Source organism: Talpa occidentalis, unplaced genomic scaffold, assembly GCF_014898055.3.
Source record: "Talpa occidentalis isolate TD23 unplaced genomic scaffold, MPIMG_talOcc4v2.1 talOcc4.5, whole genome shotgun sequence".
NCBI lineage: Eukaryota > Metazoa > Chordata > Mammalia > Eulipotyphla > Talpidae > Talpa > Talpa occidentalis.
In genome coordinates this window covers 62422028-62494116 of record NW_023604861.1, presented here as the reverse complement: position 1 = coordinate 62494116, position 72089 = coordinate 62422028, and the positions used below count along the sequence as shown (strand labels likewise).

Genomic DNA, 72089 nt, shown 5'->3' with positions numbered 1-72089 from the left:
GAAATGGAGAGGACTGAAGAGAATGGAAAGATGTCCAGTTCAAAGAAAGTGTGTTGTACTATTAAGAAGACTAGTGAGAGAAGGAAATATAGTAAATAAAAAAACACAGAAAAATAAATAATTAACAGAAATTTCTTCTCTCCCAATTGTGGAAGTTATAAGACTCTCAACTTGAAAATAGCCATCTTCTTCTTGTGTCCTGATGTGATTATTCTCTTTGAGTTGTCTGTGTCTAAATCTCCTCTTCTTATAGGAACTACAATCATATTGGATTAGGATGCACCCCAATGACTTTTTTTTTAAAGATTTATTTATTTATTTATTTATACAAGCACTGGGTACAGTCAGAAGTGCAGGAGGGTGAGAGAATTCACCAGAGCCAGAGTGGGGAATAGAGCAGGCAGACTGACGAAATACACTGCTGAGGGGAGCAGCGGGCGCAGCAGGAGAGGTCTGTGCACCATGTGGGACCCTCGCCGGTGGCTGGGGATCTAATCGGCCCTGAAGAGGCTGCAGGCAGCTTCGCAGCCCAGCGCTAAACTGCTGTACCACCAGGGGAGGCCCCCAATGACTTTATTTTAACTTGACTATCTCATTAAAGAAATGGTCCAGGCACTATGGCAAAGCTGTGTGTAGGACCCTCAAAACATTAAAAATGGACCTACCTTATGATGCAGCAATTCCATTACTAGGAATCTACCCAAAGGACATAAGAACACTAATTCGAAAGGAAACCTGCACTCCTATATTTATTGCAGCACTATTAATAGTAGCTAAGATACAGAAACAGCCTAAATGCCCCAAAACAGATGACTGGATCAAGAAGATGTGAATATATACACAATGCAATACTACTCAGCAATTGAAAAAAGATAAACTCATGCCATTTGCACCAATACAGATGGAACTAGAAGGGACTATGCAAAATAAGTCAAGAGAAAAAAGAAAATTATTAAATGGTGGAGCACTGGAAAACTAAGCAAAGTGTCAGGAAAAAGACAAAACTTGCAGGCTGACCATGGGCTTGAAGCAAACAGCAAGGGAGGGAGAAGGAAGAACACAAGGGACTATGGTGACAGTTCCCGGGTTCCATCATTGTGGGAGAACCAAGGAGACTACACCTGAGGGGAAAGCAATGATGTAAGAAAATAAATATATTTTTTTAAAAAAAGGAAAAAGAGCCTATTCCCAAACACAGTTGTATTTTAAGGGGTTTAGATTTCAACCACGAATTTGGGGAGGTAGCAACACAATTCAGTCCATAGCAAGTCTCTCTAACAGAGCAGGCAATGAGAACCAGATGAAGTTCTCTTGCTGGTTGGGGCAGAAAAACAATAGCAGAAACCAGTGCAAGCACAGTAGAATCCCCCAAATATGGACAGTGACATGGGAACAGTTTACAATTAGTTGTCATGGAAAGCAAGTACACACCGACCTCCTGCCAATACAGGGAGAGAAGCAGATGGAGCCAAAGGAAGACAAAAGCTGCAGACACCACACTTGAGGATTCAGACACTCGGGACAGCTCTGGTCACATGGAGAGGTCTACCCCCCAGCTGCTCCTGGAGGGAATAAGAGAGTAGGAATGCTGCTTCCAGGAAATCAAGAAAGCATGATGCTCAGAGCACTGGCCCTGAAGCTATAACTGCAACATGTTTGAGTTCTGGCGGGTGGGGATGATGAGTTCCTGTGCTGTTGCGCGTGCTTGCTGTGAAAAGTGGAGCTGCCGCTGACACATTTACTGCTCCCATGATGCTGGAGGGGTGTCCCCATTATCAGTAAGTAAGCTAAGATTCTGCAGCTTGAATGGATTGTTTAGTTTTCTGACTAGTTCCTATAGAAAGTGTCAAATAAGGTAGGATAACCATACATAAATTTTTCATGTTGAAATTATAAAAATTGGAATGATTTATGTTCCTGGCTCATATACAACTTGAATAAGAAGCTTGGATCTCACATCCAGAATGAAGTACCATTGAAATTAAAAAAAAAAATCACTTTAACTCCCAAAATAAGCAATTTTATTGGAGGTTATAGTGACCTACTAAATTATATATTTGCATGACTGAGTCTAATAAACTTTTCAATAATTGAAAACTATGCTTGTTTAAAAAAACTGTATTAACCTGAAACACATGTGCATATTTTGCTTTTCTTTTTGTAATAGAGATAGGATTTCAGCAGAAGTCTCTTGATTTTGAACCCTTGCAGAACAAAACATAAATATCATAAATAACAGTGCAAAAAATACAGAAGTAGCAATTTTTAAAAATGGGCAGAAAGGGTGAAAGTTTGAATAGTCATGTTAACATAATTATTATGAAAATTGAACAGATAGACTTCACAGTTGATGGAATAGGAGTAGCAATTTCAGTATAATATTTGAAGTCAGTAAACCAACAGAAGTCAAAGCAATAATAACATGTACATATATTTAACTTTGCACAAACCCTGTTGGGTATCCCAAGCATGATTTGATGTTAGTCATGTCAACTCAATACTGAATTCCCCAACATTATTTACTATTGATGTAACCCGGTGGTTGAAGCCAAAGACTGTTACAGGTGGTACCCCCTCTGGGGGTGCTGGTGAGAATAGATAGCCCCAGGGAAAATGAGAACAAAGTGTAGGTGAGCTTGGAGACTCTGATAAGAAATATAAGGGACTGCTGAAGCAGCCCCCAGGATTCAATGTTCACGATTGCAGCATTTTGGATCTTCAGTAATTCCAAGGTCAGTGATTTCTGCCCCCACCATGCCAATCTTCCAGAAGGCTGTTGTGGGTCTTTCCAGAATGTGGAGAGGCTTTCAGCTGTCAACCTCAGAAAGGAAAAGTTTGGAGGCTTTGCAAGTAGCGGAGTGACTGAAACTGTTCCCCGGCTTTTTTTTTTTTAAGATTTATTTTTATCTATGCATACAAGAATTGGGGTGTAGGCCAGAGGTGCAGGAGATGAGAGGATACACCAGAGACAGAATGGGGAGCAGAACAGATAGACTGACTGAAATACACTGCTGAGGGGAGCAGCCGGCAAGACAGGGGAAGTCTGCTGCACCATGTGGGTTGCTCCCTGGCCAGCTGAGAATTGAACTAGTGCTGCAGTAGCTGGTGATAGCTTGATAATGTTATGGTAGAATTCCATCAGGAAACCAAGCAGCACTCAGAGAGGAGGAGGGAAATTCTTTGTTAATGTCAGAGGGCTTAGAGGAGATCCTTCTCCAAAGTATGAGCCCTAGCAATTAGGCAACTGGATATTTATTGCCTAAAGTGAGGGTACTTTATCACTTTAAAGCCAGCTGGGATACAGAAGCAGACCTAAGTGGTTATTTGGGGTACATGAGTCAAGCATGTGGCCTTGAGAGTGTTATCATTTATTCCTGAAACTTCACAGCCTACAGTGAGGCTTTGTTTCAACATAACTTTAGACATTTTCCACTTCAATAATGCTGACTTTAACCCCTGCGCCACCAGGGAGGCAATGTTCCTGGTTTTGCTGCTGTTACAAAGCCTGGCAGGGAAGGCTAAGTCCCAGAGCCAGGTACCTCACTGAGCTGTGTAAGTGTGGCTGTTTATTGGGTTGTTTGGCTGCTGCAGCTGCTGTTTTGAGTGTCGCTTGTCTGGTGCTGTGCTGTGGCATCTCGGCAGCTCCAAGAGCATCTCCTGTTGTTGTCTTCTGCTGTCTTTGTGAGTTGGACCCCAGGCTACAGTCTAGCTGCCACGTGCTCCAGGTCCGCAGCCATGGTCCGATGCCATGTTTGTGTTTAGACTTTAAAACACTGGCCACTGCTTCAGGCAAGGTAAACGGCCATTTTGGGCCTCAGTAACTCTTTATTTTCCCTGGTTTGTTAAATAGATCCCATTATTGTTGTTATCTGAACCTGAGTAAGGCCTTGCAACTGCATGTGTGCAAGTGAAGAACTCAGAAGGTGACCAGTAAATTATTTGAACAGTTTTAGTGCCCCTTGCTGCCCTGTATCGCCGAGACTATTTGTCTGCCCACAGACTGTCTTGGAGAGTCAGACAATGTAATAATTAAAGACTATGGCTGTAAACTTGGAATGCCTATGTTGAAATCCCAGCTCCTGCTATTACGGCTGTTATACCTTTCTTATATATATGGAATTACTGTGAAAGTGAAATGAGGTAAGATTGTAAACTGCCTGACATATAGTAAATACTCAATACATTTTAGGTACCAATATATATGAGGAAGAAGGAGGAAGAGAAAGCAGGCTGAAAAGTAACTGTATAATGATTTCTCTTGTTAAGTGACCCTTGCAGCCAAGGGATTGAGGGTTTAGATCTTGACAAAAAGACAGGGATTGGGGCCCTGGACACATAATAGGAGGGTAGGATAAGGACTGAGACCCCGGGAGACATGGGACCCCTGAGAGACATAACAAGAGAGAAAAGTTAACAACCAGAAAAAAAGCCAACAGTTAAATCCATTTTAGGACATTGGCCAAGGTTGATCAATCAAGAAACTGCATGATTATTATGGCTCACCCCCCTAGACCCAAAACATGAGCACAGCTATGAAAACCCCTAAAGTCTTCACCTGTGGCAACCCATTCAGGACCCCTCCCATGTGCTGGGAGCTTCTTATCTGTCCTTGCACACATATCCCCAGGCCTCCTTGCTGCTGGTAGGCACCAACCTGTGTTTTAACTCTTGCAACTTAGCTCTCAGGAGCAGGCCTGTGCCTTTAAATAAACTCTCTTGGGCTTGCTTGTTTACTGCTGTTTGTGAATGGTGTTTCAATTTTTTGCTACACCAGTTCTAGGTTAGGCACATTATGTCAAGTCACAAGATGAACAGTTGCATAAAATGATCCTTGGGCTTTGCTGGCGCGAATATGCAACTTCAGAGGTGGCATTTACATAGGATAATTTGGCACTTAACTGGGAGTTGCTTTTTTATGCTCTAGTTTACTTCATGCCACCATGCAACTTCAGAGGTGGCATTTACATAGGATAATTTGGCACTTAACTGGGAGTTGCTTTTTTATGCTCTAGTTTACTTCATGCCACCAAGTAAGTGTCTATGTGCCTTCTAGGACAGTTCATCTATGGATTCTGTGAATACTGGTAGGTGATATTCTAATACTGTCTGTAACATTGCATGTGTGATTGTAGGGTGAGGGATTTAATCTGGGTTTTTAGACCACTAGCCTCTGTAGCTATCACTTGCAGCCTTGATGATGTCAATGCAGAAGGCACTTGGGGGCTTGGGCACGGGGCATGTGTGCCTGATGGTGGACATCTGGAGCATGGTGTGGGCAAAAATAAGTGTGCACATGTGAGCCTAGAGGCCAGGGATGTGAGGGCTGCATCACTTAGAGACAGTAAAATGACTAGGAGAGGACAAATGGCTACAGAAGAGGCAAGGCCATGACAGAACGCCAGAGAGAACCAAGAGAAAGAGTGAAAGAGTAAAGATTCATGGAGGATGTAGCGCAACCATCCCATACCCAGTAGGTTCATTACCGGTTCTAGCAGCTGTGTTGGTGTCTTCATTTTTCCGCTGTTCGCTGCCACTCTCCGTCGCACTCTGCCACTCTCCATTGCCACACACCTCCGTCCACTCCACTCCACTCCCCCACCCTCCGTGCCATGCCATGCCATGCCACGCGGCGCCAAGCCATTTGGCCGTGTGCGCATGCATGTTGGGAGGGCGGGAAAGCCTGAAGCTTTTCCCCTTTAATTACCCCACAGAGGACTTGAAGGTTCAGTTGCCTGCCTGCCTCCCAGCTTCCCTACCTGGCCGCTGCCTGCCTCCTTGCATGCCAGCCTCCCTGCCTGGTGTGCCTGGGTACCTGAGAGAGCATTAAAGCCTCATAAATTCAGAAGGCTCTGGGACTCCCTCTTACCCCGTCTGCCCGTATTGAGTATGAACCTGCCCTGTGCCTGTTGGCACAACAGTGATGAACTCCATTTAAATTCACTTCTATGGGTAATGTTAGGGTGGGGGATAAGAGTAAGAATAGCTCAGGAACATGCAGTTGGGTTTAAATATGTCTGCACTAGTCTCTCAGTGTCTTAAATAATGACCTAGAATCATGATTAGATAGGGACTTCGAGCTATCTCAGCAAATGGAAATCATTAGGCCAACTTCATCCCCACTCTCTAGCTCAATTCTAATGCTCACTTGGTCTCACTTCTCAATTATAACAGGATTGTACCATGACTACCTCAAGTTCCAAAACCTTTTGACTTAATGGAACACACTTATGAAGTCAAGACTTAGAGGTTAAGACTCAGATTGTAACAGTTCGTAACAACAAAACAGACAAGGTAAATTGCTCCCACTGAAATTAAAGCTGCCTCCATTAGTTATACAAGCAGTGACAGAGCCAGAGGTACTGCTCTGTAGCTTCCCACTTTGTAGCTTATACCTGTGTAAATAGATGCATCTGCTTCTCATTTGTGAACTAATTTTTAGTAGCATTATACAAATATATAAGGAAAGTGGCATTCAGAATTGCTTTTTATGATATAGTTCTTATGGAAAGCTGTGTATGGCTGCTATCCATGCTTAAAAATAATAAACCTGATGATTCTATAAAACAGCTACTTGTTCCATTGAGCATCTGCAAAATCAGTAATGACAACATCAGGAGCAACCAAGTTACTGAAGCAGAAAAGAAGTTAATTAGCTCCACCCTATTATCTCAAAAAGTCTAGAAAAAAGCTTTGTGTCACAAAAAAAGAAAGAAAATAGTTATACCATACATCTAGACCTCAAATGATATTAAAAACCATAAGAATTAAACTAGTCTGATACTGGAACCAAAACAGACACAAGTAAATGGGCCCAAATCTTTATTTTAGATGGGCAGTCAAATACAAACTAAATCTGCTTGGTATTATGATAAGTTTGTATTATGATAGGTTTGATAAAAGGAGACATGAATACTTTATAAATGCTTCATTTTCATTTCTGTCTTTTAAATTATAAAAAAAAATGATTTAGTGTGTACGGTGAATGGTTTGGTAAATGGTTTTCAGGCTTTTCTGCCCACCTACCATTAGGATTGCCCTGCCTGATGGGGCACCTGAAGTTGTTATATTGTTGCAAACTGTCTTATTTACTTCTGTGGACCATGGGAGAGGTATTGAGAGAGAGTCTCCCAGACTCTCCTTCACCTGTCTGCGAGATCATAGAAAACCTGCTCAGTGCCCATCCTGCCCCTACAAATTGGCGTAAGTTGGAAGAATGATCAAAAGCAGATGGGCATGGAGCCCTCCAAAGATCTCAAGAGGTACTGAGGATTAGCAAACTGTGTTTGCCTCTGACAACGCTGGGCTGTGCCATGGCAGCACAGGTAGTGACCAGAGTCCAGGAGCTGTGGAAAGAGCTGAAGATGGTGCAGGAGCACAGGAGGTGGACAAGGTTCAGGAGCTGCGGGACAAGACCTCAAGTGGAGGAGGAGACAACCCGAGAGGACCAGCCCACGATCCCTGTGGCAGCAGAATCGTTGGGGAAGAAAGGACCACGATTCGGAATCAGTGCTGATGCAGGAAAAGACTGACGGACTTGAACTGACAATCCCGCCTGAAGGTGGAGGAACTTTGGCAGAGTAATGTTCTGTTTTGGGGACCTTGGGGGAGGATGGTATGGTTTGTACACCCCAGGAGATGGGAATCTGAAGGTGGCCAGTGGGCCTTGATGGCCAAAAGCAGCCTGTGTACTGCCCAGCAGCTAGGCAGGGGAAAAAAGCCAACTCAGAAAAGCAAAAGCTGCTGCTGAGATTGGGAAGCCCTGAGCAGCTGTAAGCAGCCTATGTATGTTGAAGAAGGCCAGTGAGTCTTTTAAAATCCCCTGTGGGTGATGCCCTGCTCATTGTTGAGTGAGGGTGAGGAGCTGAGGAACCCTTCTTGGGGGATGGGTGGGGAACATGGCTTGTGGTGGAGCCCACAGCCAAAGAGGGGACCCAAGAGAGGCTGCATGTGGAGCTTGTATCCACGGATCCCCAACCCATGTGCTTGTGCAATGGGTTGGCCTGAGTGCAAGGGTCTGTGTGTCACACTGGTGGCTATGAAAGCCGAGTGTTTGAGTGACCGCAGACAGAAAACCCTGAGGATTGGGCGATTACCCCCAAAGAGTACACAATCGCCAATCCAAGAGTGAGTGCATCCTGGGGGTGGATGCGGTGTGTGGCTGTGGCAAGACCACAGCCGGATGGTTCCCTCCTTGTATGAGAGTGCCCTTGACAGGCAGCAGAAGTGGTGGATCATCTGTTGGTGCCAATAATCATCTTTTGCCACTAGGTTGCTGCCCTGCCTGAAATGATTTGTGTTCCATTGTATTTTCTTCTTTTTTTTTTAAAAAGATTTATTTATTTATTCATACAAGCACTGGGTACAGTCAGAAGTGCGGGAGAGTGAGAGAATTCACCAGAGCCAGAGCGGGGAACAGAACAGGCAGAAGGACCGAAGTACACTGCAGAGGGGAGCAGCGGGCTGCAGGAGAGGTCTGCGCGCCATGTGGGACCCTCGCCCGGCGGCCGGGGATTGAACCAGCGCTGCAGAGGCTGCGGGCAGCCCCGCAACCCAGCACTCAACCGCTGCGCCACCGGGGAGGGCCTCTGTTGTATTTTCTTCTGTGGTCCATGGCTGCTGTGTTTGTGGTTTTTTTGTTTTGGTTTTTTTTTTTTTGTTTGTTTTCCAAAGATTTATTTATTTATTTATACAAGCACTGGGTATAGTCAGAAGCGCAGGAGGGTGAGAGAGTTTACCAGAGCCAGAGCGGGGAACAGAACAGGCAGATCGACAAAATACACTGCTGAGGGGAGCAGCGGGCGGCAGGAGAGGTCTGTGCAACATGTGGGACCCTTGCCGGCAGTCAGGGATCAAACCGGTGCTGCAGGGGCTGCGGGCAGCTTCGCAGCCCAGCATTCAACCGCTGCACCACCAGGGAAGGCCCTGTTTGTGTTTGTTTAAGGAAACTTGTACATACTTGTATATAGATTGTATGGCAGAAAACCCTGAGGGGATGGATTGTAGGGTAAGTGGTTTGGTAAATGGTTTTCAGGCTTTTCTGCCCACCACCATTAGGATTGCCCGGCCTGATGGGGCACATGTAGTTGTAACATTGTTGCAAACTGTCTTATTTACAGCTGTGAGCCAAGGGAGAGGTTTTGAGAGATAGTCACCAAGAGAAGCAGAAGCAGAAGAGGAGGCAGGAGAGGGAAGTGTGTTAAAGAAGGCCAGAGAATCCCAGAGTGAATACTTGCTGGGGGCTTGAAGGCCTACAGATGTCCTGGCCCCCCCAGGACCCTTGCCTGCCATGTACCTGGTTGCTGCTCTATATGTAACAGCTCAATAAAAGCCCGAGAAAGCCACCAAGGGCTCCTGGACGCTTCCTATATCTGTCTGCTGGATTAGAAAACCTGCCCTGTGCACATCCTGCCCCTACAAGTGTGACAGTATTCACTTTTAATAAACCATTTATGTGTACTGTCATATGTGATCATATTACATCCATTAGAGTGTTGAAGCAGTAATGAATATTTACATATTTGAATCGATTCAAAACAATAGATCAAATGTCAAGTCTGTGTGCTCTGTGGATGGGAGAAGGATGTTATTTTTGAAAACAACTTTCCATTTATTTTACTCAGATGCATCACCATTTTTTAAAATCTCATATATTTTCTTCATATTACTTACCTGGTCTCACTCAAATGAATTTCAAAACCTCTCCAGATGGCTTCCAAGAAACCCACAGACCCACCCACCCATACCACGCATTATTAGTTCACGGATGTCTCCATTATTTGTATAATTTGCTATTGCAGAAGTGATACAGAATATACCACAGTGGCAGGTGAGAATTATTTTCAGAGGAAGATATTTAAGAATCAACAGATACAGGAAGAGTTGTATTTTTTTTTTTAATTTTCTATACCCACATCATCTATCTAAAAGCAGATATTTCCCAAAGGAATGAACTATCATAACTTCCCTCCCAGCAAGTTCCCAACTGGGGAAGACGGACTCCTATCACTGGGGAAGCCAACATCCAAACAGAGGTCCCAAAACTATCGTCTCTCAAGTAGTGTTCTGAGGATCCAATTATCTTTCATAAAAGTCATTGTGTTTTCCATTGTGTTTTTTCTCCTTTTTCCTTTCCCCTAGAAAGATAGTACATGAACCCCAAATTCTAACTACCTCTTTGATCCACATTTTCTTGAAGCTTCTGTAAGTTTATGAATTTACATGAAAATCTTCATATTTTTCTTTTACTAATCTATCTGATGCCAGGTCTGCAATTTGCAAGTCTCCAAACTCTGAACCTAATTTGTTAGGACAGTACTTGCTCCTCAGAGTACTCAAGAAATCACATGAACTCCACATAAACATAAAGTACATACACATCTCAAAACAATATTGAAGACTGTTCATTCTCTTAACATGCCTACTCAATGAACTAAATTTGCCATTTCTTCCCAAGAATAGACTCTGACTTAGAGCCACTATTATCCTTGTCTTGTAACATATTTCTGGTTAATTCCAATCTAAACAGTGTTGGGGCTGTTTGCCTACATAGTTTATATTCGCCTACTCATTCATTAAAACTATATCTGAGGAGGTAACTTCAAAACTAGGAAAAACTAGTTTTGATGAATCTGAGCTCTCATTTTAGCAGACTGATATATCAATATCTACTTTATTTCACATGCTTCATATGTACTTTAGCTGATACTTGGAGGTCAGAAAATTTAAGTATCACATAATAAACGTGAAAATTTGCTACTTATACTACATGGGTTGTACATCTTCCTATGTGGATTAAATAATACAAAGCACAATCATAATATTTAGGCTCAAATGAATTCATTTAAAAAAAATGCAAGCATTTCTTTATCCACAGAGCATGAGGTTGAACAGAGGCTAAATGTTTATTAAATTCTTGCTTATATGTGAACTAATCAAAGGGTTAGTTGATTATTGATTGCTTTAACAAACAAACAATGAAAGCAAATGGCCAGGCTCCAGAGATACAGATTTTCCCAACCAGTAACCAATCATATCCAGTTTAACCATCCTTTTGGGAGAATTGGATGGTTGCTTTTTTTTTAATATTTTAAATCACATCTGGAAAAGAATAGGCTATTTATTTCCTATGCATTGTTTTGTTTTTTCTTAGGTTCCACAAATTTTATCAAAATACTTTTTTTTTTTAATCTTAAATTTTATTTTTATATTCCCCCATACAATTGCAAACGCCCCATTCTGACCCCAATCCTTCCCCTCCCGCCCCCCACCCCCCAAAAAGTGTCTCTGGTTCATAGTTTTTTGTTGATTTTGATTTTCACTTTCTTATATTCATTTTCCTGGTCCCTTATTTAAGTTTTCTGTGTGGAGATTTCTGGACCTACTAAACATAGAGCTTCCATATGATCCAGCAATTCCACTCCTAGGTATTTACCCAAAGGACACAGAAACATCAATTCCAAAGAGCACCTGCACCCCTATGTTTATAGCAGCACTGTTTACAATAGCTAAGCTTTGGAAACAACCCAAATGCCCAAAAGTAGATGACTGGATCAAGAAGATGTGGTACATATATACCATGGAATATTACTCAGCATTCAAAAAAGATAAACACATGCAATTTGCAGCAACATGGATGGCGCTGGAAGGGATCATGCTCAGCGAAATAAGCCAAAAAGAAAAAGAAAAATACCGGATGGTCTCACTCATAGCAGGAATCTAGAAAACTCAAAATACTTTTGATGTGCCTTACTTCTTCTTTGCGTTTCAAGGCAGGTTTTGCTTTTAGAAATATACCTACAAACAGACTGCTCCCTCTATCTATTTATGAACTTACCACAAATTTAATGTCCAGATTTGGCCTTAAAATATACTGTATTACTTTGGAAATCACTATATTTAGTAATCAACTGATGTAAATACTTCTCAGAATGAAGTATTATAATTTAAATGCAATATTATTAAACAAGATATATAATTTGTTCTAATTAATAATGAATTAATTGATAACATGATTAATCCAATTAATAACGAACAATATGAAGACTATAAATTACTAATGAAAGCTTTAAAATCAATTGTTCCTTAGAAAATAAATAAGGACTAATTGTTTATAAGACTAACAGACTAAAATTTAACTTTAAAAAATCTGTCAGTAAGATTTAAATTTAAAAAAATCAATTATGCAGTCTATTTTAAAACAAGAAAACAGTAAGTAACAGATGGTAATTCCAAATTTACACCAAGAAATTCATTAAATAAATTTGTGAGGCACTTAGGTAATTACTGTAAATTTCTAGGACGTAACAGATGCTTTTCATACTTTTTTTTTGCCTCAACCCAACATACCCATACCCCATCTGCCTCCATGCCTCACCCCCTAACCACTCCATTCTCTCCAGTAACCATTATATTCTTTTATGCCAAGTTCAATTTTTTTTCTATTATATTGTGCAATTTTTTGGGGGGTATTGATATTCCACAAATGAGTGAAAACATCCAAATATCCGTCTTTCACTTTTTGGCTGATTTCACTGAACATAATTTGGCACCATCCATTTTGTGCCAAATGCCACCCTGTCTTCTTTCTTCGAACACATGAGATAGTCCATTGAATAGAGTTTCTCTAGCGATTCATTTGTTGAAGGGCAGTTGGGTTGGTTGCATGATTGGGCAATTGTAGGCAGTATGCTATGTACATAGGTATACATAGATGATTTCACACCAAATAGTGGTATTTTGAATACACACCAAATAGTGGTATTGCTGGGTCAAATGGAATTTCCATCTTTATTTTCTTGAGACAGCCCCACACCATTTTCTACAGGGGCTATCCCAATTTGCATTCCCACCAACAGTGGGTGACAGTTCCTTTTTCACTGCAACCTCGTCAACATTTGTTAATTCTGTTCCTCTTTATATGGGTCATTCTAACAGACATGAGGTGGTATCTCAGTGTAGTTTTGATTTCCACTTCCATTATAATATGTGACATTGAACAATTTTCCATATGTCAATAGGCCACCTGAATGCTTTCTTTAGAGTAGTATCTACTGAGGTCCTTTGCCCATTTATTAATGGGTCATTAAAATTCTGAATATCTTCTGCCATTTTGATTCTATTTATAGCACTGTCATAGTTTGTCTGAATTTCATTCAAAATCTCTTTTTGTGATGTTTTTGTATATTTGATCTCTACAGTGATGAACTCTTTGGGCCTGGGTCTCCTTTCTGAGATTTTGCATCTACCTGTCTCCCTTTGACTGCCCATCCAGTATCTCATTTAACATTTTTAATATTGTTTTGAAGTTGTTGTCACATAGTTTCTCTATTTCTCTCTCCTATATGCTTGTCCTAGAACTTCTGTCCTCATTTTGCTTTTCCACCTTGTATAGGCTATTTGCTTCCTAGTCATATATACCGTCTTATTTATTGCTATTTGTGTGAGTGTGTGGTTGGGGTGCTGAGTATTTATCTTTCTTTGTTTCTTAGTTTGCCTCAGTACGAACTGGACGAAGGAGGGGTGTCTAGGGCTTTAATACTTGATCTTGGTTGGAAGAGTGATGTTAGTCACACTACCTCTTATTTTGTTCCACAGTAAGTTGTATTTTATGCTTAGAATGCCTTCACAACCCTCCCCACTCCCTGTTGTTCTTTTCTTCCAGGGATCGTGACCTAGGAAGCTTGGGCCTCCTGGTGGAAAGGGCACCATCCAGTTCTCCAGGTTCACACTATGGGAATAAATTGCTCTTGGCTCAGAGGCAGTGCTGTGCATGTAGAGGGCACATGGGTGCCCACTTACCACCATAGCTGTCCACAGTGGCCCTTGTTTCTCTTCTCTTGCCTCAGCTGCTGACTCTGTAGAGCTTGGAAATGTGCGTGCCCTTGGCTTGCCTTCCTGGGGGATTTGTTAGTTCACTTTAAAGTCCTTTCTGATGTAGGGCTTTTTATGGAGTCTGGCCTGGTTCCACCTGGCTTTAATTGGTCTTTTCCAAGAGGGACTGGAGGAGAGAGCCCTCCATGGGCATGCTGTCCCAATTGTGGGGTCCCCGATTTCCTGAGTCTGCTGAGTTCCCACTGCCTTGGTTGGCTCAGGTTCCTTCTCTTGTCAGGAAAATTCCTCCAAGGAATTTCACTATTTCTGGGTTTAGTTTGGTGTGACTTGGGATGTTGACCCCCAGCCTGGTCATGCTCCCCTTGGCCTTCTCCAAGTCTTTCCCCTCAGGGGCCACCAACCTTAGTTCTTAAACACTCTGGAGCTATCCTGGGTCTATAAATGTGGTTCCAAGGGTCTGGATTTTTCTAGGCACACATATCCATGTTTTTTCCCAGTTTTAAAGGGAGAGGGTGATTCCAGCAACACAGGTAATTTTATGATTTATCCACCTAGAGTGGCAGGAAGGCCACAGTGCAGGTTTTCTATGATCGGAGCACATAGGATAAAGGAGGAGAATTCTGGAGCCCTCAGTGGCTTTTTTAGGCTTTTTTTGAGTTTACCAGCACATGGCAGGCAGGGGTGCCGGGGGGCCAGGAGGCTGGCAGGCCTCTTAGGCCCCGGCGAATCTTCACTCTTTCTCGGTTCTCTGCTGCTTTTGCTCGTCTGGTGGTTCCATTCCGGTGATGCCGCCCTTATAAGCCCAGTCTCAGTCCAGGTGTACCACCTATATATGCCCACACCCTACTCCAGATGCCCATCATCAGGCATGCATTCAGGACTGCAGGGATCCATCACCAAACCTAATGGCAGGAGGGCAGAAAATCCCGACAAGTATTTACTCTATACCACCTCACTTTATAGAGGAGCAAAGAGTCAGAGTTGTGGGCGTACCTGTCCACTGCCCAGCTTTTGGGTAGCAAAACAGAGATTAACATCCAGTGTCCTGGCCCTCAAGCATCACGTGTCCCATCTCCCAATCTGTTGATGGTAGGTGGAGAATTGTTTATCTTAAGCTATATTATTACAGAACATGTTTGTGGGAATGCTGATTTGGTCACAAAATACCTCATTTACAGAATGGAAGGCAGCCATTCTGGTCGCAGAGGCATGACTTCAGCAGCTACAGAACTCAGCCTCTCCCTGCCCTTTGGGTCTTCAGCCTCTCCCTCTACCCTGCTGCTTTTCCTTTTCCTCCTACTCTGTTGGTTAAAAATAATATTTTTTTTCTTTTTACAGAAGTATAAAAATATAATAACTGATAAATGAGAGGTAAAATTACCTCTATCTGTAGGTTGTCTAAATTCTAACTCAATCAACTCAAAAATATTACAAACAAGAAGTTCAGTAGCAGTTAGGGTAGTTGTAAATCATACAGAAATGAGTATCTTTGAAATACACAAACTACCATTAAAGAGAAAGCTCCACTTAAAAGAGCAACGGAGATGACCAAGAAATGTGCAATAAATCACTAAAGATAAACTTGAAAACTTTTTTTTTTTTTTTTTTTTTTTTTTTAGATTTATTTATTTATTTATTTATACAAGCACCGGGTACAGTCAGAAGCGCAGGAGGGTGAGAGAATTCACCAGAGCCAGAGCGGGGAGCAGAACAGGCAGAAGGACTGAAGTACACTGCTGAGGGGAGCAGCGGGCGGCAGGAGAGGTCTGCGTGCCATGTGGGACCCTCCTCTGGTGGCCGGGGAGCAGCCGGGGATCGAACCGGCACTGCAGAGGCTGTGGGTAGCTACGCAACCCAGCGCTCAACTGCTGCGCCACCGGGGAGGCCCAAACTTGAAAACTTTTTTGATGAATCCCCTATAGGCCTGAATGAGTGGAAATGCTTAACACTTTTTTTTTTTTTTTTCCTGCTGAATTCTTTATTTTTCTTTTTTTTTTTATTAGATAATAAATTTTATTGTTATATTCCCCATACAATTGCAGCGCCCCCATTCTGACCCCAATCCCTCCCCTCCCGCCCCTGCCCCCCTAAAAGTGTCTCTGGTTCATAGTTTTTTGTTGATTTTGATTTTCACTTTCTTATAGTTATTCATTTTCCTGGTCCCTTATTTAAGTTTTCTAGATTCCTGCTATGAGTGAGACCATCCGGTATTTTTCTTTTTCTTTTTGGCTTATTTTGCTGAGCATGATCCCTTCCAGCGCCATCCATGTTGCTGCAAATTGCATGTGTTTATCTTTTTTGAATGCTGAGTAATATTCCATGGTATATATGTACCACATCTTCTTGATCCAGTCATCTATTTTTGGGCATTTGGGTTGTTTCCACAGCTTAGCTATTGTAAACAGTGCTGCTATAAACATAGGGGTGCAGGTGTTCTTTGGAATTGATGTTTCTGTGTCCTTTGGGTAAATACCTAGGAGTGGAATTGCTGGATCATATGGAAGCTCTATGTTTAGTAGGTCCAGAAATCTCCACACAGCTTTCCACAGTGGTTGGACCAGTTTGCACTCCCACCAACAGTGCAGAAGAGTTCCTTTTTCTCCACACCCTCGCCAACATTTGTTGTTGCTAGTTTTTTTAATATGAGCCATTCTCACTGGTGTAAGATGGTATCTCATGGTAGTTTTGATTTGCAGGAAATGCTTAACACTTTCTTGTGCATTATACTAAGCAAAATAAGGAGAAAGACAAATACTAGATTATTTCACTCATATGTGGAATATAAGGATACAAAGGAACAGACAAACCCAAAACAAGCCCTAGAAACCTATGGAAGTGAACTACAGAGGGAGAGGGTGGAAGCTGGGGTGCAAGGGAGAGAGGGGCTCCAATGGACGATGGTGGAAGACGATGGGATGTCTTGGGGGTGGGTGTTGTCTCTGAAAAGGTGTGAACCTGTCCCTCTGAATGATCCACAGTGTTGTAAACCAATGCTTTCTCAGTAAAAAATAAATAAATAAATAAAATTCCTTGGCAGGTCTAAAGTGAATAACAATGAATACCTCCAAGAATTTGTTTCTGTGAGGGCCTCCCTGGTGGCGCAGGCGGTTGAGTGCTGCACTGTGAAGCTGTCCTCCGCCTGTGCAGCGCAGGTTCAATCCCCACTGGCCTTGGAGCAACCCACATGGCGAGCAGACCTCTCCTGTCTCGCCCGCTGCTCCCCTCAGCAGTGTGTTTTGTCAGTCTGCCTGTTCTGTTCCCCACTCTGTCTCTGGTGAATCCTCTCACCCTTCCATGCATCTGGCCTGTACCCCGGCTCTTGCATGAATAAAATAAATCTTTAAAAAAAAAAAAGAATTTGTTTCTGTGACTAAATATGGAAATTTAACTTAAAAGGGACCAGATATTACTGTACATACTAAATTTTCTGCATCATCCTTCTTAAACAATCTGGGCTTCCCTCCAATGGTAATTATGAATAGAATTTTCTTTGCTTTGACTAAATTTACTACATCATAACACCATCCATACAATGAAATACTTAAGAATAAGTTACTTTAAGAAGCCTCCTTAGGGCCTTCCCTGGTGGCGCAGCAGTTGAGCGCTGGGCTGAGAAGCTGCCCGCAACATCTGCAGCGCCAGTTCGATCCCCGGCCACCAGCAAGGGTCCCACATGGCGCGCAGACCTCTCCTGCCACGTCCGCTGCCCTCCTCAGCAGTGTGTTTTGTCCGTCTGCCTGTTCTGTTCCCCGCTCTGGCTCTGGTGAATTCTCTCACCTCCCGCGCTTCTGACTGTACCCAGTGCTTGTATAAATACATAAATCTTTAAAAAAAAAAAAAGAAAGAAGCCTCCCTACATTAATACTATTACATGTTGGTCGTTATCAAAGTAATTAGGCAGATCTATGTGAAATGGGATGGAATGATATCTAATATTATTCAGGGAGAAAATTATGTTACAAAACGGAATTTGTTATATGATCCTTTTTAAAAAATAGGTGTAAATATAGATAAAATAGACATAAACTATTTTGAATTTTTAGAGAGAAAATGATTGACTTGCAATCAGAAATAATTGTTACATTATTTCTCCATTCAGAGCAATATTATGACAAACAATAAAATCAAATAAGTATTGTCCTCCTTCAAGAGAGTTGCCTTTGCAACTAAGCAAACATCAAATTTAAGTTCTAAAATATTAATTTAAACTCCCTAAGGCTCTAACCTTAGAGATATAACTCTTTATCCCAGAAGTAAATAGTTGTGTCTCTCCTGAAAACGTCTGATTGTATCTCAGGGGCCTGCATCACACAACTGGGAGTGCCCTTCTTTGCTTAGTGTAGAAACACTTTGGGTCATGAATGTTCCTTTTAGCAAATGTGAGGCAGCTTACATTTGCATCTTGTATTCTGCATTCTCTCCTGAAATCATAGTATATCACTCCTCTTGTATTACCTTTATCCTAATTTCTTCTTTTTGTCTTAATTTTTCATCAGAGGTGTCAACAAATGTGTGAAATGGCTGATAGGTGTCAGATTACAATAAACAGGACTAGTGTACATGATCTCTCCTCTCAGTTTAGAGGCTACCAGAAGCAACAGTTGTCAGAAGTGAACAAATAAATGAATAACTATTTGAATTAAATGCCATGAAGGAAAAATAATTGTTGATTTCGTTGAAAATAAGCAGGAAGAACTCCCTGCGGTAAACAGGGTACAGGCGACTTGCTCCAAAGGGTTGAACTGAAATCTGGGGCAGGGATGCAGCCTAGCATTTAGAGGTGGGAGCGAGGGGAAGGCTCAGAGGGAAGTATGTTGTGAGGCAGGAATTTCATGTCTTCTGGAAATGGAGAGAATACCTGAGTAGGCAGAACACAGCAGCCAAATGGGAGCGAGGCAACCAGGGCAGGACAGTCTAGATCTTGGCAGCTGGGGTGAGGAGCTAGTGCTCTGCAAATGTTTTGCAAGCGTCCTGAAATGCTTCTCTGAGTTCCAACAGGAACATGTGGAAAAACCAAACTTTAATTCTCTGTCTTTTCTCCATGGCAAGTTCTCAGATTTTATGGTTGTGGGACTCTTTTATGCTTCTGAAAATCACTGAGGATGCCAACATACTTCTTGCTTAGGTGGGTTATGTTTATGTTTACCATCTTAGAAATTAAACAGAATTTTTTTAAATACAAGAATATATAAACTGTATAATTTTCTATTAGCTGGTGGAGAAATGAAGTCACTACACATCCTGTGATCTCTGGAACACTGGCTGTACACTGTGAGAGTGAAAAATTAAAAAGGGAAATAATATCTTAGCATTATTATGAAAACAGTTTGGACATAACAGATCTCGTGTCTCAGAGACCGTCAGGGGACCCTGGCCCACACTTCAAGAACTACTAGTCTTTAGCGAAGCCATTTCTCAGATTTCCCACATCTTCCCCTACCCTCATCTCTTGTCTTATTCTGTTGGGGCTATTATAACAAAAGTACTAAGACTGAGTGACTTAAACACCAGAAATTTAATTCTCACTGTTCTGGAAGTCAGACATCCAAGATCAAGGTGCTGGCAGGTTCAGTATCTGGTGAGGAATTATGTCCTGTGCTGCAGGGTCTCACATAAGAACATGTGGTGTCCTGGGCAGTCTGGGCCCCTGGAGACCCTCATCATGCCCACAGTGCCATGCTGAGTGAGTGTGAATATAATATCTCAAGGTGAATATATTCTACTCATAAATGCAAATTAACTACTTAAATCAGGAGGGTGGGGGAGCGACTTGGAGGCCTCTAGCTAGGGCAGATGAAGTTAGAGTAAGGCTGGCTTATGTTTGTGGCACTGCCAATATCCATCCTCTCTGAGATTTGGGGTGAAAGACTTGGTATTCCCTGTGCTCTCAGTGCACCTCAGTAGGTAAGCACCAGCCCCAGGCGGGGTGAGCAGTGGGTGGGAGTAATGCAGATCAGGATGCCTGCTATGCTCTTATCTTCACCAGAGACCCAGACTGTATGAGACACTCCAGCTCCTGCACAACGTGTCCCTCTCTTTCAACAGACTGTGCCTCAACAAGACCTCCACTCCCCCCTTCCCAGGGCTCCCGGCCTGGCTAAGAACCCTGCCACCAGTGTTCCCTACACCATACTACCTCAAGAATTCTCTCTCCACCCAACTCCTCAGTGTCAACCATGTTGAAGTTTGTGCTGGTCTCTATCGTCCCCAGGATAATCAGTCCCCTACTATCCAGGGGACTATCTCTCCAAAAGGTGTCCCTCTGGCTCATTACTCTAAGAGGTGTATCCAGTCAGGACCAGGCCATGTCACTGCTTCTGCTAGGGCCTGTCATTCTGTGCCCCTTGCAGGGCCTGCTTCATTGCTTACAAGGACTGACCAGCTCTGGGCAGCTTCCAGGTCCTATCCTGGGGCTCGCTGGGATCTGCAGGGGGGTTCCTTGGCAGGACTGCTTCCAGGACTCACCCTGGGGCTCACTGGGGTCCCGGGCAGGATGTTTGTTTGTTTGTTTGTTTGTTTTTTTGCAGTGGTGTTTAAGATTTTATTTGTCTTTTTTATTTGTTTTGAGGTAATGTTGGTTTGCATCATCATTTGTATTTTGGAAGTATAGGATCACCCTTCAGGTGTTGTTATCATAACATTCCCACCAGCAAAACACCCATAATCTACCACCATAGTCCATTCGGCTTCCACCCCACATTCTCATTGCTCCCCCACCCCCTCCCACTTTGAATGCCTCAGGTCTATGGTCAGCTTTCAAGGGTTAATTTTTGAGTTTGGTTTTGTCTGACCCTCTGTTTGGTTTCTCTATATTCCACATATAGGTGACACCAGTATTTGTCTTTCTCCTTCTGACTTATCTCACTTAGCATAATCCCTTCCAACTCCATCCATCTTGACACAAATGGCATGAGTTTATCTTTTTTGATGAGTGAGTAGTATTCCATTGTGCATATATACCACATCATCTTGACCCACTTATCTCAAGCAGGATGTTTAACAGCAGACTATAAATAATGTTCATTAACTGCATTTGTATTTCATCAACCACCCTTCAACCACACTGGCTCACACAGATGTAAAGGGGCTGGGACAGGTGGTTTAGTTTTGTAATCATGAAGAAAAGAACCAGATGTTGATAGATATACTATAATCTGTACACACACCCTCATTCATAGTTTTCTTGTAGACCCATGATTAATGGAAGCCACTGTCCCATTAACTTGACATGACAAAAGCTGTCCACCAGCTACTAACCAGCCATTTTTAGTTGGATGTCAATAGAAAAGCTGCTTCCAGAACCATCACCTTCAGTGGTAAGACAGTACGCTCTTGTTGGACACTCTACTGTCCATCATGGGCAGAGTATAGGAGAAAGAGTTCACATCTGGGTCACTGGCTCTATAGCCAAACCATTTCCCCAGGGCATCTTTATGTGCCCAGAAATAGTATTTGTTCAGCATATGGCTTATTGAAAGGTTTTGTAAATTTTTTCTTAATTTGAAATGTAATAAATGTGCATGGAACTGGGCCTCCCTGGTGGCACAAGAGGTTGAGACACAACCTGTGAAGCTATCCACAGCCACTGCAGCATGAGTTCAATCCCCGGCCAGGAAGCTGACCCACATGGCACAGCAGACTTCTTCTGATTCGCCCTGCTGCTCCTCTCAGCAATGTATTTCAGTCAGTCTGCCTGTTCTGTTCCCCACTCTGTCTCTGGTGAATCCTGTCACTCCCCTACACCTCCAGCCTGTACCACAGATCTTGTATGCATAAATAAATAAATCTTTTTTAAAAAAAGTATATGGAACTGAGGATGAGAGCAGTATAATAGAGATAGGGCAGTGGCAGAAGGGAAGACTTTAAAATGAACAAATAAAGCTTCTTTACCTCTAACTGCTGTGGTGGCAGGGAACTCTGTGTGTGCAGGCCGGCTTACAGGCCAGGGACTCTGGACCCTAGAGTTGGTGATCTAACATACCCATGTAGGCCCCCTGCACCCCAGCTTCCTCTTCTTGCTGAAGGAGCATAATAGACTCATCAGGGAGAAGACTGGTACTTTAGGTCCTCTTTCCAGATTTCAGCTGGCTTAGCACCAGCCAGACACTAATACAGGAAGCCCTAGTCACAAGCTTTCTTGAGGTCATAGCTAAAAGAGGATGAATAAGACACTCAATTGCATTGTCTCATGTGTCAACATTTTATAAGCAGGATTCCTTAAAGCAAACATTTAAAGTTCTCTATTTTTAAACAATTCTCCATCTGCTTTAAAAAGAGGCATCATGGTTCCCTTTTTCACTTCGCTAGAAACTAAAATTGTGATTTTATGAGTGATACTGCTGTAGCCAAACTGCACACACAATTGGAAAAACCTAGCTGTGAAACTGAGAAAGCAGGGGCTCCACTTCCCTACACATTTAAGAGCATCTCTCCTAGTGGAGGGCTCAGATCCAAGAGATTAACCACAGAGGACAAGCAAATCCTTCCCATTTCAGGCTTCTGCCTGTACCTCCAGGCTTCTCTCATCCCTTCATCCCCACACCTCTGTGTTCCTGTCCCCATACTCCTGCCTGGGGATAGAGTGCCCTTACATCCTGGACATGAGGCCCTGCTGTGTGGTGATGGGACAAAGGCCAAGGATACATGCCCATCCAAATCCCCCACATCTTGCAGATGGTGCTCTGGCCACCCTAAAATTCCTTTCCCTATGGCCCCATACCACTTAAAGGGGTCACTCAGGACATTGTCTTCAGTCTGGTCTCCTCTGTTATCATCACTAACATCAAGGAACAGCCAAGGGGCAGCTATTTGTGGGGTGGAGCCAGAGGAGAGAAGGAGAGCATTCTCAGCCCCCCTTGTGGGACATTGCCAGGCAAAGTTGCTCCATAGGACATGGCAATTTCAGTCTCCATCATCCTCTGAGGCCTCATTATGGGGACAGACCATTAGAACCTGATCCCTGTGACACACAAATCCCCATGAGCAGGACCAGCAGGAGCACGTGGGCTGGTACACACTCTCATTGAACCTCAAAAATCCTCTTCAACCCTGTGCGGATGACAGGGCATGGAAGGGCCTACTTAACATTCATAGTCAAGGCGTCACTAGAGATTTGAAGATAAATTCCATTTTGTTACATCTGAAAATCAAGGATTCATCTGTTTTCCAATGGGAGGTAACTACCAACTTCTCTTGCCTCCTCCACCGTGATTTAAACCACCACCTTCCAAAAGCATGGTTATCTCCTGGCACCTGAGGGTTAATAGTTCTTTCCAACACTTTACATCCAAAGTAGAAGAGGCAGCTGTGTTCAGTGGCTGTTGCTCTGCATTTTAGAGATCTCTCTCTCATCCACAGGCCTATAGATGGGGTAGGCTTTTGTATAACTCTTATCTTTCAGAGCCCATGTTCTGGATCTTGAGACTGAAGGTAAGAGATTCAAACCTGGGCCTCCCTGGTGGCGCAGGGGTTAAGACACAACCTATGAGGTGATCCGCAGCCACTGCAGCACAAGTTCGATCTCTAGCCAGGGAGATACCCACATGGCACTGTAGACCTCTCCTGACTCACCTGCTGCTCCCCTCAGCAGTGCATTTCAGTCAATCTGCATGTTCTGTTTCCCACTCTGTCTGGGGTGGATACACTCACCCCTCCCAACTCTGGCCTTTACCCCAGTTCTTGTATGCATAAAAAAATCTTTTTTTAAAAAAGGAGATTCAAGCCTTCATAACACCTCTCATGCATGAGAAACTGTTCCTGTGCTTTCACACATGCTACTTAATATTCATTTAACCCTCCCAGTAACCCAAAATGTGATGTGTATTAGTTTCTTAGGGCTGCAGTAACAAATTACCACAAATCAGTGAGTTAAAATAATTGGAATTTATTCTCTCACAGTTCTGAATGCCAGGAGTCCAAAGGTAAGGTGTTGGCAGGGCTGGTTCCTTCTGGATGCTCTGAGGGGGAGTCTGTTCCACGTCTCTGGTGGCGTCTGATGACTGCCAGCAGTCTGTGGTGTTCTTTGTAGATGCTAGTCTCTGCCTCCTTCTTTGAATGACATTCTCCCTGTGACTACTGTGTCTGTATCTCTGTCCAAATTTCCCTCCACTTACAAGAACACCAGTGATTGGATCAGGGTCCACCCTAGTTCAGTCTGACCTCATCTTAACTATATCTGCAGAGACCCTATTTCCAAATAAGATCACCTTATAGACAGAACTTTAACATATCTTTCGTGGGGACATAATTCAACCCACAACACAATTCAAAAATTAACAAAATTACAGGTTGTAAACTGAGACTCAGAATAACTTACACAAAGATACAGGAAATAGGTAGCATAACTCAGTTTTTAATTTGTATAAACCTAAATGTTCCCATTTTGAGAGCCCTTTCTAAGTAATCCATCTTGTCAGTTACACTTCATAAAAATGAGGCTCCAACATTAGCTAGACACAATTATTCAAATACAATTTAATAAGTATAAAAGACTCTAAAAAATAGCAGCAAAAATATTGAACAGTCATAAAAATGAACCACCAGTGACAACCCTGCACTACCCAAATAACAGTCTGAATTCTTTCTAAAACATTAAATATATACAATAAAGAAACTATTGGAATCTTTTTTCTTAATAGAAAATATTTGATATCTAAAACCATCTTATCAATAATAGACAGAAATTGGAGTTATCACAAGGCGGGTTGAACAATCTTTTTCACACTCTTCAAGAACATCATGTTGCTGCAGAGGGCAAGCTTTCCAAAAGTTTTCTTCTTGCTTTGATCCTTGAACACCGGGGGCACTCGGAGGACTGGAAACACTGCTTGTGAAAGCAAGCTCTGCAGGCTGCAAGCAAGGAGGACAGCTATCAGCAAACAGGCTATCTTGTTTCCTCACATACATACAAAGGGAGTCTATATCCAGAAACCAAGGCCTTCCAAAAAGAAGTCAGTCAGGTTGAAACTCAGAGGGATTATAAAGTTCCCAATAAGTCATGAACATGAAGCTGAGAGAGTCTGACATTGTGGGTGCTACGGTGCCCACCAGATCCACCCAAGAACCATTCCCCCAGCTACTTAGAGTGTTGGAGGCTGATGGTTCAAGAAGCAACATCCTTTCTGTGGAAATGGCCCTAGCTAGAGAGAGCTGCCTCTCTCAAAGTCATGACCCCTTGCTGGCATTGGTCCATATCCAGTGACTGGGACAATGCTGAAGGCCATCCCAGCTCCAGAGTTCCCCTTGAAATATGCTGAGCCTCCATTGCAACCACACCACAGTTCAATTTCTCCCTCTGCTTAATCCTGCTGCCTTCACACCCCCAAGGGCATTGGACCTCATAACACACTCCAGTAAACTCTGTGCATGCAAACCCTGCCTGCATTTCTCTGCTGGGGAACCCATCCTGTGATGCCGCCTAATAGGTTAGAGAGATCAGGGTGAAAGCAGAATTCAGACCCAGATCTCACCCATGAGACAGCTTGAGAGCCTGGGATTTTGTTAGGTAATTAAACAGTAAAACACGGGTCTGCAAATGTGTTCTGTAAAATCAGATAGTACATATTTCAGGCCTTGTAGTCCACCTGGCCTACATACCACCTACTCAACTCTGCCATGACAGTATAAAAGGAGACAAAGACAACACTTTAGCATAGGCCTTGATGGTAGCCAATCACAAAACAGGGGCAGCTATAACTTCCCTAGTACAGAAGACCTTGGGCAAAGGCAAACAGCCACCACCTCTCTTCTCCCTAAACCCTATACCGGGAGATGTTACCTTTCACCCCTATCCCATGTAAATACGCTTCCCTGTATAAGCAAAACTTGATTTGCTCCAATCTAACATAAAGCACACACCAGCATTACTATACTGTAAAGAGAGAACATTGTGCCTTAGTTATTAGACTGCTGTTAAGCCTATGTTAATTTTGTTTGTATTATTAAACTCAAGCTAACTTAACTTTATGCTTACATTATTGTGCTATTATTAAGCTTCATTTATTACATTATTAAAATACCTGAACATCTTTTACACGTTGAGGTCTGAAATGGAAAGATGACAGCTGTACTCCGGCAAAATTCACAGATGAAGCCCTTTCCTTGACACAGCTGAAAGAGAAGGAAGGAAAAGCTGCACTCCTCACTGGTGCTGCTGCTTCTCATGGAGAGCTGAGTTACCCCCACTTTGAAAGCTCTCTATAAATATCAATGTCTCAATGTCTGTTGTGCCAACCTCTAGAAGAAACAGGATGTTATGTCCTGCTGAAAAGAATGGGTAAGAACAATAAATGTGCATTTGTTTTATATGGAAAAATTCCACTTTGAAGTGGTTTGAGGCACCAGAGAAGGGTTTTAAATGTGTGTTCTTAACAGATCTAACTCTACATCTGGGAGCTGTGCTACAGTCTTTACCCACACAGGCATGGTGCTTCTGTCCCACTGGATACTGAGTCCATGTGGCTCGGGGCAGGTGGGAGGCCAACAGGACGCCCAGCGGAGCCGGACTGCTGGACTGAGAAGGTGCCCATCCCAGGCCTGCTTCCCAGCCCGACCACCAAGGATGACCATGCCTGTTACCCAACAGTCCTGAACTTCTTTATTCCCACTTGGAGATAGTGTGGCCACCATCTTCCTCAGGTATGGTGAGGGAAAAAATGAGGTACACGCACAACCCAAGCATGGCTCTGCTGCCTAAGGAACAGCCCAGGAGCCTCACCTCGCAGCTGGCCACGTGGGCAAGGGATGCTTTCAGAATGTCCTTGAGCGAAGGTGCCAGCAGCCCCTTCTTGACTCTGACCAGATCCTCCAGGGAAAACAGGTGGAGCTCATCCGTTAAGTGTCTGGGCACCTGTTCAAACTCCTTTAATGCACTGCCAGAGAGTGAGAGAAGAGGAATTCAAACCACCCACACAGAGGCTGTGGAAAAAGAAGGGGGGTAGGAGGGAGCAGGCAGTTGTTTTCTCCTGGTGCTCATGGTTAATTTTTTAACTCAATTTTTCAAAACAGGTTCAAGAACAAATTAACCTTATTCACCACTTTATATTTTGCAAGTTTGCTTGAAAGTCAGAAAGTTAGAATTTCTTAAAAGCTAATCTCAAAAGCTGAATGAGCAGGAAAATGTGTCTCTTACAGCTGCTCATGCATCTGACAGTTGTCCCAGCCAGCAGGAAAAGACAGCTCACGAACAGGCATATGACCACCACCGCCCCTCCCCAATCCAGGAGCCCAGTTCTGAGTTTAAGATTCAAATGTCACTTGGTCACAGGTACCTGGATGTCCTGAGGCCAGTCAAAACAGATGTAACCTTCCCCAAACTCACCTGTGCCCCTCCTGAATGCCCTCATTCAACGAGGAGCATCACTGTGCAGTGCATGCCCCAGCCAGCCACTGCCCCCACTGGACTGGACTCTAGGGATGCCAAACTGCATAATTCTCCATCCAGCCTATGAGAGGCACACTTACACTGCTTCCTCTGCTGGAGGCTCCCTGACCTTTTCTTTGCTGACTTTTTCTTTAAGTTTGGCTTTTTCCTCCATGAAATCTTGCTACTCTCTTCCCCACCTCATGCCTTGTTAATTAAGTGCAGCATCTGTGTGCCTCAAGCGCCATGCACATGTCACTGGTTGGCAAGAACCTATTTTTGCTGACTTTCTCCCTGATTTAACATGAGTCCTGTTCCATGTTACAAATGAGAAAAATGGGACTGAGAAGTAATTAACCTGTCACACCAATGCCATGAAGTAGAGATAGGTCTAAATGATTACAAAAAGCATGTAAGAAATTTAATTCAAAAACACATATCATCATTAAGTAAGGATCAGAACCTGAAAAATGCTTTAAAATAGCATTTAAATAAAGTAACTTTTAAAAACCTATCATCTTATCCAATCATAACAAATAATCTTAACCCTTTGAATGATCTACTCTCTATTTAAAAAGCTGTCTTTTTTTTTGTTTATATACAAAATTTTATGTTTTGTGCATTTTATCACAATTTAAAATAATAACAATTTAAAAGGTCACTAGCTATTGTTTCATCCTTCTACTGATGCATTCCTCTGGAGTTAATTTAGCTGCTAGTGAAGGTTTGGTAACTTTAAATAGAGGGTCTGCACTCCCAAAGGGCAACATGAGCTAACTGCTGTGCTGAGAGAGTCTGGTATTCGACAGGAAGACCAAGCCCAGCAGCAGTGGTACCTTTCAGCAAACCTGCAGGTCTTCAACAGCTTCTTGATATGGAAAAGCTGCTCCTGGGTATCCTAATGTAAGAAAACAAAGATGGAAACGATTACATGTGTTATATAACATTGGAGATATATAAATCAAAATTAAATATTATTTCTAACCTGACATGCTATGATTCTCTGAGACTAGCTGTATTAAATACTTAAAATTTACAAAGAGTAGATTTCAAACAATCTCATTACACACACACACACACACACAAATAACTATGTCCTCATATAAGATAATATGCTAGTTAGCGCAATTAGTTACCATTTCACTATATATATGCTTAGTAAATCATTGTGTGGTGCACAATAAACTGAAGAGCTTTTATTGAAAAGTAATATTTAAAACAATTTAATTTAAAAATAATAAAGGGCCTCCCTGGTTGAGCAGGGGTTAAAGTCTCAGTGCAACCAAGCTATCACCAGCCACTGTGGCATGCGTTCGATCCCCGGCCAGGAAGCTAACCCACATGGTGCAGCAGACCTCTCCTATCTCACCTGCTGCTCCCATCAGCAGTGCATTTCAATAGATTTGCTTGTTCTGCTCCCCTCTCTGGTGAATCCTCTCACTTCCCACACCTCTAGCCTACATCACAGTTCTTATATGCATATATAAATAAAAATAAATCTTCAAATATATAAAAATAACAAATACATAAAGCTAGGTGTAAATGCAAAACTACATGGAATTTGGTATGGGGTCTTGGAAAGACCCCATGCAGGCAGGAGGCCCTGAAGCTTCAGCTTCACAGGCTTGAAGGCCAACTTGCTGGGCACAGTCTGAGACCCCCTGAAATGGGCATGCAGGGCAGGGGCAGCAAGCAACTCACCCTCAGTCTGTCCAGCTCCTTGGCCTTAGCATACAGGCTGCGGTTGATGTTCAACAAGTTGAAAACAGGCTGGTGCCAAATGCTATCCAACAGCCATTTGGAGAAGTTGCTGACATAGTATTTCTTGAAGTCCCACGCCATCAGCATGCGGGCCGGGATGCAAGACTCCATGGAGGTGTGGCAGCAGTCACAGAAATACTTACCCAGGTACTCACAATACCTGAGCCGCTTCACAAACTCTGCAGAGCACAGGGGAGCGAGAGCGCCGCTCAGCAAACACCGAGTCCAACCCCTCTTCTCCCCTCAACACCCACCCAAGGGTTGGAAGGCGGCTGATTCCTGCTGCTGAAGTCACACTCTGCTTCACAGGAGTTGGTAAAGTGGGGGCAGGGACTGGAGAACTTAAATCAAGGCCATTCATGAACTTGGCTTTTGTGGAATAGACATTGGGAAAATAATACCCTCCCCAATACTCAGAATGTGGATGACAAGCATTGTAAACCATGACGTAGTCAAAAGAACATGAGAATTAGGTCTGGAAATCTTGTGGGAGCCCAGACACTGCTTCTCCCTGGCAGGACTGAAGGCAAGTGGGGATCTTTTCAGGCTAACTGTCCTGAGCCCACAAACAGCACCTCAAAACTGGATACACATCTTAAAAGAGGTCTGTGAATTGTAAAGCCCTACACAAGGTCAGGAAGTTACACCCAAGAGTTCTTGGATAAATCTGTGAGGGAAAAGATACAAAATGCACAAAATATGGTAAAAGGTAATACACAGAAAGATGAAATGCATAGTATGGGCAGGGCTGTGAAAAACACTCATCTTCAGTAACAATGAAAAACATACACATTGAAAAAAAATACACATTAAAAGAGTGAAACAGGGCCTCCCTGGTGGCACAAGGGGTTAAGCCGCAACCTATGTAGCTAGCCGCCACCACTACAGCACAAGTTCTACCTCCAGCCAGTGAGCTAGTCACATGGCACAGCAGACCTCTCCTGGCTCGCCCACTGCTCCTCTCAGCAGTGTAGTTCATTCAATCTGCCTGTTTTGTTCCCCACTCTGTCTCTGGTGAATCCTCTCATCCCCACACCTCTGGCCTGTACCCCAATTCTTGTATGTATAAATAAATATATCTTTAAAAAAAAAAAGCTTAAAAAAAAAAAAAAAGAGTGAAACAACTCTTTAGTTATCCCAGGCTGTCACAGATGTAGAAGCTGCAGAACTGTTGCTTTCATAAGTAACTGACAAACAAATGGTTTGGAGACTAATGCAACAAACACCCAGGTAGGCAGTTTTAGGGTCTTAAAGGAGCAAGCTTAAGGGTTAAGCTTGGGTTTCTTTTTAATTGAAATATCATGCAAATATTAGTTGACATATACTAGGAGAATTAAATGGGACAATGGATGTGAAAGAAGCTATCATAGTACCTAGCATACTGTGGATTCTAAGTATAGTCAGTTGCCTTATAATGACTGAAAATAACCTGGAGTGCCTACAGGAGCAAAACTTTATTGAGCACTTACTCGGTGTTCCTCACTGGTTAAATGTCTGATATATATATATATATATATATATATATATATATATATATATATATACACAAGCATTTGTTCTGGCACCTCTGTGAGGTAGGGACTATTACTTCCCCTATTTCAACAGTGTAAGCACAGACAATGTTGTGAAGCCACATGCCAGAGACAAACAGTAAGCAGACAAGCAGGATTCCAACTCAAGTCAGGCTGCTGAAGTTCCAACTTTTAGCCATCATCCTCCTCTGCCTTGATGGTTGGAAGGAATAGGAGAGGAACTAATGCCTTCACATTTGCCCAAGTTATCTCTCAGAACCAAGTCACACTCAGAGCTGATTTTTAAATGCAAACAAACCAATACTATTGAGTATTATTATTTGTGGTCATTATTGCATAAAGTTACCATGAATGGTGAATTAGTGAATACTGGAGCATTGCTTCTGGGGGAAATACAGTGTGAGGGTCTGGTGAGCCAAGGGAACATTTTTATCAACAGATTAAAATATAACTGGTTTCTGTTTAAAGATGGCTTATTTAAGATAGCTTGTTGATTCATACATTCAATTCAGAATCAACAGTGTTATAACTCATGCCTGAATGAAGTTTATCTAATTAATGCATGTATTTTTTCTATATGGCACATACCCAGGAGGTGTACCCTGGCCACCAGACTCTACATTTCTGATAAAATTTAACAAGATTGGAAGAGAAAGGAGGACAGAGGAGCCAATAAATTTTCTTGATATAATTCTTCTTTTCCTAATATGTGAAATCCTAATATTTCAATAGCTAGTCACTCATTCATCAAATTTCATTGAATATATACTAAGCATTATACTGTAATTACAGAATAAATTCTGTCCATCTATTTTTGTTTCTTCAATTCTTAATTGCAAGAAAACAAAGTATCCTAAACCAGTGTCCTCAAAAGTATGGAGGAAAGACACTCCCCCTTCCCCAGAGAATACTTGGAAATGTCTAGATACGTTTTTGATTATTGCAATTGGGAAGCAGCTAGTGGTGTTCTGTGATGCTGCTAAACATCCTACAATGCAAAGGACACCCCTTCACACACAACAAAGTCAATAGCCCTGGGTTTCAGAACCCCAAGCCAAACCACAATTGTTCTCATTTTAGGCAAAGGCAAAGTCATAGGAGAAAAAAAAAAAAAAGGAGAAAAAATTTCTATAACAGTGGTATCTGAGAGAACTTTCTGTGAGGATTCAATGTTTTCTCTGTCTAATCTACCAGCCACATGCGGCTATTGAGCACTTGAAATGCAGCTAGTGTGTCTGAGGAACTGGACTTTGAATTTAATTGAATTTAATTTTAAATAGCCACATGGACTTGTGATTACCATAGTACAGTTCTAGAATAAAGTTGATAAAAGAGAAATAATAATGAATGTACTATATGAAACTTGGTTGGAATCTAGATGAGAAAATTAGCTATAAATGACATCTTAAGAACAGTAAGTAAACATGGACTAGCATTTGATAATATTAGAAAATTGCAATTTAAAAAAATGAAAATTGCAATTTTTTTTTGGTGTGACGGCTGTTTGTCATCATTATTGTCAGATGGTCCTGAAGTATTCAAGGATTAAATATCATTTTGTCATGTCTACTGATTATTTTTCAAATGCCTCAATGTGCATTGAAGACTGTGGGGAAATAGGGAGACATGGCAAACATAATGGAATCCTGAATTGGAGCCAGGAACAATGAAGGATCATCAGTGAAAAGCTGGGGAAGTCTGAGCAAAGACTGTAGCTCAGTAAATAGGATTGTACCAATGCTAATTTCTCAGGTTTGTTCATTATAATGTGATTATGTGGTATATTAACATCAGGGGAAATTGGATAAATGGTATATGGGATGTCTCTGTACTATTTTGGCAACTCTTCCTTAAGTCTGAAGTTGTCTCAACATTAAAAAAAAGGTTTTAAAATTATCCTCAGCCGTATAGGAGGTCCACAGGAAACGTAAAAATTGTTTACACGGTTGACCATGATTTTCCAATAGTCCTAGCGCTCTGCCTATCTCTGCAGGACATTTTCTCCCTCTTATTCTCTAGCCACACAGGATTTCTTTGCAATAGCCAGCCACCGAAACTTTGCACATGATGATTCCGCCAACACAATCTTCTGGGACTGTCACTTCCTTTTGAAACCTCTCACTACCAGCCTCCACACCCAGACAAATTTCCTTTACTCAAAATTTCATAATACTCTTGACGTTCTCTGTAGTTGCATGCATCATCCTTTCTATTTCCTAGGCTGATGACTATGTCTTCCTTAATAAACCATGAGGGAAGGACCAAGTTTGTATCAATCATACACAGTCACATTTTCATTTTTGAATAAACCTGGGAAGTACTTAGAATGTTGGTAGAATCATAGTCACATGTCCAAAGTTTCTGACTCATGCACTGTTTACAGAGGCACCAGGATATAGTGGTTAACTAAACAGAGTGCCTGCTACATTAGCTAGGAAGATGAGTCACTTAAAAGAAAATCAGTTATAACTATAATGCAAGACAGCAATTTTCATTCAATGTGATAGAAGGAAACCCAGATAGATTTCTGCTTGCTACTTTATTTCTGAAGGTGGTACTCCTCTAAGTCTTTTTTTCCTTTCAAAACTGCCTAATAATAGAACAAGGAAATACTTTCCAGCAAAACTCCTCTTTCCCACCTTCCATAGGTCAGACCTATGGGTATCCTCATTGCTGAACAAGTGATCACCACTCTCAGGTGGGCAAGTTGCAACTGGGACTACATTAAGCCTGATTTTTCTAGTCCGCCACTGGCCTAGAAATAATGCCCTCAGGCTTCCTTTTCAAACCATCAAAAGATTTTGGACAGCTTATTAATAAGTCTATGATTCATTCAGCAAGTACCAGGCACTCTGATAGGAGCAATGGATAAAGCAATGAATAAATCAGACAACATGTCTGTCCTCTGGGAATTCGGGGGCTAGTGATAAGTAAAATTTAACAGTATTTTAGGAAAAAAAGTACTAGAATAAAAAAAAGGAAGGAAGAGTGATATAAAGTTAACATGTATCTGTTTGTGTGTGATGAGATGGATATTTCCATTAGGGCATCCAGGGAAAACCTCATCACTTTTGAGTGAAGATATAAAGTAAAGAAACCATTCATGGAGATGTCTGGGGAAGGGACATTTTAGGCAGAGTAAACCACATATGCAAACCCCGTAGAAGTGAGCCAGACACTCCAAAACAACGAGTAGAGAGAACATGTAGCTGCAGCTGAGTGACCAATAGGGGTAGAAATAAGAGACAGAGTCCAAAAGTTAACAAGCCATTACATGACCATATAGGTCACAACGATCTCTACCTACAAGAGGGGGCAACATCATGAAGCTCTTATAACAATTTTTTATCAAAGACATCACTCACAAAAACAATGTATTGCCAAACACTGTTGTTCTTTGCCCCGTCATCACATAATAAATAGGTAATTCATCATCCATACTTACTAGGTTCTACTGGAGTTCCACAGCCGGCACAGAAAAAATTCTGGGCTGCTATCACAAGGTCCCTCCTGAGGATAGAAAACAATAAGTTAAATTTTAGAAAAGGCCAATGAATATTTTTCACTGACTGGAAAAGAAATTGACATCATGACACTTTCTTCACTTGGGGCCTTTAATTTTGTCATTTTTCATTTGGGAAAGAAATAGAATATTTCAATAATGATTTCTGACTGAAATCTCTTAACTCTTTTAACAGCAAAGTCAGTATTACAAATAACTATTCTAGCCTCCCTGGTGGCACAGGGGTTAAGACGCAACCTAGGAAGCTCTCCACAGCTACTGCAACACAAGTTCGATTCCTGGCCAGGGAACAACCCACACAGCACAGTAGCCCTCTCCTGACTTGCCTGCTGCACCCCTTAGCAGTGTATTTCAATCTGCTTGTTCTGCTCCCCACTCTGTCTCTGGTGAATCCTCACACCCCCCACACCACTGTCCTGTACCCCAGTTTTTGTATGCATAAATAAATAAATCTTTAAAAAAAAAAAAACAAATAACTATTCTACCAAGGGGTCTTGAAGAACTTCCCACTGCATGTGCAGTTTTCTCTCTTGAGAAAGAACTAGACACAGAATGCATGAGAGAAAGTTCACCAAGGCAAGATACTAAGAGAAACTTAGTTTTGTCTTTTAAGATTTTATTATTTTTTAGAAAATAAAGATAGTTTTATTTGTTACATTTCTTAAATATGGGTCTCCTCAAGATGAAATTTTCCTTTTTTTAAAATTATTAATTGATTCTTGGTTCACACTGTACTGGAAAATAGAGTGGTCTCATCTTTTAAAATGATTGCACATGATCTTTAAGGCTTAATAATAGTCATTTTAAACATCCCATTAAAGACAGTTTAATTTTCAATTGCTATGTAATGTTCATAACTAGTGCTACATAGTCAAATTCTCAACTTATCAAAATGTACAGGGCCCCCAAAAGCCTATGATAAACAGGGTGCTAAGAAAGCTGACCCAAATTTCCTTTTTCCTAAAACAAAATATCCTGTCCCTTAACATATTCTTTTTTTCTAGTACTTGCTTCCACAAAGAGTTAGATGGGATCCATCACAGCTTATTAATATTGGATTGGTTTCCCAGTGGGTTCCCAGACTTACTTGAGTGGTGGGTGAATGTTAAGTATGATTTGAAACCTAGGAGGTGCCCAGTCTTCAGTTCCTCTGATCCTCGACTTAAATTTAATTTCCTGCACCACATTCACACTAGATTCAAGGTCTTTTTGCATATTCTCTTCACTTACAACCTGCGTAACACAGAAGGGGATATAGAAACAAGTTAAACTAGCAAATTTTAGGAATTGAAATTAGAAAGGACATTCAAATGTGTTTCCAACATTAAAAATTACCATGAAAAATTAAAGCTGTTTTCCACTGAACTATAAAGAACATGGCAAGAACTCTTCATAGAGCTAAAGCCCCATGCAGATCAGTTAAAAGACACCAAGCTGAGGTCATTTTTCACAGTATTTTTGGTTTAGGTCATTCGTTTCTATAGATCAAATCTCTCTAAGTTGGCTTGTGAGTGGGGCTACCTTCATACAGGGCAGAAACAGCTCTACTGAGACCAGTCTAGAAATATTCTGTGACTCCCCTTCAAACCACTAAACTGTCCTATTAGCATTAAAAAGTCCAAACCCCTCAAATTAGCATTCAGAATCCTCCACAGTTGGGTTACCTTCACCCCATAAAGACCAACATGCCCCCCTTACATGCACAGAGGCACAGAAACGCATTATCTAGCTGCAGCAAACCACTCGGCTTAGGCAACACACCAGGCCCCTCCAGGGCACCTTGGCTCTTGTTCACTTTTCAGAAATGTCCCTCCACAGGTTTCTGCCTGGCCTGCTAATACCTCCCTTAAGTCACCCTAATAAAACTAAACATCCCCTCCCCTGCACTGCCAGTGTGCTTTGCCCTGCCCCTATTTTAGCCTTGGCCATACGTTCTCTCTCCGGCAGTGGGCTGAGAGGGGGCAGAGCATCATACAAGGGGACCAGCCTGGACTTTCAAATTCGGCAGCCTGGACATGACTCCTGCTCTGCTACAGATCAGTCCCACTGGGGATCTGAAACTAACACTTTAAAATAAAAATAACACTGACACCTACCTAACAGGAAGCTTAAGAGGGTGAAAGCATGGATTGTTGAACCCAATTCTGGGTGCATACGAGGAGCTCAATAAATATCAGTTTTTTCCTTCCTTTTAAGTGTCCCTCAACACCCAGCAGCCATATAAGGAAACACATGAATGTCTGAAGTGAAAGGCAAAATGAGAACGTAGGAACTTTCAATTCAAAGCAATGTATTTGGTACTTACTACTGAGCCAGCTGCATTGAGAGAACCTGCCAACCGATAATTAACTTCTGATGATATCCAGCACTTGCGGAACACTCTGTACAGCTCTTTGGCTATTAGCTCCGCAGAATTGAAGTTTGGCTCACAAATGACACTGAAATGTAAGAGATACAAGAAATGGAAAACTGTATTCATGTTTTATATTTATATTCATACCCCTATATGATAAGGGTCTTCTTCAGGTTTTCAATTACCCTTCCCTCTCCAGAAACTCAGAGGAGGGATCTTATAGGAGACAATGCATCAAGCACTCAGTAGTTTTCACACTCAACAGTTCTTCCTTGATCACAAGAGTAGCTTTTATTTATCAAAGTTTGAAGGTATGGTGATTAAAAAAAAGCACTGGGTTTTGAGTCAGAAAACTTAACTTCTGTTATTTGACAGTATAAAGTCTTAAGTCTTATTTGACAGTATTGCATCCTGAGGCATATCTTACACAAGTTTCAGTTTTTACATCTACAAAATTAGATTAAAAACAAAAAATGCTCAGCCTATCCATGAGCATTAAATGAGAATATATACAAATTTTTAATACTATTAAAACACCTCAGGAAGTTCTGTGGTGATCATTTCATTTCTAAGTGGTAATCCCTGTCATTGAATTGGCTGAACTTGGCCCAAGACATCAGAGGCTTGAGGTTCACAACACCTCAGAGGTGATGGGTAGCCTGGTTTAGGTGCAGATGAAAGTGGAAGCAGATACCTCTTAGAGGGGCTGTGTGAACATCCACAGTTTTCTGTTGTGTTGCTAAACTCTCCAAGTTCTGTGTAAAAATGAAAGAAAGAGTAGTGAGGTCTTCCAGTCTGTTTCCCTTAATCATAATCAATTTTATAAGAACACATGAGCTCTCTGCCTCTCAGAAAGAAACACTTATTCAGCAGCTCCAAACTTAAGGTTCTTTGGAGTTCTACTGAGGTTACAGCTAATCACTAAAGATGGGATTTCAAAATAAACTCACCTGTAAAGTTACCAAAAAAATAATTGAGAGACCAAATAGATATTAATACCTGCTTTTTACATTCAATTCTACAACTAAGATGAGAGATTAACTACCAATAAGAAGCACATCTTATTTTTTTTTATATCAGGGACATGATCTGGTCTTGGGAGAAGTTTCCTTGAATGCCACTATAATATTTATGGTATTGAGTGTAATGATTGCCAATACATGTTGGGGGGGGTGGGGGTGATCCTATTCATATCCAATGAGTTCTGAAATCTCACCTGCAATAACAAATTCATCCAAGTCATACTTGCAGGTCTCTTTCATTACATCATAGTAAGCAGGTGTTTCAACCACAGGACTGACGTGTAATACAGCACAACCTATAAAAAGAAATAAGAAGAAAAAGAAAGATTGAAACACTGATGAGTACATGGAGTTTCATAAGAAATTCTACTTTTATATGTGCTTGAAGATCTCCATTAAAAAATCTATCAAATATAAGAGAAAGAAAAAAGTGGTTCCCCTGGGCTGGAGCTAAGAGTAGAAATGACTCAAATGGGCATGAAAAGCTCTTTATTTGGAATATTACTCAGCATTCAAAAAAGATAAACACATGCAATTTGCAGCAACATGGATGGAGCTGGAAGGGATCATGCTCAGTGAAATAAGCCAGAAAGAAAAAGAAAAATACTGGATGGTCTCACTCATAATAGGAATCTAGAAAACCTAAATAAGGGACAAGGAAAAAGAATAACTATAAGAAAGAAAAAAATCAAAATCAACAAACAACTATGAACCAGAGACACACTCTGGAGGGGCGGGCGGGGAAAGGAGGGATAGGGGTCAAAATCAGGGGCTTGCAATTGTATGGGGAATATTAAAAAAAAACTCTTTGGGGTGATGGAAATATTTTAAAATGGATTGTGGTGATGGTTGCAGAATTCTATAATATTAAAAATACCCGAATTGTACACAAACACACACACAAAATACAAAGTTCAAAAATAAAATGAAAAATAAACAGCCAAACAATCTTAGCCTCCCAGTAAGGCCAAGAATACAGGTAACAAAAAACACTGTACTGGGGTGAATAGTGTTCCCTAAAGTTCATGTCTGCCCAGAACCTGTCACCACGAACTTATCTGAAACTAAGTCTCTGTAGATGTAATCAACTTACTCACTTTTAAGTTCAAATTGTAGGTTCATTAGGTGAGGTGATGATTAAAATGTCTAAACAATTGGCAAGCACTCTGGTCAAGACCATGCTGCATTAGCCCTAAATTCAATATGACTGGTGTTTAAAAGGGGGTAAATTTAGACACACAGGTGCAGATACCCAGAGAAAGCTCCATGCAGTGGTGGAGGTGGAGACCAGCACCAAGTGGAGACCAGCACAGTGTGTAGACCAGGAAGGAACGCCACAGAAGCCAGGAGGGAGACATGGAATGGATTCTCCCTCACAGCCTCAGAAGAAACCAACCTTCCCGACCACCTCATTCTGACCCCACACCAGGAAGGGAAAAATTTCTGCTGGTTTAAGTCTTTCAGCTTACGTTATTTTGCTACAGCTATCCTAGGAAACTAATGAAAATAGATGTATGCTCTTCTTTTCCTAATACCAGCCTGGGGAACTCTCCCAGAATGCCATTATAAAGAAAAAGTGAAAGAGGAAGGCTTTGATCACAAAGGAGCTATTGAGATATTTACAGTCCATTTAAAACATTTCTTGTGCCAACCTCAACCTCAAAATAAAAAAAAAAAATTTAAACATTAAGATATTGAAAAATACTTAAATGTTAAATAATAGGAAATGGATTTTGCGAATGCATTATCAATTCAAGGAACATCATCACTGAAAAATGTGAAAACAGTAGCAACATGGAAAAATGGATGTAAAACATCGTTTATCTAGTACAATCACATTGTTAATATAGTCACATTACTAAGAAACTGTGTTCACTTGAATAGGAAAGAAACAGAACTATGAATATAGTTAAGGCAATACTCCAATCCATAGGTTATGGGGGTTATATGAACAGGCTTCCCAGTGTGCTGGCCTGGGTTTAAAACCACACTGTCCAATCTTAGTGGGGTGACCACAGACAAGCAACTTCTCACCTTTAGTTTCGTCACAGCAAAAATGGGGACAATATCACCCAGCTCTATGTTTCTCACAATAACACGCAATTAGCACTGTGACTTAAAAAAAAAAGTTCCAGGAAGCTCTGCTGAACCCAAGTGGGGTACCTGCTGACACTTTCAAGTGTCTCTTTTTTTTTAAGTGCTCTCATGACCAATCTACAGTTTGAAAAACCCAGGCCAACCTCAAGGAATAACTTTTATCATCATCAATGTCAAGAGAAAAATATTCTTATTTGAATTCAAATATTTTTAAATTCAAATTTAAAATTTTAATTAACATTCATATTTGTAAAATTTTCAAGTAAACATGAACTTTCACTCAACCATTCAATAAACATTTAGAAAATGCCTAATTTAGGCAAGATACTATCTTTAATGAAATACAAATAAGACAATTGCTCATCCATCACACAGTTCAAAATCTCATGAGGTAACTAAGACATTGACACATTTGATCATAAGTGTCTTGGGCTTTAAAAAGTTCAGAGACAGGGCTCCATCATGTACAAGCCAAGGTGAGCTGTACACAGAGACCACTGTGGAGCATTCTAGAGCACAAATTGCGTTCATTCCACATGAACGAAGTCTGTGCCCTGTGATACATTTTAGGGAACATGTGACAGTGGTGGTGAGACGAGATTGCTTTTCAAAAATGGGAAGGAAGAAGGAATTGGGGTGCTGTTCCAGTGGAAGTCAGTACTCCAGGGGAGCCTATCCACAGCAAAGGGATTAGGCAGCAGCTTGTGAGAAGTGTGTAGCAGTGAGTGTAAGCGGCAAGTGCAACCAAAGCCCATAGTACAACATAGGGAAATGGTAGGAGATGGCTGCTAGAAAGGCAAGGGGAAGCCGAATCACACAAGACTAAAAATCCCAGGATAAATGTGGCACAAGCTCAGCAGACTATTTTAGAGATCTAAAAGAAAGATATGTAGGATCAACAAGTAGAAAGAGACTGATGGAGAAAAAAGAAAATTATAATAAACAGACATCTAGGGACACGTGAATGGAACCTACAAGCAGTCCTAACAGAATCACTCGACTAAAGGCAACTGTGGTCTCAGTCCAAGAAAAAGACAGAAATGAGGACTAGATGAAAGAGATGTCACTATTACTGAGTGAAATTTGTTTACTAACAAATGAAAAGTGGGGCAAAGGTACAGACACCAGAAAAAAGAATTAAAGAAAAAGTGCAGTGTACTAAAATACAATCATCTCTTTTCCACCCATATGCCTTCCTCCCCTCTGCTGGCCTCCAATGGGGTGATGGTCCATATCACAAACCCTAGTTTCCCTGGCCAGCTGACCAGGGACGATGCTCTGCCCAAGTGCTCTGTCCTGGGGATCTGCACTTGGGGTCCTACAACACTAGGCTGCACTGTGAGAACTTGGCTGAGCAGTCAAGGAGACTATAGAGCTGGATCCACATGTGAGGGGGTGGGTGGGAGAAGCCAGGCTGCAGAAAAAAGAAGAATGAAAAGAGAAATGAAGTAAGGGCCTCCCTGGTGGCCTAGGGATTAAGGCTCAACACTTATCATCATGACGACACACCGCGACAGCCAGAGTTCGATCCCTGGCAGCCAGCCAGGGAGCTAACATACATGGCGCAGCAGACCTCTCCTGTCTCTCCTGCTGCTCCCCTCAGCAGTGTATTTCAGTAGATCTGCCTGTTCTGCTCCCCACTCTGTCTCTGGTGAATCCTCTCTCTCTCTCTCTCTCTCTCTCTCTCTCTCTCTCTCTCTCTCTCTCTCTCTCTCACACACACACACACACACACACACACACACACACACACACACATGCACACCTCTGGCCTACACCCCAGTTCTTCTACACACACACACATACACACACACACAAGAAGAATGAAGAAGAGATGGAAGACCACAATGCCCCAGAAAAGACAGATGCCAGAGTTGCCACTACACTAGTCTGTTCCGTATTTCTACCACTGGATTCAAATATAATGCCCTATCTCCTTTTTAAAAAAATGTCTTTTAATTTAAGCCTGGGAGTGCACTTGACTATTTATTGAAATCCTATTTTGTTCTGGGCATTGTACAAGCCACATGGAGTTGAGTTCTTCCTCATTACTAAGAGGTTCATGGCTAAGATGGCAGGTAAAGGAAGTCAAAAGGAAGGACATGTTTTATTTTTTTTTTTTTTTGAAGGAAAGGAGTTGTGCAGGAGAGATGGATGGTTAGTTTAGACATGTTGTTAGCAATCCTGGGGGACCAACCAGGTGTGCAAGTTCAACAGGTGCTGGCCTTATAGAGCAAACACTGAGAACAGAGATGCTGGACTGGAAACATATTAAGGAGTTATCAACTGAGAGGGAGTGATGGACAGGTGTTCAGTGGATATAATCTCCAGCAAATGAGTACAGAGAAAGAATATAGGACATAAGCCAGGACCACATTCAGTAAATTGCAGGAAAATGATAAACCCTAATTCTGCTTCTCAGTTTAGATGCCCTTCTCTCCTGGATCCCAGAAGAAGGCTGCTGCTTCTACTCTGGGACTCACCAAGCTTTGTCTTTACCTGTAAGCTGAGTGACCCCACACCACCTCCTTGACCTTGGCCATAGCACCAAAGATCCTGGATAGGAGGGGTATTACTGGTTCCCAGGATGTCATAGTCATGCTGAACAAATGAAAGAGGACGACTTGCACAAGGAGGCAATGTTCAGAAAGAACTAGGGGACCACTGTGCGACAGGCCCCAGGGAAGAGGGACTATGGTGGTATAGTGATGAGCACAGCTGCCTTGCAATTGAGGAGGGAAAATACTAGTCACTGCCCAAAAGAAAAGTATGATGATATCCAAGAAAAAGCAGCATATCAATTTGGCAATTAAATGAACATGATCACCAATCTGAAATCCAAAATGGCAGAACAGAAAGGTAATCATCTAACTTACTCAAGAAGTTTTAGACAAAGAATTTAAAGATATACTTGAGGATGACAGAGCAGGAGAACTGTATGTTGAGAAAAAACAGCATAAAGCTTTCTGGTAAAGCTTTCTCCCTCTTGCCTTCATAGCCACTGTCTGAAGAAGCAGATGACCCAGATTCTTGTTTTATGTTGGTAGAAAAGGTCACTTCAGCGTCAGCCTGATTCGCAAGTGGTCCACTGACTTCGTCCATACTCCAGTTCTCTGTGTGCTGTTGACTCAGGAGATTATACTTCATTTTCTCCATGGCAGATATAAGCATATCTGCAACATAAAAGTGTGCATTTTCCTGCAGGAAAAAAAAATAGTTAAAATACAAGCACAGTCAACATTTTTTTTTTGTGTGTGGGTGTAGTAGATGGAAAAATCATGATACTATATTTAGTGAGTTAATACCTAGGAATGGAAATATTTGCTGATTGGAGTTATCATAGTCATTATATGATTTAGAGCAAATACATTCCAGAGACAGAAGACTATCTACAACCATCATTGAATTTCTTCTGATAGAAAACCTTAGGCTGGTGCCCCTATGGCAGATATTATACAGTAATCAGGGAAAAGCTTCAGTGGAGCACAGGTGCTGCCTCAAGGTGCTTCTCAGTTGTGCTTCTGGCAGCCTTTCCCAATCAGATGCTGAAATGAAATCTATTTGCCTCATTAAGTGAAGCTTCTAGATGTGAGTCAGAACCGCACTATCTAGGGAATTGATACTTTCTGTGGTTTTAAAAGGAAAAAAATATATATATGATTTTACCTTTTCTACATCAACAGGGAGCACAAAAGCCTCTGGTGAGAAGGAATTCAAAGAAATGTTTCTTCCACAGACTTGAATGGCACCTGTCAATACAGCAATTTATTAAAAACAGAGGGGAAAAAGCTTAAGAATTATCTAAGAAAACAAAAACAGCTCTAGAAAGTGACTTGTAAATATTGTAAAAATACAACAGCACACAACCTAGCACAATTCTAGAACAAATTAGGATGAAATAAAAATAAAGACCCTTCTGGTGAAAGTTCTCACAGATATTGTCTTAGTAGGGATAATTTCTGCAAAAAGGCTATTGCTGTAACTTAGGAAGAATCCTCAGTAGAGAAATGGGTGAGCCACTGAAATGAAGGAGACTAATGAGGCAAACAGGGTGGAAACAGAAGAGAATCATGGAAAATACATGAAGGAGGTAAAAAAAAGGTAAGAAGGAAGGGCCAGAGAATTATGGCATCACTTCTACAATTCACCCAAAGCTTCCTGTTTACAGAAACAAAATCTTTCTGAAAGAGGTCAGTGTTGCTTCTCCAAAACCATCTTCCTTATGTCAAAGTCAAGAAGAAACTGCAAGAAAGGATATTCACCAACTTATCTGTTCCTCACCTGAAGTCAATTCGTAACTGGCAGTGACCACCATCAAAACAAAAACTGATTTCTGTCATGTGATTTCTTATTGCAGCATTTAGGGCAAGACATTTCTGTCAGAGACATAAGTTGTCATGAACTGCTATGTTAGAACCAATGGCTACAGATGGCTTGAGGGCTACACAGCTCCAAGGTCAAAGAGATGTGAGCAGGAGCACTCAAATCTGGGGTCTCATCTTCAAGTGACTGGTCCAGGGAGAACCTTGGGCTCTTCAGCTTCAGAAGTCATACGGTTGACAAACTTTTTCTAAAACAGACTAGGTGTAGGGTCAGGAAGACCACAGTGCAGGTTTTCTAATATCCAGCAGACCGGGTAAAGGAGGAGTAAGAGTCCTCAGTGGTTTTTGCAGGTCTTTTATTGGGATTTACCGGGTACACAGCAGGCAAGGGTGCTGGGGGGCCGGGAGGCTAGAAGGCCTCCCAGCCCCCAGCAAGTCCTCACACTGTCTGGGCTCTCCGGTGATCTCCGTTTCTGCTTCTTTGCTTCTCTCTCGGCTTCTCTTTCGGCTTCTCCTTGGCTTCCACTGGTGTCCCCGTGACGCCGCCCTTAAAAGCAGTCTTAGCCCAGGTGAATCCCATCTCCCTATGCCCACACCCTATTTCAGGTGCCCGCCATCAGGCATGCATTCAGGACCACAAGGATCCATCATCTATCCTGATGGCGGGAGGGCAGAAAAGCCTGACATTTTTCCTTACCCTACACTAGGTAAGCAAACATTGTAGGATTTGAGGGCCATTGTAGGGTAAGGAAAAATGTCAGGCTTTTCTGCCCTCCCGCCATCAGGACAGATCCTTGCGGTCCTGAATGCATGCCTGATGGTGGGCACCTGGAATAGAGTGTGGGCATAGGTAGATGGGATTCACCTGGGCTAAGACTGGGCTTTCAAGGGTGGTGTCACCGGGACGCCAGCAGAAGCCGAAAGAGAAGCTGAGAGAGAAGCAAAGAAGCAGAAGCAGAGATCACCAGAGAGCCCAGATAGAGGGAGGACTTGCTGGGGGCTGGGAGGCTGGCAGGCCTCCCAGCCCCCCAGCACCCTGGCCTGCTGTGTACCGGGTAAATCACAATAAAAGACCTGCAAAAACCACTGAGGGCTCTTACTCCTCCTTTACCCGCACTGCTGGATCAGAAAACCTGCACTGTGTCCATTCCTGCCTCTACAATTGGCATAAGTCGGCAAGATGATCCATGCAGACGGGTAGGGAGCCCTCCGAAGACCTGGAGGGACTAAGGAGTAACAGACTGTGTTTGCCTGTGACGACACTAGAGGCGCCATGGCGGCACAGAGGGTGGACACCATCCAGGAGCTGCAGGATGAGACCTCAGCTGGAGGAGGAGACGCCCAAGAGGACCAGCCAACGACCCCTGAGGTAGCAAGAATCGTTGGGAAGAGAGGGCCACGATTCGGAGCTCGCCGGTGCTGATGGCAGGGAGAGGCCTAATGGACTTGGACTGACAATCCCACCAGAAGGCAGAGGACCTTGGCAGGTTATGTCTTTTGGGAATCTGGGGGTGGCCAGTGGGATGGCCAAAAGCAGCCTATGTGTGCCCAACAGCTAGGCAGAGAAGAAAAGCCAACTGAGAAGGCAAAAGCTGATGCTGTTGCTAAGTTGAGAAGCCCCGAGTGGCTGTTAAGCAGCCTGAGTATACTGAAGACCAGTGAGTCTCATAAAATCACCTGTGGGTGATGCCCTGCTCGTTGTCGAGTGAGGGTGAGGAGCTGAGGAACCTGTCCTTGAGGGACGGGTGGGGAACGTGGCTTGGGGTGGAGCCCAAGCCAAATGTAGAGTTTGGATCCCCGACCCATGAGCTTGTGCAGTGGGTTGGCCTGAGTGCAGGGGTCTGCGCGTCGCATTGGTGGCTATGAAAGCCGAGTGTTGGAGCGACTGCAGACAGAAACCCTGAGGGTTGGCAATTACCCCCAACAATAGAACAGAATCGCCAATCCCAGAGTGAGTGCATCCTGGGGGTGGATGCAGTGTGTGGCTTGTAGCCGAGACTACAGCCAGAGAAGGCCAGGAAGCCTGACGGCTCCTGGTGTGTTACAGCAGATGCCGTGAGTGGTTCCCCTCCCTTGTATGAGCAGTGCCTTTGGAAGCAAAAGTGGTGGCTCATCTGCTGGTTCCAATAATTGTCTTTTGCCACTAGGTTGGGGCCCTGCCTGGACTTATTTGTGTTCTGTTGTATTTTTTTGTTGTTGTTGTTATAGTGTGATATATTTGCTTTTGTGGGACATGGCTGCATTGTTTATGTTTGCTAAGAAAATTGTATATATGAAGACTGTATGGCAGAAAACCCTGAGGGGGTGGACTGTAGGGTAAGGAAAAATGTCAGGCTTTTCTGCCCTCCCACCATCAGGATAGATGATGGATCCTTGCAGTCCTGAATGCATGCCTGATGATGGGCACCTGGAATAGGGTGTGGGCATAGGTAGATGGGATTCACCTGGGCTGAGACTGGGCTTTTAAGGGCAGCGTCACGGGATGCCAGCAGAAGCCAAAAGAGAAGCCGAGAAAGAAGCAAAGAAGCAGAAATCACCAGAGAGCCCAGATAGAGTGAGGGCTTGCTGGGGGCTGGGAGGCCTGCCAGCCTCCCATCCCCCCAGCACCCTTGCCTGCTGTGTACCTGGTAAATCCCAATAAAAGACCTGCAAAAATCACTGAGGACTCTGACTCCTCCTTTACCCGGTCTGCTGGATCAGAAAACCTGCACTGTGTCCATTCTTGCCTCTACAGCCATATACCATCTGTGGCAATTGCTCCATTTTGCCACTGCAGTGAGAAAGCAGCCATTGACTAAATAAAACTTTATTTGTAAGAGGAAAAGGCTAGCCAGATTGGGTCCACAAGTCATAGTTTTCAAACCCTAGGTATAAAGGAAAAAGCACAGAGAAGTTGATTCCAGTCCCAGATGTCAAAGCAGTCCCTGCTACTGCATTAAAATCCCTCATCCCTTAAATTGGATTAATTATCTACTAGGAGACTAGAGAAAATTAAGAATGTGAAGTTTTGCATTATATAAATGTATTGACCCTATAAAACTCTATGAAACCCTTGGGCCTCCCCGGTGGCGCAGCGGTTGAGCGCTGGGTTGCAAAGCTGCCCGCAGCCTCTGCAGCGTCGATTTGATCCCCAGCTGCTCCCCGGCCATCGGAGGAGGGTCCCACATGGTGTGCAGACCTCTCCTGCCTCCTGCTGCTCCCCTCAGCAGTGTACTTCAGTCCTTCTGCCTGCTCTGCTCCCCGCTCTGGCTCTGGTGAATTCTCTCACCCTCCTGCACTTCTGACTGTACCTAGTGCTTATATAAATAAATAAATAAGTAAATAAATAAAAATAAAGGAATGCAGATTTCCTTTAAAAAAAAAAACTATGAAACCCTAAGTTTCTTTTCACTTATTTTTAATTTTTCTAAAGTTTTTAAATTGAGGTAACTTTAGTTTAGGGATATAGGTTCACATTGTGATAAATAAATGTTGCCAAACCACATCTAACTCCAAAGCAACAAAAACCTACCCCAGTGCACTGGTCATCCTCTGCTCTTTGCCAGCCATCTTCCACCCTGCCCTTACAGTAGACTTTCTGCAAACTGCAGCCAAATTTCTAGGTTTGCTTTGGTTTACTTTTGTCTATTCCTCTGCATTTTCTATATCTGTGGAGTTGTTTCTTGTGGTCTCCAGAAATGCTTACAGTCTCAGGTGTTCTTTCCCTACCAAACTATCTAGAAAAGGAAAACCCTGGTGCTAAAATTGAGATGCAGCAGTCAGAAGAAAACCCCACATCTTAGTGGCACAGGACTGCCCTCCCTGTGCGGCCCCACACCACAGAAAGACTGAGACAGAGCACTTAGGACTACTTTTTCTTATCCCATGGAATACTTCCCCTTGTCAAGTTTAAGAGATATTCTCTTAAGCCCAAGGCTGGGGTACCTGTTCTCTTTCTGGAAGGAAGACAAAGATCCAGGATAATTTTAAATTGTAAGACCACTTCCTGAACAGTTATACAACAAAGGACTTCAAGCAGAGGTATCCTAGATGATCCTACAGATCATCTTCAGTCACTTCATAACTTGTCTGGGTGGTGGTTTGCAGGAAGAGGGTGTTTTCTTTTCTCCCAGTTGTCATTCTGTGACACAGTGTAATAGCAGACTAGTCTCTTACTTAGTAACCACTAATTTGAAAGTCTATTTTCCTGAGAACTATCTGGGTGGGTGAACAAAAAAAGATTACATGTTATAATCAGAGTGTGACATTTTGCTAAAATTTGATTCCTATCTCAAAATTTTCCCACTGAAAGATTTTCTAAAATCTGTTATTATTAAATGATGTGTTAAAGATTGTGGTTATTTTGTATTTCAAGTTTTCGATAAACCCCAAACTTAGGAATGGGGAATAGGTTCCTGCTAGTGAGGAATAAACACACACATACGCACAGAAATGGGGGGGGGACACTTTTGAAATTGTTTTGAATGAAAAATTCTCATTGACTATTTAAATATTTAAATTAAGGTTCTAAAAGAAAGATAAATTAATGCAAGTAATGAATAAAATACAATCAATACTTACAATTTATAATAACAAAAAACAGTATTATTGATTCTTGAGTGGCATTTTGCACAGATTACATCATTTTAGGAATTTTAGAATTTTAGGAATATGAGTATTCTCTTGTAATAATGAGAGTCCTTGTTTTAATAAAAGAAGGTTTTGTGCAGTCTTTGGAGGAGTTGTGGTTACTATTTTAAATCTTACAGCTTTTTAGACACACATATATAGCTAATATAGCAGAGGAGGTGCATTCATCCCCGACTATAGTTGGGCTGTAAAACCGACCTCCCCCACTTGTCTGGAGCCCTTGTCCGCCACATGAAGCGACGGTCCTTCCAATGCTCCCTTGTAGGCATTTTAACGAACTGGAAATTCTGAAGGTAGACACCAGCTCAAACGCGCCAAGCGGAAAGGATTATCAATTAATTGAACTAAGAAGAGATTTCCCTGATGTCTAAGGCAGAAGGAAATACTTGATTTCACCCGTTATGACTGTCCAGGAGTTTGGGCCGAGGGTATCAATTGCTAATGCATTAGCTCTGGGCTAAGGGGACCAGAAGTGGATCCTTTTTTTTTTTTTTTTTTTTTTCCGTGAGGAAGAGTAAGTCAGGCTCTAGGTAACACAAAGCAAGCTGTGAAGCAACCAGAATGAAGGAAGTTCCCGACTAAAGTTACCGTCCTCTGTGGAAGTTGCCTGGTGGGCGGGCTGCAGCCAAGCACGGCCAGCCTCAGGGCGTGGGCACGTGACCAAAATCTTGGGGCGAGCGAGCGGAGGCGTGTGCGGAGTGTGTCCCAGAAGCTCTGGCCGCTCTTCTATTGAGGTCAAAGAGGAGTCGCTGTTCTGTTCACCCGAGTCACAGACGAAGCAGCTGCGCAGGGAGCCCACAGCGTCCTTTGTCAGTGATGTCTTCGCCACCGAGGGGCCAAGGGACGTCGGTGAAGAGGCCAAGGGAGCGGCAGCATCTGCTGCTGTTAGCACCTGGGGGGGTGAGTCTTGCAGCTGTTGCTGTGCACACTGGGGGTTAATCCAGGCAGCTTTGGGCCTCCTGAACCTGACCTCTGATTGGCGAGGGCAGTGGTCAGTGTATGAGAGGCTGGGCGAAACCTCAGCATCACCGGAGTCATGGCTGATGCCTTCCCAAGCGCTCATGGGAGAATCCTGCCGGCCCGAAGACTGTGAGACCATCTTGCCAGGCTCGGCTGTGGGCCTTTCCTTGCCCCGCTGGGTTAGGACCTTGTGCTCACCACATAGCCATTGGGAGAGTTTATCTGCAATGAACAAGACTCAGTCAGGAAAATAGGGGCTCGACTGTATTTTTAAACTCCCAATTCTTTTCAACAAGGCAAAAAATTAAAAGTCTGTGCTTTGTCCTATACCACACAGTAAATTTCACTTGAATTTTACAAATTCAAAAAAAAAAAAAAAAAAAAAGTATGGCGAAAGCTAAGGACAAACCCTGGAGTTTGACATTGGGTTAGGAAAAGGTTTAAGAAAGACATAAAATTGTATCAAGTTTAAACAAGGATAAAGCTGTATAAGAAAACAACTAATCAAACAGATAAAAATGGAAAATATCCATATGTTATTCTAGTAAAGTTAAATGTCAAACTCAAGTTGGGAATATCATCTGGAAGTACAGACACATTTTCATATTTTGAAATTTTTATTTAGTTTTGTGTTTGTATCTCAACAAAGGTGCCCTGTGAAATGAGAATAAACAAAAGCACTAAAAACTTTGCTTCCTGTAACTTATATTACCTTATATTTGTTTTGCAATAACAATATCAATTTATGACTATAATAATTTAAGAACACTCTTAATCTAGAATCTACCTTAAAATGGTCAACTCACTTCTAAGCTCAAATTTTAGCTTCATTAGATCAAGTGAAGATTAAAATTTCTGAAAAATTGAGCAGCACTCCTATCACAGGTCCAGCAAATGTTTCTTTCTTGTTCACGCTGTGTAGCGCCAGGAAGGCACAGAGCTGGTTTTTTATGATTTGAGCAGACAAGAGAAGGAGATCAAAAAGCCAATTTAGAAAGGCAAAAGCTGGTGCTGAGATTGGGAAGCCCTGAGCAGCTGTTCAGCAGCTTGAGTATATTAAGGAAGGCCACTGAGTCTCTTAAAATCACCTGTGGGTGATGCCCTGTTCATTGTTGAGTGACGGTGAGGAGCTGAGGAACCCATCCTTGGGGAACAGGTGGGGAACAGGTGGGGAACGTAGCTTGTGGAGACGCCACATTGAAAAGAGAACGCCAGGGAGCCCAGTAAAGAGTGAAGATTTGCCAGGGGCTGGGAGGCCTGCCAATCTCCTGGCCACCTGACACTCCTACCTGCCATGTACCTGGTTGTCGCACTACATTTAAAAGCTCTATAAAAGCCTGCAAAGCCACCGAGGGCTCCAAGACTCTCCTTTACCTGTCTTCTCCGATCAGAGAACCAGCTCTGTGCCTTCCTGGCACTACACACTGCCCTGCCCACAGTAAAGATAGAAGCAACCTTCAATGAAAGCAGTTCCCACAAAGGGAAGGCTTAGAAACAGAAGCAGTCCACCTAAGCGAGCTAACTGTTGATAAAGTGCACACACTGAGGGCTTTAGAAACTCTGAACTCCATTTTCTTTTAAGAAGGCAAAAAGACTTTGGAGAGCTTTATATACCATCCTTAGGAAGGAGAGGGAGGGCTCCCAGGTGTAAATTTCTATTCCTGACTTCCTTCTGAACTCCAGCCTGGCAAATCTTACTTCCTACTTGACATCCATACAGGGGCATCGCAACCAGACACATTCAAAATAGTTACCAATTCACCCCCAAACCTGCTCCTCCTTGCTTTCTCTCTCTTAAGAAACACATCTACCAGCTATTGAAGCCCCAAATCTAGGAATCATTTCTTATCCTCTTTCCCTAGCTCTTCATTCAACACGTTAGCAAGTTTATATCTATATGTACAGCTACTGTCCCAGTCTAAATCACCATCTACTCCCATCTTCCTAATGGGCCTCCACGCTTCTACTTTACATATAGGTCTCCCCCACAATCCAAAAATCAAACATTTCTGTTTGATTTGATATGGGCCTGGGAATGCTAGAAAACATTTCTCTATGAATTAATGATAATAGCATTCTCAGATCAAAAAAAAAAAACCTGCCAAATTATATCAAATAGGAAAGTTCTATTTTTGGACAACAGACACCTGTACTTACACTCCAGAGGTATTCAGGAACTCTTTTATAAACCTAAGTCAGATGTCATTCTCCTAGCCAATAACTTCCCATCAAATCTAGAATAAAGTCTAAAATCCTTACCTTATCTTTAAAGCAAAAGAGAATCCAGTCCTGCAATTTCTGTCAATTACCATTGTCCACCCTCCATAAATCCCAACTACAGAGCAAGGTCTTGAGTACTTGTTATCTTGTTGCCTGCCTTGGTTTATGAATTACTTCCTCAAAGAAGTCTTCCTTAATTAGCTTTCTTAAAGAGTTCCCCTGGGCTTCCCCGGTGGCGCAGCGGTTGAGCAGCTGGGCTGCGAAGCTGCCCGCAGCCTCTGCTGCGCCAGTTTGATACCCAGCTGCTCCCAGCCAGAGGAGGGTCCCACACGGAGGAGGGTCCCACATGGTGTGCAGACCTCTCCTGCCGCCTGCTTCTCCCCCCAGCAGTGTACTTCGGTCTTTCTGCCTCTTCTGCTCCCCGCTCTGGCTCTGGTGAATTCTCTCACCCTCCTGCACTTCTGACTGTACCCAGTGCTTGTATAAATAAATAAATAAATAAATCTTTAAAAAAAAAAAAAAAGAGTTCCCCAGTTATTCCCTTTTACTTCATCTTGCTTAATTGCCATCTTAGTAGTTCTCACTTCCTTGTAAGTTTTCATTTTTTTTCTTTTTTTTTAATTTTTTTTATTTTTTACATAATTGTTCATTTTAAAACATTATTTGCTTCCCCTCACCCCCTCAGGTGTAGTCCCATAGAGTTTCCTTCACCAATGCACCTGTGCACCATCACCTCAGTCCCCTGTGCTCCTCCCTCCCTCCCTCTGATCCCTCTCCTGCCTCCTTCCCTGCAGGATGTCTGATTTATCATTGTCTCTTTTTGCTTTGTTGTGTTTTGTACTATTATTTTTTACACTGATATTTTATTTTGTTCCCCTATATTTAGTAAACATGGATTCATTTTTACCCCTGTATGAATAGGGAGCTTTACTCTTAATTCTCTATTCATATCTTTTTTAAAAAGATTTGTTTATTTATGCATACAAGAACTGGGGTACAGGCCAGAGGTGCTGGGGGTGAGAGGATTCACCAGAGACAGAGTGGGGAACAGAACAGGCAGATCGACTGAAATATGCTGCTGAGGGGAGCATCGGGCGAGTCAGGAGAGATCTGCTGCACAATGTGAGTAGCTCCCTGGCTTGCCGGGGGATCGAACCCACACTGCAGCGGCTGCAGACAATTCACAGTGCTGCGCTCTACCACCTGCACCACCAGGGATGCCCTAGAGGAACGTTTAGAGGAAGAAAAATCAAGTTGCAAAGCTTATCATCATTTTTACTACTTCTCTATAGAGGGTAAGCATGGGTCAGATTACTAGTGTAATCTGTGTGAAGCAGCAAAGGCCCTGGCAAAGGAGAGGCTCTAAGAGCCTACTGCTAAATTGTTCTGTTGGATCCTTGCCCCTCAAATTCAGCAGATCTCCTGGAGAACAGCTGCATCACTATGGCCACTGCAAAGATATTACCTTGGAAAGGGGGATGACTTGGTTTAGAATGAGGCACCATGGCCTCTAGAGTAACCTCACAAAAGTCTTTCAGACAATAAGCAGCTAGAACCTTGGTGGCAGATGATCAGTTTGATCTCTAATACCCCTAACAATCTTTAAAGTACTTCAGGAATAGCCACAAGCATATCAGATTTAGGATTTTCTCTTCCCAGCAATAACTACTAACTGATTATATAACTGGGGACCTCAGAGTAAAGATTAATCTTAAATGTCACCACCTTGGTGAGGCCTACCTCATCACCCCTAAAAATATGGCAACTGCCCCTCCCCAACTCTATTTTTCTCCATATTCCTTAATACCAATCCTTACTTTAACAGCAATGACTAACACCCACTAGAATGTAAATCTATGAAAGCAGTATTTTCAAAAAGTTATTTTGGACAGTGCTCTGTCCCCAGAACATAGAACAGGGGAACATAATAGGTTCTCATTAAATATATTTGAGGGAAGGAAGGAAGATTATGGTTATAACATTATTGGTTATTTCTGTTGCCCAAGAAAGGAAGTCAAGAATATATGTCACCCTTTAGGAGAAATTGGAGATCGGGACCTAAAATGCTTGCCATTTCTTTAGAATAAAGGGTTTTGGAGAATACAAATCACAAATAAAAGCTGAGGACGAAAGGTAAAATCAATTTCTATCAGTGAATAAATCCAAGCAAGTAGAGCGTGAACCAGTCTTTAACCAGAGCATGTGAGCTGTTTGGTTAACACCGTTCCTTTGAACATCTTCCCATCTTTTGATACCTACTTCCCTTTTTGCTTTGACTTTAAACAAAGATTCACATCCCCAAGCATGTAGCAGAGTATACCACTATCACTTATCAAACAGAAACCATTTAGTTGCCCAAGAACTATCACTCCACGGCTTCTACAACAGTGGCCAAGAGTCAGAGGAAATTGCAATTTGCGTGCAGCTGCACCTTCCTGTAGCATATGCCGAACACTACATTTTCACACTAGAAGCACCAGTCAATGTCTGGTTGCAATGGTGGTTGGTGATGTCACTCCAACTCCTCTGTAACCAACTTAACCTCTGGCAATGACCTTTCATTTGAGAGAAACAGGGTGAGTGGAGTGAGAAGATGGAAACCCAAAGAAAACAAAGATCAAGCAATGGCAGATCCTTCACTTAAGAAAACTTCAGGGTTGCTCAAGACATACAAATGACTGACTTCCCACAGTCACTGCATATGTCATACTCACCACTCTTGCTTTGCACAACAATAATTTGAAATATTCCAGTTGTTATACAGATTTGAGGACTGAAATGGAAGCTGTTAAGGGAACTTACCCCAGAATCTCACAATTAGTAACTAGCAGAAGTAGAACAAGAACAAAAGTCTGCCACCTGACCCAGAGTTCTTCTCACAGGCATTCACATGTTCCACGTGGGCTGAAATTAGCAAGATATTTTCTATTTCACAAAGTCACAAAGTCACTGTATCTATTTCCCTTCAGATTTGTCACAAAATATAGCTATATTTGATTCCATGTCTTTAGAACAGTTGTCCCCAAATCTTATGCTTTTCCAATTGTAAAAAAAAATCTTTGAATACACATTGCTAATAAAAAACTATAAACTTTATGTATGCACAACTACTGTAACACATTAAATAACTACAAGGCACACATAAAAATACGAGTTTGTTCTTGCCTTTCAGTGAATCCTGTGAAGCTAAAGATACATACCCTCCACTTTGGGGACAACTGCTCAAATAATGATCTATTTAAAACCTTATACATGAAAAACAATGACAAACAAAAAATACATGCACAAATATAATTATATAACTAAATAAGACTTACAGAAAATATTGATATAAAATTTATCTAATGCAAGGGCATTACCTGCACTTGAAAGATGGCTAGATTCCCATGTTTGGGCAAAATAAAATGAGGAGTCATATTAAAAAATATCCTGGCAGGTTCTCCAGTGGTTAAAGACATATTCAGCAACACACCCAAGAGAAACGTTCACACAAAAACTTGTACAAGAATACTAACGGAGGGCATCCCCTGGTGGTGCAGGCAGTTGAGCACTGCGCTGTGAAGCTGTCCGCAGCCTCAGTGGCGCCAGTTTGATCCTGGCCAGCCAGCCAGCAGGCGAGGGTCCCACATGGCACGGCAGATCTCTCCTGTCTCGCCCGCTGCTCCCCTCAGTAGTGTATTTCGTCAGTCTGCCTGTTCTGTTCCCCGCTGTCTCTGGTGAATCCTCTCACCCTCCTGTGCATCTGGCCTGTACCCCAATTCTTGTATAAATAAATAGTCTTTAAAAAAAAAAAAGAATGCTAACGGCAGCATTAATCATATTATCTCAAAAGCAGAAACAGGGCCTCCCTGGTGGCGCAAGGGGTTAAGAAGCAACCTACTAAGCTGTCTGCAGCCACTGCAACATGAGTTTGAGCCCCAGCCAGGGAGCTACCCACATGGCCCAGCAGACCTCTCCTGACTCACCTCCTGCTCCCCTCAGCAGTATATTTCTGTCAGTCTGCCTGTTCTGTTCCCCACTCTGTCTGTGGTGAATCCTCTCACCCCCCACACCTCTGGCCTGTGCCCCAGTTCTTGTATGTATAAATAAATAAATCTTTAAAAAAAAAAAAAAGGCAGAACCATCCCAATGGCCAACACCTGATGAATGGATAAACAGAGAGCCCGACAAGCATGCAGTGTAGAACTGTTCGGCCAGAAACAGGTGAAGCGCTAACACATGAAGCTGCACAGAGGGCCCTGGTACACGCTATGTGAGAGAAGCCAGTCACGAAAGTTATTTCCTATTTATATACATATTTTTATGAAACGTCCAGAATAAGCAATTTCAGAGACAGAGGGTAAGCTAGTGATTGCTTAGTGGGTGGGAAAACGGGGGCGGCTAACAAAAGGGTTCAGGAGGATACCTAGCCGAGGTGATGTGAGTATTCTGAAATCAACTGTGGTGATGACAGCACATACCTGTGAATATACTAAAGCTATTAATTGTACACTCTAACAGGTGAATTGTTCAATTTGTGAATTCTACCTAATCTCATTATTGTTGTCAAAAAAAAGGGTGGGGAAATATATCTATCTCCCTTCAAAAAGATCTAGGAGGACTAGAGAGAGCTAGCATTTTATGGGCTACATGGAGTCAAGGGAACACATGCAGGCTGTGCACAGGCTGTGAGCAAGGCACTGAAAGTGAAAAAGGGAAATAACACATAAAGGGAATGCTGAATAAATGTGCCTAAAATAAGTGTGGAGGGAAGCAGCATAAATGAAATTGCACAAAAGAGCTGTCAAGAAACAAGAAAAATCAAGGACTAGTAAAGACAATATCACCAGCACAAATGGCTGCCAAGGCTTGGTCATCTATAGCCAGAGGCTACCCGAGGCCTTCAGGCATCACTGCTTATCTTTAAACCAGCACTGCAAAGGAAGTCCTGCTGGCCCAATTTATAGATGGCAAACAAAGTCAAAGAGGTTATGTATTTGTGGTTATGTTTTTTAAGTGTCTATCTTTTAGAACTATATACAGAAGTATCTAGAAATATCAATAATTGAGTTGTAAGATGGTATAATGGAAGTACCAGTGGGTGATATGGGTGAAACAAAATTGGCCATGTTGTGAGTTATTAAGTTTGAAATTTTCCAGAGCACAAGGGACCATCATGACAGTCGACAGGTGAAGTGGTGTTAGGAGATTTATGGGGAGTACACATGAGGGGAGATATCAAATAATGTACAAAAGTGAACAACAATGTAAGAAAACAAAAGGTTGAATAAAAAAAGTAACTACAAAGATAAAAAAATTAAGGGCCTCCCTGGTGGCCTAGGGGTTAAGTGTCAGTGCTCTCACCACTATGACCTGAGCCTAAGTTCTATCCCCTGCCAGGGAACTAACCTACACACTGCACAGCAGACCTCTTCTACCTCGCCCACTGCTCCCCTCAGCAGTGTATGTCAGTAGATCTGCCTGTTCTGCTCCCCACTCTGTCTCTGGTGAATCCTCTCATCCCCCACACCTCTAGTCTGTACCCCAGTTCTTCTACAAAAAAAAAAAAAGAAAGAAAGAAAGAAAATTCCCAAGTTAAAAAAAAAAAAATCAGTGTTTGCTACATCTATCCCTGTATCCCTAAGTTATCTCTCTGGCCTTATTTACTACTTCTACACCCCTCTAAACTCTCTCTACCCTACCTTCCCCTTCTTTATTCAAATACTACTTTCCTGGGCTTCCCTGATGGCGCAGCGGTTGAGCGCTGGGTTGCAAGGCTGCCCGCAGTCTCTGCAGCGCCAGTTCAATCCCCGGCTGCTGGGTGAGGGGCCCACATGGCGCGCAGACCTCTCCTGCCATGCCCGCTGCTCCCCTCAGCAGCGTACTCGTCACTCCGCCTGTTCTACTCTCCGCTCTGGCTCTGGAGAATTCTCTCACCCTCCCGTGCCTCTAACTGTACCCAGTGCTTGTATAAATAAATAAATCTTAAAAAAAAAAAATACTACTTTTCATTGACATGTCCCCATCGCCCTTTTAAAAACAGATCCATATGGGTATACACTATCCCCACACTCTCTCCATTTATTGCTGGATTTTTCCGTAATACTCATGTTCTGATATTTTACTCATCGCATCAGTTCACAACTAATACTTATATGGCATTTACTTACATGTACCTGGTACAGTTCTAAATTTTTCACACACACACTCTATCCTAATAATTTATTGGTTGATGTAACAGCACTATCTTCATTTTAAAAAAGAAGAAAAACTATTTACAGCTGGTAAATTTTACAGCCAGGCAACCTTGCTCCCAAATTCACATTCTTACCCACAATAGCACAGTGATGCAGGAAAGACCTTTAAATTTCTTAAATCCAGACATTTCTCTAAAATGACAAAATTTACCCAGCATGGAGCAGCTGCTGTGAACTGGCAATATCAGTGGCACTGACATACTTACCTCCCTCACCACCACATTGAAAGTGGCCATTCCCAAAATTGTCTTTTAAGAATAATTTCCAAATAAAGAAATAGGAAAGCACCCTATATATGTTTCCAGAATTCAGTTTTTAAAAATCTGTGCATTCATTATTTCTGTGTGTAGTTTTAATTTTTTTAAATATGTATCACCAATAAAAGAAGGTGGAGTAGTATGAGTAGATTAACATGTAATGTCCTTACATTGTCAAGATGGAGTTGAAAGGTATTAAATGAAATCTCTGGATGAGTTTTGTGTATTATGATGAAATTTCTAGGTGAAAATGAACAAATACAAGTATATAATTCCAAGGAAAAGGAATGAAATTGTACACTTACTTTTTTAAGAAGAAGCAATAAGATGTTTTAGTTTTAGTTTGGCAACCAATACGAATATATATATGCTATCTTATTAATTTTTAACTTTTTTCTTCAAAATTAATAATCCCAACTAGCTCTAATAAGAAAATGTTTTTTGCAAATCTAAATCACATTCCTTTTTAAAAAAGACAAATGACTACAAATATAAGGTCTGAATATTATTTCTGAATTCTCAATTTATTCCATTATCTATTTCTATTCTTTTTTATACATTGTATCACCTTTTTTTTTTTACTGAGGCAATATTGGTTCACAACACTGAAAGTTATTTACAGGTATAAGTTCACCCCTTCAGATGTACGCTACCATACCACATTGTACCTACTACCAACATACTCATACTTTCCCAGGGTAGTCTATCAGGCCTCGACCCCCCACCTTCTTGTTCCCTCCCACACCTTCTTCTCTGGTAGCTCCAATTCTATAGTCATATTTCTAGGGTTCGTTTGATTTCATTTTGTCTGTTCCTGTGTCTCTATATTCCACAAATAAATGAATCACTCAATATATTTCTTTCTTCTTCTGTTTTGTTGCTCTTAGCAGTTCCATCCATGTTGTCACAAATGGCAAGATTTCATCTATTTTTATAGCTGAATAATATCCCATCTTCTTAATTCAGTCATCTTTTGTTGGGCACTTAGTTTGTTTCCATAACTTGGCTATTGTAAATAGTGATGCAATGAACATAGCAGAGTATATATATATTCTTTGAATTTTGCACTCTCTTGGGTAGATATCTAGAAGTGGAATTGCTGGATCATATGGCAAATCAATTTTTAATATTTTGAGAAACCTCTATACTGTTTCCCATAGGAGCTGGAGGACCAGCTCACATTCCCATCAACAGTACATGGGATTCATTTTTCTCCACATCCTGTGACAACACTTGTTGTTTCTGGTTTTTTGATATGGGTCATTCTCACAAGTGTGAGGTGGTATGTCGGTGTGGTTTTGATTGACATTTCCCGGATGATAAGTGATGATAAGCACTTTTTTATGTACCAGTTGGCCATCTGGATGTCTGCTTTGGGGAAGCGCCTATTTAGCTCTTCTGCTCATTTTTTGATTGGGTTGTTTTCTTTTTGTTCATTTGTATGAGTTCTTTATAGATCTTGGGTGTTAGCTCCTTGTTGGAAGTATGATATGCAAATATTTTCTCCCTTTCAGTGGAGCAAATTTTTGTTTTAATGATAGTTTCTTTGGCTATCCAGAAGCTTTTTAGTTTGACATAGTACCATTCATTTATTTTTGACTTGAGTTTGTTTGGATAAATAACAGTAGAAGTATAAGGATTAAAATACAGAACAAACAAAATTCCACCCTCCAATTTTATCACCTGAAATCAACTAGAGTAAAGCACTTCCTGGCCCAGAGTGCTTTCCAATAGTTGCAGGCCAAAATACTTTTCCAGTCTAGTTTGCATTTCTCTCTTTTAATAAATGTAAACCTAAGGATCCAAGACAGAACTAAAATATTTCTTTAAAAGTCAATTTTAAAACATAATATCACAGGAAATGAGTGGCTTATTCATTTGTCATTTTCCAGCATAATGTTACAGATGACAAAAACATTTGCCTGAAATTTTCTTTTACTTGCTGAAGATCTCACTTGCATAGTTCACACATCATGTTTCATTGAGAAATAAATCCTTCATAATGTGGGGTTACTATCATCATTATATAGATGAGAAAATTGGGCTGAGAAAAAGGAAGTAAGGTGAAAACCACATAGCAACCCAGGACAGCTCAAGGTCTGCTTCAAACCCTGGGACCTTGTTCCACAACCCACCGTGTTCTCCTCTTGTCACCGCTATGTGTGGGATTTTTTTTTTTTTTTAACAAAACTTTTTTTTTTTTTTATAGAGGCATGTTTTATTTATTTATTTATTTATTTGTTCGTTTGTTTCGTTTATATATGCACTGGGTACAGTCAGAAGCGCGGGAGGGTGAGAGAATTCACCAGAGCCAGAGCAGGGAGCAGAGCAGGCAGAAGGACTGAAGTACACGGCTGAGGGGAGCAGCGGGCGGCAGGAGAGGTCTGCGCACCATGTGGGACCCTCCTCTGGTGGCCGGGGAGCAGCCGGGAATCGAACCGGCGCTGCAGAGGCTGCGGGCAGCTTCGCAACCCAGCGCTCAACCGCTGCGCCACCGGGGAGGCCCTATGTGTGGGATGTTAAGAAACTGTGCAGATGTTAAGAAACACATACATAAGGGTCCTAATTCAAATACAGTCCCAATTTGAGAGAAATTATTTACTTACTGTTTTACTTTAGACAAGACACTTAATCTCTCTGTGCTTGAGTTTCATTCAGGATTGTCCTGAGCGCTAAATGAACAGTAACATGCATGTCTTGGTCCAGCAACAATATCCTATAAAAGTTAGTTTTATTATCACCTTCATTACTATTTTACAAAGACTTATTGTTCAATATAAAAACAGCACTTTAAGGAATCCTGATTTTATTTCTCAACTTCTTAACTGAGTCATCCTTCAACTCTTTTTAATTAAAATGTAACAACCATCAGAGGTCCTATTTGGTAGGATGCAGAGACAAAATGTGATGAGCCGGCATTAGCAGTGCTCACATTTATAATCTCTAGAGGATTCAGCATGTTTATCTAGAAAGAGCTGCCTCCATTTTAATAGTGACACAACCTACCATGTGACTCTCTCCTTTCTAAATAAAAGAGTATTATTCTAAATTTAACTACAAGGGAAAATATTCAAATTTGCCCACGCAAATTTGTGTGCCTTCTGATGTGTAGGGGAAATGTGTTTCCAAGCATGGTGCTTTCTTTAGCTCTTAGCTTCCTCTAAAACCAATCAAAGGAAATGCTTAACCTTGGATGTTTATCCTTGACTCTGACAGAAGTTTTCCTTTGTTTGAAAAGAAAAACTCCAGGTTCAGACACCAAAAATGTTTTTGGAGTTAAATGGTCTCATGAAGAACATGTCTAGTCAAATTTATGCCCCCAAAGGCCACCTGTCAATGTACAGATGCTAAAGAAGTTCATAGAAAAGACAAGTTCCTGTCCCCTGATAACACACTGTGACAGGCAATTTCTCATGGGAGTGCGGTAAAAGGGCGTTGCAACAAGAGATTGAGAAACAGACACATCTTGCCACTGTGACAGACACAGCCAGGAGTCAGTATTCTCGTGAATTTTACAGCCTAACTCTAAGCTCCACACGAGGTTTTGTTGGTGGCCAGGAAGGAGTTTTGGGCAGCAATATGGTAAAACCTTAATTTGTGGAGACAGTACCTTAAACGATTAAACACAAGACAACAAGCCCAAAATGGCATCATTTTTGTTAAGCTCCACCTCACCAAAAAAAAAAAAAAGAAAAGAAAAGTTTAACTTGGTCATAGTGCCTGCCTCTCCCAGAAACAGAATCTTAAACTTATTGATCAAGAATCATCTAGTGAGTGCTAGTGAGTGAGGCAATCTGAATGACAGATCTCTACATTCACCAAAGGAAAGTGACTTGCCACAACCAATTATGTTTTGTTACTTTAACTTCATGCTTCCACTGTCTTCTGCCTACAAAAATCTTGCATTTTGCAGTTTCTCCAAGCTCCTATTTGTCTGCTGGATTGGATGCTGCCCTATTTGTGAATCGTTTGGGTAAAGTCAAAATGATCTTTAAAATTTACTCAGTTGCTGTACTACAAAGCCATAATCATCAAAACTTCATGGTACTAGAATAAGAACAGACACATGGACCAATGGAACCAAATAGAAAATCCAGAAATAAACCCACAGATTTATGGTCAACTAATCTTTGACAAAGGAGCAAAGAATATGCACTGGAGCAAAGAAAGTTTGTTCAATAAATGGTGCTGGAAAAACTGGGTTGCTACATGCAAAAGAATGAAGCTTGACTACTACTTCACACCATGCACAAAACCAACTCAAAATGGATTAAAGAACTAGACATAAGACCTGAAACCATAAAATACACAGAAGGAAATATAGGTGAAACACTACATGACATGCACCTCAAAGACATCTTTACAGACACATCACCCAAAGATAAACAGCTGGGACTACATCAAATTAAAGAGCTTCTGCACAGCAAAGGAGACCATTACCAAAACAAACAGAAACCCCACTGACTAGGAGAACATTTTTACACACAACACTAATGGTAAAGGACTGATCACAAAAATCTACAAAGAGCTGATGAGACTCAACAAAAACAAAGAAAATAATCCAGTCAAAAAATGGGCAGAAGAGCTAAAAAGAAACTTCTCCAAAGAGGAAATGCAAATGGCCAACAGGCATATGAAAAAATGTTCAACATCACTTGTAATCAGGGAAGTGCAAATCAAAACTACCATGAGATACCATCTTACACCAGTGAGAATGGCACATATTAAAAAAATGAGCAACAACAAATGTTGGCGAGGTTGTGGAGAAAAATTAACTTTCCTGCACTGCTGGTGGGAGTGCAAACTGGTCCAACCACTATGGAGAGCTGTTGGAGATTTCTGGACCTACTAAACATAGAGCTTCCATATGATCCAGCAATTCCACTCCTAAGTATTTACCCAAATGACACAGAAACATTAATTCCAAAGGGCACCTGCATCCCTATTTTTATAGCAGCACTATTTACAATAGCTAAGCTTTGGAAACAACCCAAATGCCCAATAATAGATGACTGGATCAAGAAGATGTGGTACATATACACCATGGAATATTACTCAGCAATCAAAAAGATAAACACATGCAGTTTGCAGCAACATGGATGGAGCTAGAAGGGATCATGCTCAGCGAAATAAGTCAGAAAGAAAAAGAAAATACCGGATGATCTCATTCACAGCAGGAATTTAGAAAACCTAAATAAGGGACCAGGAAAAAGACTAATACAAAGTAAAAATCAAAATCAACAAGCAACTATAAACCAGAGACACACTACGGGGAAGGGAGGGGGATGTGTGGGGAGAGGAAGGACTATGGTCAAAATAAGAGGGGTGCAATTGTATGGGGGAATATAACCAAAATGAAAATGCATACATTGTGCAAAAATGAAAAATGATGTAAGAATTATATAAAATAAAATATTTTAAAAAATTTACTCAGTTGAATTTTTATTTTAAAGGATACTTTTCAAAACACCTCCCTTCCTCCAGTTATCTTCCAAACCACCCAGTGAGGTAGGGCAGGAATTATCCTCCCACTTCTCAAGCCAACAAACTAAGATTCAAAGAGGTTTCTCGAATAGCCAAGATCTCCCTGCTAGTGGGCTTAAGGAGTTCTAGGCAACCCATTGCGGTCCCTAGATCCCAGGTGCTTCCAACCACAGCTTCCATGCAAAGACCCTTCCAAAGTCCGTTGTAATAACATAGTAAGGGCACCCATTGAATATATTCTTTCTTTTGAGACTTAATTTCCAGTTAGGGGTAAATAACCCCTCTTTTGAAGTCGCTCCACATTCTCCAAGCTGACAGCACCTATTTTGCAGGAGATGGGTAGCAAAACCCACCTCACAGTCCAGGTCAGGCTGGTGGGGGTGGAGGTGAAATGCAGCTATTCTGCTTTCTTCCTGGAAACCTCAGCAGGTGAACTTCACCTGGGGCGCTCCGATCTAACAATATCCTCAGGCTTTCACGCTCCAACAGAGCTTGGTGACATAGGAAAACGTTGCTTTGCTGCCGGATACCCACAGGCTTGGGCATGTTGAGGGAATCTTCCGAGGTCCCTAGCACTCTCTGTGTGCGCTTTGGGGGAGGCCCAAGAAAAGCTACCAAAAACGAAACACAGCGCCTGGGGTCACAGATGGTTCAGGCTTTGTACTCACGGGATCACTCCCCGCCAGCTGCCCCCGCCCCCTACCCCCCTGCACACTCCCGCCGTAAGTCAACTCCTTACTTACAAGTCCGCCGGCCTCTTCTGAGGAGCCCCTTCCCCTTCTCCAAGGTGCCCTGGGAACTGCCCCGCACCTAACCTGGGCGGCCCCCAATTTTTGGCAAGTGACTCTGGTGTCCCTTCCACCACCCCACGTCTCGGGCAGCCTCCTCTCCACCCCACCCACCTCCCACGCAGCCCCTTACCTCCTGCTCCTCTCCCGGAGCCCTCAGCCCAGCCTTTGTCGGCTCAACCTGGCGGTAGAGAACTGCTCCCCGGGAGCGCGACTGGTTGGACTCCGAGCTCCCCAGCTGCGGGGGGGGGGGGGCGAGCGGGGATGAGGGAAGCGACGCCGTGACGCCGCCACGCGTCCCCCCAACCACCCGCTACCGTAGCAGCCCCAGAAGCTCCCCCAGGAAAGCGAAGCGCCGCTCCAGGGCCTGCTGCTGGCAGGGACTTGCCAAAAACTCTAACTGGAAGGAATGTGGGCACCCGCCGCCGCCGTACCCACCGCTCTGCCCACCCCGGGACCCCGGCGCGGTGGGCTCCGGACAGCCCCGCGCCCGCTCGGCGGCGCTCCCTGGGGACAGACAGAGCCGCGCTTGCAGGCGTCCAAGCAAAGAAATAAACACAGAATTGGCGGATGTGAACGCCTAACCCCAAACGCCGCACGCATCGGTATTCAACATTCAGTGCCATTGCTCGAAATGAAGAAGATGCTGGTGAGTGTTTTGGGTTGAAGTCTGCACTGAAATCAATGGCCTCTTGGGCACCAGCAACTCACCCCCGGCGAGAGCAGCCGCGCGCGGACCTCAGCTGCTGCCCGGCGGGATGTCCCGCGCAGGACCCTGTCCGCGTTCCTCCAGCCTAACCGGCCCCTAGTCTTCTGGCCGCCCGGGTTTAGAATCCCACCAGAGCAGTGCTGCTGACAGCAGCCAGATCACGGTGGGTGAAGCCGCCAACCAATGCGGAAAGTTCACAAATAGAAAGCTAAGCCTGTTCTGGAGGCCGAGCACGGGAAGTCCCTCCACCGCTGGGGGGCCTCAGCGCTCTCTGGCAAAGCCCTTGTCCCTGGAAAGGATTCTTGAGCCTTTATCTGCAGCAGTTAACATTCCCCAGATGAGCCAGTTCTGTTCTTTTTGGAAGCGTCCCTTAGTAACTGAGGCTAAGTAGTTAAGTTGGTCTCAGGCCCTAATAGCATAAGGGAGAGCAAAAACCGGGCCTAACTTTCTCTTTGAGGCTTCTATTCACAGACACAGCTTAGCAGACACAATCTGAGCAAGCAGAAGCCAACAAGCTTGAGCTAAGCTCCTAGGTCAGCTGGAGACTGAGAAAGCAGGGGTAGGAGGAGTACCCAGGGGTGGGGGCTCACCAATAGAAATTCCAAACTCCAGTCTGAGGAAAAGTCTCTTTGGGCTTTCTCATATATGACTGCCCTGTGACTAGCCTAGTCCATATGTCTTTGCCCCAAACCAGTTTTCAGCCAATAAATTTCAACTCGTTTGTTCTCAACCCTGGTCCCAAAAACCTACAAAAATTCATTTTCTTTCTTAAAGGTAGATTTTAGTTTTTCTCCTAAATCCTTGCCAATCAATTCAAGATGAAGTTGATTTCTCAAAGGCCTGATATCATTATCTGACCGATGTCCTTAGGGTGGAGTCCTCCTTGCTTGGTAAATCGTTCTGCTCAGTAAAACCAAACTCCACCACTCTCCCCTTAGTTCTTTTGCCTTTTGTCACTTCCAGGTTGTGGAACCCCATCCCAGGTATTTGGGGATTTACTTGCCAGGTGTCTCTCTGGAATAGCCCCCTCTCCCACAGCCTGGCCTGAAGTGAGTGGTTAAGGAGAGGCACAGCGAGCGTAGTCTTCAGATGAAGACAGTTGGAATTGATATCACAAAGTCAAGTAAATTCTAACTGAAAGTCAACCCTCTTCCATTTAGGGCTGCCTGCTTGGAGTCTAGACTGGTTTAGATCTGAAGAATTCTGAATGTTTGAATTCTGTCGCTGGAATTCAGAGGGGAGAATTCCTGAGGGGAGACTGAGAAAGGCCTACATCAAGCTACGTCAGGAAGAAAAGGGTGTGGGGTGTGTTTTGTTGTAGCTCTATTATACACTGGGTTATGCCTGGTACTTTTCTGACTTATCTTAAGCATTCCTATCAACATTATGTTAATAGCAAATCATCTGTTGCCATTTTACAGAGGAGGAATCTGTGGCATAGAGAGTTTAAATTATTTGCCCAGGGTCACAAAGCTACTCAGTAGCACAGTCAGGCTTTGAAAGCAGACATGGCTGATACCAAAATATGTCTAGTTTCTACCATGCTCCTGAAATTAAGAAACCAAGTCTGTTTCTGAAATATTTAAAAGAGAAGAGGAATCAGAAAGAAGCTAAAAGTGTTTTAAAATAAGCGCAAATATCCATGCAAAGTAAATCAGCAGCCTACTTGTGAAAAATAAAGCACTACTAAGTGGCAGATGGGACGTGGTCAGAGTTTATGTGTGTGTGTGTGTGTGTGTGTGTATACACACACACACACATATATGCATACTTATATATACAGTCTTGTAGAAAGAATCAGAGATTTTGTACCAAGACTGTAGAATTTGATTAGTCCCCTCTGGTGCCACTCTGAAATCATTTTTATGTGTGTGGAGGGGGAGGGGGGCGTTCTACATATTTCCACATGCATGGTCAACATCTAGTCACAGATAAAGGAGGCTCACATTCTGGAAAAGTATCTGTACAACTAAGAAAAGTCAAAGACAGCTTTTTCAGATTAGGAAAAACCATTGGAAACCTGCTCTGTTCTCCCTGTCACCTAGCAGTATAATTTCCCAAGTGTTAAATGTGAGGGACTGGCTTTCCAAGACTGCCTAATGGATTGGTCAGCTCTGAGAAAGTCACTGATAATTACAAACTAAACTCCAAACCAGGGAAGTAAAGGCTGGTTTTATCTTATTTTTCATGGGGAAGGTCATCTTCCAGATCCTCCAAGATCCACCCAAGGGCAGTAAGAGTGTCAGGAACAAATCACCACCTGAGCTACTGGGCTTACACCCAGACCCCTTTTGTTAGACACAAAAGCTGCACTGTGGCCAGGACAGCTTCGAAGGAGCCTAAAAGCCTGGTGCTGCCCACCCAAACTCAGCCAGGCTTCACACGAAATGTGTGCCGTGACAGAGATGCAGCCCTCTTTCTGAGTTCAGTTGAAGGAGTCGGCAATGGGGAAATGAGGCTGTGTACAAAACAGGAAGGAAGTGAAGTGAGATGAACTGCATAATAAGCCCAGAGGAGCCTCATGGCATCATCACCATGCGGGCACTGGGAAGGAGCACGCCCTGCAAAGGAGCGAAACCAACATGTGGCAGGAAGTGAAGGAACCCAGGGAGTCTGCATTGAGTCTGTCTTAGTTTCTTTTCCTCTGTCTGTCTTTCTGTCTATCTGTCTGTGAAACATCCACTGTCCACAAAATGACTAAGTTGTGTCATTTTACATACGTGATGAACTTACCATAAACAAATTCACAGAGAGAGAAGGTAGAATAGCAGTTAGGGGCTGTGGGAGAGGGACTGGGGAGTCAGTGTTTCGTGGGTATAGTTTCTGATTAGGAGAGCCAAGTTCTGGAGATGCAGAGTGGTGATAGCTGCATATTATTGAAATGTACTTAGTGTCACCAAATTGTACATTTTAAAATGGCTAAAATAGCAAACTTGTTATACCATAGTAAAATAAAGTTTAAAAGAATTTTTTATTAAAAATTTGTTATGATGTAATACTTTTGGGAGTGAAAGCAATATATGCTGAGAGGGTGCCTATTCTTGGAAATTCCTTGTTTTAGCTTTAATAAATCTTGCTCTATTTTGTTTTCTTTTAGGGGTGCTGGAGCCAGTTTGGGGGTTGTTGACTCCCCTACTCTGAAGGAAAAATAGTTCTACCATTTCACTGTTTGCCTCTGTAGTGATAAATAGCTTGAGCCACAGGGACATATTCAGAGAGGCCATGCTCTGAAAGTGTGACAAGGTGGTCCCCAGGGAAAGGGAAGGTTCTAGGTTCCCTGTCCCACCCAAGAAAGAGTGGAGCTGAGCATGGAGGAGAAGCTGTTAAAGAGACTGGAAGAAAGAAGGAAAAGGATGGGGAGCCAGGAGACCTGGAGGAGGCACATGAAGAAGAGAGACATGTGAAGATGCACTTGCTTCTTGGCCTTAGACTGATTGAAACAGATGTGGGTGTGAGACCTGCGGGGAGGTTAACAGTGGCAGTTCTTTTTTTTTTTTTTTTTTAAATAATAAATTTTATTTTTATATTCCCCATACATTTGCAACCCCCCCATTCTGACCCCAATCCCTCCCCTCCCGCCCCCCCCCCCCCAAAAACTGTCTCTGGTTCATAGTTTTTTGTTGATTTTAATTTTCACTTTCTTATAGTTATAACAGTGGCAGTTCTTAATCTTGATTTTGATTTTGCTCCTTCTGTCCCAGAGGTGCTGGGCCCCTTCTGCCCCTTTCCTATGGGTCCCCACCAGGAGGTGCCTTAGACTTGTGGCAGGCTTTCAGGCCTCAGTGGCCCTGCTTTGGGCCAGTCTTGTTTGGCTGTGCATTTACCCATGAGGGGATGGGTAACTTCTGGTGCTTGATTAGGAAACTTTATTCTTTCTCTTGTCTTTGTTGCAAACCAATTGTATTAAAGTTCCTTTTCATAAAGGTCTTACACACTAGAGTATGATTTGTCTTGCTGCAACGGATGGCAAAACCTATTTAGAGAGGGCCGGTTGGGGGTTCTGGGATGCCGCTTACCCTGCCCTGTAATAAAAGGAGCTCTTTGCCTTTAAGAGACACAGAAAGTCAAAACAGTGTTGTGGCCACAGATGAGTGTGCTGTTTACTTCCAGTCAGTCAGGATGCCAGACACAAAAGCCCGGCAGCTTCAGGCAACCCCTGATGCCAGGGTCTTCCAGTCTTCCTGGAGACAACAGCATGAGGGACAGGAGCTCTTGCCCTGACAGATAATAAGGAAAACTTGGCCTTAGTCCTCCTGTCTCACTTCATTACACAGTTCCCACTTCTCTTCTTTGAAGAAGCCCTTGGCTGAGCAAGTAGAACCAGAAGCTGCTCCTGTTCTGTGGTCTATTTTTGTGATGGAAAATGTGTTACACATAACAAAGTTGGGGTCTCACTTCAGTGCAATGATAAACAGTAACCTGCCATTAGAACTAAAAATATAAGTTGTTTATATTGTCTGGCCTGCTAGATTGTGGTCCCAGAGACCTGATTTCTGAATCCCCCCAAACCCCACTCCATGCTCAGTATTCACTTGCTTCAGTTGTTTCATCATAACCTTTCTAACTGCTCACATGGCTTGTGGGATAAGATTTGGATGTCCTCACACAGAAGAGGGCGACTTTAACCAAATATTTGGGACAGCTTATGTGTCCAAAATTCAGTTTAGTGGGCCTCCCCGGTGGCGCAGTGGTTGAGCGCTGGGTTGCGAAGCTGCCTGCAGCCTCTGCAGCACCGGTTCGATCCCTGGCCCAGGGCGAGGGTCCCACATGTCGCGCGTTGACTTCTCCTGCCACCCGCTGCTCCCCTCAGCAGTGTACTTCATCAGTCTGCCTGCTCTGCTCTCCCCTCTGGCTCTGGTGAATTCTCTCACCCTCCCGCGCTTCTGACTGTACCCAGTGCTTGTATAAATAAATAAATAAATCTTTCAAAATTCAGTTTACTGATCTAGCATTTAAAGTGCTCTTTACTGTGTTCTTAACTAAATTTTCATTCACTTCTCTCCTGTTTAATTACCCTAAGATCCATGATGGCCCATAAATTGCTCTGGGAACATTCTTTATATTTCCCTACCTTTGTATCTCAAGCTATCAACAGCATCTTATACTTGTCACAGCTGTACTGGTACTTCAGTGCCATTAGTGTTTGTGGTAGCCTTCCAGCCCACTGTAGACAATTCCCCAAGTCATTTTCAATTTTTTTAAAGATTTATTTTTTATTTACACAATAGCTGGGATATAGGCCAGAGGCGCGGGAGGGTAAGAGGATTCACCAGAGACAGAGTGCGGGAAGAGAACAGGCAGACAGACCAAAAGCACTGCTGAGGGGAGCAGTGGGCCAGACAGGAGAGGTCTGCCTCACCATATGGGAATCTCCCTGGGCCGGGAATCGAACCCATGCTGCAGAGGCTGCAGGCAGCTTCACAGCACTGCACTCAACCCACGGTGCCACCAGGGAGGCTCTCCCCAAGTCATTTTTAGATCGCTGTTTAATAAGTACAGAATGAAACACCTAGGTGAAATCCTATGAAACAGGTAGGAATTTTTCTCCACCACCCTAGTACTGAGAGAGAGGGAGAGAGAGAGGGAGAGAGAGAGAGAGAGAGAAAGAGAGAGAGAGAGAGAGATTACTTTTTTTTTCTAAATCTTATTCTAAATCAAGTTAAGTTGATTTGGTTTCCTACTTGAATTAGTGGCAAGAAACTAAATCTGCTGTAAGTTGCAAGCCTTACCCCTCCCTATAGCTCCCTAAGAGTCCACATGTTTATGTAACACCCAGGACCATGTTCCATCATAGTCACTTCAGAGATCTTTGTTTTCTGTCTGTGTGAACTAGGGTAGTTCTAGCACTCAATGCCAAATATGAGTGAGGAAGTCTTTACCAGGGTCTCAGATTCAGTTTCAGCATCTGCACACTACCCTGTCAGAGACAATGGCCCTCTCTCTCAGACCCTCTCCACTCTTCTCATTTAAAAAAAAAAATCATTCTCCCTTACTCGTATTTGAAAAAGCAACTTCTCTCTCAGGCAACCCCTACTGTAAAGGCAGGACATGGGCACAGGTGCAGGTTTTCTGATCCCATGCAGATCGGGTAAAGGAGGAGTCAGAGTCCTCAGTAGTTTTGCAGGTTTTTTATTTGGGGTTCACCAGGCATATGGCAGGCAGGGGTGCTGGCTGGGGGCTGGGAGGCTGGCAGGCCTCCCAGCCCCCAGCAAGTCTTTACTCTATCTGGGCTCTCTGGTATTCTCTGCTTCTGCGTCGGCTTCTCCTTCAGGTTCTGCTGCTGCTGGCTGGGGCTGCTGGCGTCCCCCCGTGACGCCACCCTTAAAAGCACAGTCTTAGCTCAGCTGAATCCCATCTACCTATGCCCACACCCTATTCCAGGTGCCCGCCATCAGGCATGCATTCAGGACAAGGATCCATCATCTATCCTGATGGCGGAAGGGCAGAAAAGCCTGATATTTTCTTTACCCTACACCTACCTTCTTGCTTCTCATACCACAGAACCACAACTGAGCTAAATACAAAAATCTCTCAATTCTGCAGAGGTGGGGGTATGGGAGTGCAGGTGTGAGGTGAGGAAGGGAGGCATGTCACAGCCATGCTGGCCTTCTTCAAGGAGGTGAGAGAAAAATGGTCTCATGCATTTGGATTTTTCCAAATGAATTTCTCAATGAATGATCAGTAACAACAAATTACAAATGAAATAAGGGACCAGGAAAAAGAATAACTATAAGAAAGTGAAAATCAAAATCAACAAACAACTATGAACCAGAGACACTCTATGGGGGGTGGGGGGCGGGGAGGGGAGGATTGGGGTCAAAATAAGGGGGTCGCAATTGTGTGGGGAATATAAAAATAAAAAAATATATATTTAAAAAAAATAAATAAATATTCACACTTAAAAAAATTACAAATGAATTTCTCAATAATTTGATTTGTCATGTTAAGTTAAAAAATGTTGATGTACCAGTATAATGAATACCAGTGGGTACTTTGCTCCAAGGTG

The 72089-nt window shown here is 42.6% G+C and overlaps 1 protein-coding gene across 8 annotated transcripts; it reads right to left on the bottom strand.

Moving 5' to 3' along the window:
• Positions 1-24517: 24517 nt before the first annotated feature.
• RUBCNL (rubicon like autophagy enhancer) lies at positions 24518-65309 on the bottom strand. 8 transcript variants are annotated; one of them, XM_037527335.1, is made up of 15 exons: positions 60709-60726; positions 54412-54513; positions 49018-49611; positions 43145-43227; positions 42469-42676; positions 37576-37677; positions 37054-37114; positions 36312-36444; positions 35094-35239; positions 33929-33993; positions 28892-29130; positions 28027-28088; positions 26546-26699; positions 25848-25938; positions 24518-24678 (listed from the first exon to the last, which is right to left on the bottom strand). In XM_037527335.1, exons 3-15 carry the CDS (start codon positions 49526-49528, stop codon positions 24566-24568), a joined length of 1968 nt encoding a protein of 655 aa, XP_037383232.1. In that variant the 5' UTR covers positions 49529-49611; positions 54412-54513; positions 60709-60726; the 3' UTR covers positions 24518-24565. The 8 variants fall into 8 exon arrangements, with proteins under 8 accessions (XP_037383232.1, XP_037383231.1, XP_037383233.1 ...); XM_037527334.1 differs by lacking the exons at positions 54412-54513; positions 60709-60726 and adding an exon at positions 65086-65309; XM_037527336.2 differs by lacking the exons at positions 54412-54513; positions 60709-60726 and adding an exon at positions 64508-64598.
• Between the last annotated feature and the right edge of the window lie 6780 nt (positions 65310-72089).

Bases quoted from the DNA above. Each gene is read 5' to 3' on its own strand.
- RUBCNL (XM_037527334.1), bottom strand. From the start codon at position 49,528: ATGGTCTCACAGTCTTCGGGCCGGCAGGATTCTCCCATGAGCGCTTGG. The intron at 37,678-42,468 runs GCAAGAGGGAGA...TTCTTTTTATAG, and splicing joins TTCAGACAGTGGCTATGAAG to GTTGTGCTGTATTACACGTC. The intron at 33,994-35,093 runs GTAAGTCTGGGA...TTCTATCCTCAG, and splicing joins AACATTCACCCACCACTCAA to GAGGGACCTTGTGATAGCAG.